At 44.8% G+C, this 71,670-nt stretch overlaps 3 protein-coding genes and 2 long non-coding RNA genes across 6 annotated transcripts; 2 read left to right on the top strand and 3 right to left on the bottom strand.

Moving 5' to 3' along the window:
* Window positions 1-26,899: 26,899 nt before the first annotated feature.
* LOC124697374 lies at window positions 26,900-27,632 on the bottom strand. Its single transcript, XR_007000785.1, has 2 exons — window positions 27,564-27,632; window positions 26,900-27,189 (listed from the first exon to the last, which is right to left on the bottom strand). It is a non-coding gene; the product is annotated as an uncharacterized LOC124697374 (long non-coding RNA).
* Window positions 27,633-27,783: 151 nt separating this feature from the next.
* On the bottom strand, window positions 27,784-28,772 carry LOC124697373. The gene is made up of 3 exons (XR_007000784.1): window positions 28,733-28,772; window positions 28,536-28,610; window positions 27,784-28,033 (listed from the first exon to the last, which is right to left on the bottom strand). It is a non-coding gene; the product is annotated as an uncharacterized LOC124697373 (long non-coding RNA).
* A 1,814-nt stretch (window positions 28,773-30,586) lies between these two features.
* Window positions 30,587-32,562, top strand: LOC124697372 (NHP2-like protein 1). The gene is made up of 5 exons (XM_047229977.1): window positions 30,587-30,685; window positions 30,833-30,953; window positions 31,050-31,153; window positions 32,000-32,131; window positions 32,247-32,562. Exons 1-5 carry the CDS (start codon window positions 30,683-30,685, stop codon window positions 32,271-32,273), a joined length of 387 nt encoding a protein of 128 aa, XP_047085933.1. The 5' UTR covers window positions 30,587-30,682; the 3' UTR covers window positions 32,274-32,562.
* Window positions 32,563-34,909: 2,347 nt separating this feature from the next.
* On the top strand, window positions 34,910-38,157 carry LOC124701917. The gene is made up of 3 exons (XM_047234018.1): window positions 34,910-35,154; window positions 36,404-36,722; window positions 36,809-38,157. Exons 1-3 carry the CDS (start codon window positions 35,062-35,064, stop codon window positions 37,894-37,896), a joined length of 1,500 nt encoding a protein of 499 aa, XP_047089974.1. The 5' UTR covers window positions 34,910-35,061; the 3' UTR covers window positions 37,897-38,157.
* Window positions 38,126-42,867, bottom strand: LOC124701916 (protein kinase STUNTED-like). 2 transcript variants are annotated; one of them, XM_047234017.1, is made up of 11 exons: window positions 41,722-42,867; window positions 41,513-41,598; window positions 41,261-41,379; window positions 41,013-41,128; window positions 40,464-40,907; window positions 40,128-40,376; window positions 39,846-40,012; window positions 39,342-39,421; window positions 39,079-39,229; window positions 38,773-38,922; window positions 38,126-38,687 (listed from the first exon to the last, which is right to left on the bottom strand). In XM_047234017.1, the coding sequence occupies exons 1-11, from the start codon at window positions 41,861-41,863 to the stop codon at window positions 38,457-38,459; spliced, it is 1,935 nt and encodes a 644-aa protein (XP_047089973.1). In that variant the 5' UTR covers window positions 41,864-42,867; the 3' UTR covers window positions 38,126-38,456. The 2 variants fall into 2 exon arrangements, with proteins under 2 accessions (XP_047089973.1, XP_047089972.1); XM_047234016.1 differs by having other exon boundaries at window positions 38,663-38,922; window positions 41,513-41,601; window positions 41,722-42,866.
* Window positions 42,868-71,670: the final 28,803 nt, after the last annotated feature.

Below are 71,670 nucleotides of genomic sequence, written 5' to 3'. Positions count from 1 at the left end.
CAAATTTCCTAGTCATCAATTGCTCAAAAGCTTTGTTATGATTGGGGTTAGTTCCACCAAATATAATATCATCAACATAAATTTGACATATAAACAAGCCACCCCCTTTAACCCGCTTGGTGAAAAGGGTGGAATCGACCGTACCCATGCAAAACCCATCTTGTAGTAGAAAATCCCTAAGGAACTCATACCAAGCACGTGGAGCTTGCTTGAGACCGTAGAGTGCCTTATGGAGTAAATACACATGGTTGGGTCGGCATGGATCTTCGAAACCCGGGGGTTGAGCTACATATGCGGTTTCTTTTAGAGGACCATTCAAAAATGCACTTTTCACATCCATTTGATATAGTTTAAAATTGTGGAAAGATGCAAATGCAAGCAAAAGACGAATAGCTTCAAGACGGGCTACCGGCGCAAAGGTATCCTCAAAGTCCATACCTTCTATTTGGGCAAACCCTTGCGCCACTAACCTTGCTTTATTTCTAATGACAATGCCATCCTCATCTTGCTTGTTCTTGAACACCCATTTGGTCCCAATGACATTGATGCGATGATCCTTGGGTCTCTCAACTAGAGACCATACTTCATTGCGGGTGAAACACTCCAATTCTTCTTGCATGGCAATGACCCAATCCGGATCAACCAAGGCTTCATGTACCTTAAGTGGCTCAAAACTAGACACAAAAGCATGGTGTTGACAATAAGTCATAAGTAGTGCATGGTGTCTACGAGTTACCACTCCTTTGGAGATGCTACCAAGGACAAGATCCACTTTCATGTCACTTGCCCTTGTAGCCGCCTTGATCTTCCGAATGGTTCCTTCATGATCAATGAATTCATCTCTTGCTAATACTTGATCATGAGGTACAACTTGAGCTTGAACATGAGTTGAAGATGTTTCTTGATCATCATCATGATCTTGCTCAGTGGGTTGAGGAATTTCTTCTTGTTCTTCGGGATGTGGCTTATCTTGAGTGGAGGATACATCTTGGGTTGCACTTGATGGTTCAACTTGAGTTGAGCTAGACTCAACTTGAGGTGAGCTTGATACTTCTACTCCATCATCTTGATCATCATTATGAACCTCCATGGGCCGGATGTGTCCAATGCCCATATGCTTGATGGCACTAGATGGATCATCATCATTACCTGCAACACATGGAACAACTTGCTCCACTTGGGAGCCATTATCCTCCAAGAACACCACGTCACAAGATACTTCAATAGTCCCAGTGGACCGGTTGTAGTATCTATAGGCGTGAGAGTTCTCCGCATATCCAACAAAAATGCCCTCTATAGTTCTAGTTTCAAATTTACCAAGCTTCCCTTTATTGTTCTTAACAAGACATTTGCATCCAAAGACACGAATGTACGTGACATTAGGCTTGTTACCTGTGAGAAGCTCATATGGAGTTTTGTTGTGGAGGGGCGGAGGAAGAGCCGGTTGGAGTAGTGGACAGAGTTTGTAGAGATGGCTTCTCCCCAAAAGTTGTGGGGTGAGTTGAATTCACTCAACATGGTTCTTGCCATCTCAATGATAGTCCGGTTCTTCCTTTCAACAACACCATTTTGTTGAGGGGTATATGGAGCTGAAAACTCATGCTTGATGCCCTCATCATCAACAAACTCTTGCATAGTGTAGTTCTTGAACTCGGTGCCATTGTCGGTCCTAATCGCCTTGATCTCGGATTCATATGTACGTTGAGCTTTCTTGGCGAAGGTGATGAACTCCCTATGGGTCTCATCCTTAGACTTAAGGAGAAAGACCCAAGAGTATCTTGAGTAATCATCAACAATGACAAGTCCATACTTGCTCCCACCAAGAGTATCATAATGTGATGGCCCAAAGAGATCCAAATGAAGGAGCTCCAAAGGCCTAGATGTGGTGACGATACTCTTGATAGGATGTTTCTTCTTGAGTTGTTTTCCGCTACACATGCACTCGCATACACGATCTTTCTCAAAAGAAATGTCGGTTAGTCCAACAATGTGCTCGCCCTTTAGGAGTTGTTTAAGATTCCTCATGTTAACATGACCAAGGCGGCGATGCCACAACCAACCTTCGTCATGCTTGGCCGCCATTAGACATGTGGAGGGAGATGGGCTCTCTTTGGAGAGGTCAACCACGTAAAGGTTGTTCTCCACATATCCAACAAGGACCAATTTGAGATTGTCACTCCTAAAGACTTGCACATAATACTTAGTAAAATATGAATTGTAACCGGCATCGGCAAGATGATATATAGAAAGCAAGTTATAACCAAGGTGTTCAACAAGCATGACCGTCTCAAGGCACAAGTCCTTAGAGATTGCCACCTTGCCATACCCAAGTACCTTTCCCTTTGAGTTGTCACCAAAGGTAATGCTTGACTTCTTGTTAATATCTTCAATGAATTGGTCAAGCACACCTCTTCCTCCGGTCATATGATTGGTGCATCCACTATCAAACACCCATTTTGGACCACCGGAGGAATACCCCTACAAAATCAAGTAGAGGATTTAGGAACCCATTGATTAATGGGTTCCCTAGTCATGGCAACAAGATCTTTTGGTACCCAAATCGAGTACCCTCTATAAGCATAGCCATTACGAGGACCAACATAGTTAGCATAAACATCACCATAATAATCAACAAATAAAGCATAGTGATTGTTTGGCCCCGTGCGGTCACCACTAGTGGCTTTGCCCTTTGGGGCTTTGCCAACATTAGTGACCTTCTTGTTCTTTTCTTGAGCGGGCTTCTCTTTCTTGTAGTTGTTCTTCTTGTAAGGCTTGGGAGTATACCCAAGACCATACTTTTGATTGTTTGACCTTTGCTTACTCAAAAGATCATCCAATCCCATCTTACTCTTGGTTGTGGTGAACTTGGCAAGTTCTTTCTTCAACCTAACATTCTCCTCAAGAGTAGTTGCTTGCTCACAAGCCGATTCATTAGGATAATAGTTGAGACCATATTTGGTTACCAAAGATTCAAGATATGTATTGGTCTCAACATGCAAAGATAGTTCCTCTTGTAAACGAACATGTTACGCAACAAGCTTAGCATGCTCGCTAGTAAAGGTGGTGGAGGAACTAGCAACATTTTTATCAACAATAGAATCATTCATTGATTCAAGAGCTTTAGAGTAGGATTCTTGGAGTAGGTCATGGTTCTTTCCAAGTTTCTTGAGCTCATCCTTGACAAGCTTGTTAGCTCTTTCAAGGTGGTCAAGATCCCTAGTGAGAGAAGCATGAGCAACTTCAAGTTCCTCCTTTGATGCATTAAGCTCTTGGGTCAATAATTGAGCCCTTTTAATAGTTTCAAGGTCCTTAACTTTATCTAGTTCATAAGTTTCAATTTGTTGCTTAAGACCTTGGGATATGCACCTTTCGGTTTTTAGCTCTTGTCTTAGGAGATTGAATCTCCTTTCCTTATCATTCAAATGATATTCTAATTCCTCAATGGACTCATCCTTTTCTTTGAGAGAGTCCATCAAGAAATCAAATTTGACAAGAGCTTCACCACGAAGGGTGCATCTAACATTGTAAAGTTCCTTAAGCACAGTTAATTCATCTTGATTTTCAGCTTCATTGTCAAGGACACTAGACAAAGAAGGTGGGGGTTCCATTACCTTGGTTTCTCTTGCCATAAGACAAGAGCCAATGGTTGTAGATGAGGAAGAGTCGTCGGAGTCATCATCTTGAGTTACTCTTGCCATAAAGGAAGAGCCAACATCATTCTCCGTGGAGTAATCCTTGGAGTAGTCATATGTGAAGAGTGACCCGGGCTTAGAGAAAGCCAAGCCGGCCACTCCGGCCTCCTTCTCCTCATCTTCCTCTTCTTCATCGGACAAGTACTCGGCCCCAACAAATGCTCTTCCCTTGTTCTTCTTGTATCGGTCATTGATTGGGTTTGGCTTCAATCTTGGCTTGACCCCTTTGATGAACTTTGGCTTGTCTACCCTTTTCTCATAAGGGCACTCATTTGCAAAGTGGCTCTCTTCATCACAATTGTAGCAAGTTCTCTTCTTCTTCTTGTCATTGAGGAGCATTGGCAACTTTCCCTTGTACTTCTTAGCAAAGAAGGCAAAGTCGGTAGCGATGTCACTAGTTGAGGTCATCTCCTCATCTTCCTCAATTTCATATGCTTCTTCTCCTCCATGGTCAGCTCTAGCCTTGAGAGCAAGGTTGTGTGACGCTTCATGGTTGTGTGAGGCTTCATCAACACGGTTCATTGCCTTGAGCCTCTTTCCGGCTTTGGCCATGTTTTCATTGGCAGCCACATAGGAGACAAGATCATCGGAGTTGAGATCGGCACTCTTGGTCATGATTTGCAAGTGGAGTCCAATGTTGGTGTCTTCTTGTTTGACGGCAATCATAGCAATGACCTTGGATTTTATGAAGGCTTCGTTCATCTCGAATCCGTCATTGTACTTCTCACCACCAAGTCCCTTGATCCTTACTTTCAGAGCACCAAGCCTAGCATAGGCATCGAATACGGATTCTCCATCTCGAATCATGAACTGGTAGGCCTCTTGCTTTGCGGTCTCATAGAGAGATGATTGGATCAAATCGGTTCCCTCTTGGAGTACTACGATTCGATCCCACAACTCTTTAGCGGAGACAATGTCATCAACTTGATCTAGAAGCTTGCGGTTGATGCCACTTCTAATCTTGTCACGTGCGGATGCATTGAGTTGACGGTTGTAGAACTCGGTGGAGGTCAACCGAACGGGATCTTGTGGCTCCCGGTATCCATGAAGAATGATCTCCCATAGCTCCACACTGCAGCACTGCGAATATGAGATTCCATAGAAGATTTCCAATGTGGAAAGTGAGTTCCATCAAAATGGGGAACGGTCCCACTATGGTTTATATGAGGCATGGGTGAAGTGTTTCTAGGATAGTCATGGTTAACTTCACGGTAGGATTCCTTAGAACCCGAAGCCCCACTAGGAGCTCCTCCAGTAGTTAGGTTCTTAAGCATGACAGACATTTCTGCCATTTGGCTTTGTAGTTCATCCTCCTTTTTCTTCCTCTCGGCATCATATGCCAAGAGTCTAGATTTCATTTCTTTAACCGAAAGGTTAGAGTCATCATCTAGACCCTCGAATAGTTTTTCCATCTCACTCTTAAGGCGGTGAAGCCCTTAAAAAGAGTCCAGGCTCTGATACCAATTGAAAGTATAGAGATGGTAAACCTAGAGGGGGGGTGAATAGGTTTCTATAGATTTTAATTCTTTCTTTGCAATATTAGGCTTTGTGGAATATAAAGGTGAGCCTAATGCAAACTAGGTGAAGCAACCTATATGAGGATACAACTAACTCGAGCACGAAGGCTCTCACGAGCAGTTAAATCACAAGTAAGGAGTTCGGTTAGAGATAACCGAGTAGCACGCGGAGACGAGGATGTATTCCCGTGTTCCCTTGCTTTGCAACAAGGTACGTCACGTTTGGAGGAGTGGAGGTCCCACGAAGGATTCCCCGCGCCACGAAGGCTCACCCTATTCTCCGGAGCCTATCCCACGAAGGAATAGCTCTCTCACTTGTGGTAGACTTTGAGGTAGCCTCCAAACCTTCACAATCTTGCCCGGAGCAGATCCACGGCCCGGATGCTTCCGGACTCCTCTTGCCCACCTAGGGTTTCCAAGGAACCCTAGGAAGCAAGCTTCTTGATGAATACAAGGGGGAATAAGATTTGGCTTGGTAGAACGGTAGATCGGGTCCTCCTCTATCGTTTCCCGGAGGGATTTGAGTTTGGGTGGAGGAGGAGGGAGATGCGAGGCTTTTGGTGTTTCTAACAATGGAGCATGGAAGAAGGAGCTCAAGAACAGCTTGTAGTGTAGTGCCTAACCCTTCCAAGGTAGAAGAAGGGGTATTTATAGTGGTCTTCAAAATCTGGCCGTTGGACAACTTGCCACATCAGATTTTCTTCGAGGAAGCCGGTTGACCGGGTTTGGCGCCGGGCCGTCCGGTGCACAGTCCGGTCAGACCGGGCTCACGACCGGGCCGGCCGGTTTCAATCGGAGCAGGGACCGGAGCTTGACCGGAGGAGCTTCTTGGCTTACTGGAATGCGCCCGGATGGCACAAGCGCGGAATCCGGTTGGTGCCGGGGCAGCCGGTCGGCAGCCCGGTCCGACCGGGCCCTTGACCGGATACGCCGGTCCAAACCGGGCTGGGGACCGGGCGACGACTGGAGGGCTTCCCTCCTTTACTGGATCCTGCCCGGATGGCACAAGCGCCGGAGCCGGTTCTGACCGGGCTGGCCGGTGCCAGGGCCGGTCCGACCGGGCCAGTGACCGGCCAGACACAGGAAAATCCTGTTGATTCTTTCGTCGAATTGGGGGGTCTCCATTGCCTTCTTCTTCCATTGATACACCTTTATACCTCTTTGGCTAATACCTGGGAATAATCTTGCAGTCATGTATTAGTCCAAATACACTAGCACGGTGTCATTGTTACCAAAATAATGGATAAGGGTAAAATACCCTTACAATCTCCCCCTTTTTGGTATACGATGACAAACCGAGCTAGAGTCACAAATAGATATTATGATAAGCTCTAAACCTTGATTCCATATAAGATATTACGAAAGCTCCCCCATAATGTGTGCACTTGGAGAATTTGCGTTTGAATGCAAAGTGCACCATTTGTGAAATATGAGAAGCTCCCCCAATATCTTTAGGAAACAAGCATGGTATGGAGATGTGCATATCAAGATATACATAAGCATAGCACACATAATAGTCGTCCATACACATCCATACACGAATTATTGGAAATAGCAAATGGTTCTTGAAAAACTCAAAGTAAGCAAGCACAAGCCATATAAAATCCAAATAAAGCAACTCCCATGGCTTGTGGCAACAACCCGTGAATCCTAGACTCTACTCTCTTCTCCCCCTTTGGCATCGGAACACCAAAAAGGCGAAGAAAAAGAGGAGAGATGGTAGCGCACCCATCAAAAGATCTCATGCCCAGCGGAGTATGAGCTCTCGCCATCATCACGCGAAGCAGGGCATCTTCATCTTCTTCATCCTCATCATCGGTAGGAACACGAGCGAGGCTGAGGAGGAGGACCGCCAAAGCCGTACCATGTAGGATCAAAGTTCCGGAACATCCGATCGGTGAGAGGAGGCATCTCCCGGTTAGGTGCATGGACGAGGCTCTAACTCGGGGCCGGGAGGAGGAAAAGTGATATTCCGAGTGGCCATGTACTCATTCGGCGCCTTCTCGTCTCTTGGGTCATAGCAAGGCTTTGATGTGCAACATCATTAGAATTCTTGCACATCTGCCACATGGAGGAGAAGAGCCTAGAGATACCATGCTGCGGGCGCCGAGTGAAGCGGGAGCTAGTAGGGTCATGGCTTTCCTTGGACCGGCGCTCAGGAGGTGTCATGTCGGGGACATCCGGTCTATCACCTTGGACAGGAACCTTGAATGCTTCCATCTTGACCCGTTGACCATGGGTATTGAGAGGAGCAGGCACAACCTTGTTGATGAGGAGCTGGATGTATTGAGCATAGTTCGGGGTCATCCTGTCGCGAACACATCTCCTCAGCTCAGAGTAGATGAGGTCACATCCATCAATGCGTCGCCGGTGCTCAGGATTGCAGTAGTACATCAAGTTCAAGTGATATCCTCGGCATTCACTTGTGTCGCCTGACTTGCTAATGAGAGACTCTCGAATAACTTGGCAAGCGAGGAGATAGGAGTAGAACATGCCGGATATGGTGGGAGGACGAGCGGTGGGCTCCCGAGGATAGCGAGAAAGCAATGTCTCCTCTGTTGAACCTCTGCTGAGAGTAAAGCTTGAAACCGTGAGCACGACCTCCACCAAACCCAAGGGCATCACGAAGTCAAGATAGTTGCAGGAGTACTTCTCTTTGCCCGTCATCCATGTCATGGTACGGGCTGGATCATCATGGAAGTACACAGTGCAGTGGAATTGCCTTACCAAGAGTGGGCAATAGCATCCATCAGAAGGCGTCAGACATACAAGCTCATACAGCCCCATGTTCTTCAAAGTCTCAACCACAAACCGATATGTGGTGGCTGCATGCATCTCAATAACATCCTTGACAGCCTTGGGCATAACAATGGTGCCATTCTTCATGTGCTCACGGGAGTCATAGTACTCAAGCCACATCCTCTGCTGACTCTGGGTCCAGAAGAACTTGTCGCCCCCGGTGTAAGTGGGAGCCTCAAAGCGATAGTGATTGGTTTCTCGAAGCCTTTTCCATGCACCAATATGGACATCGCCAATATTGTACTCAGGCAATTCCTCATCATCTTCCTGTGCAGCGTGCTTATCTTTCCTTTTCTGGGCAGACTTCTTGGTGTGGCCTCCAGCTGAGCTGCCACCAGCAGTCTGAGGAGCACGACCAGAAGGGCGCCGTGGTGGAACTTCTGAGTGCCTCCCTCGCTTGGCAACAGTGCCACGGTCCTCAGCAGTCCATTCATCATCTGTGAATCAGCAAAATAGAGCGAGGATAGCAAAGAGATAAGTGTACATGTCATCAATGAGGGAGAATACCAGAAAGCATAGCATATATTCAAGTGAATTGATGAGATTGTGCGAAAAGCTGGGCAGGCCGGCGCACAGGCCGGTCCGACCGGACTTCAGACCGGGCGAGCCGGTCGAAAATCCGGACGACCGGGCCGCACGCCGGACCGGCCGGTTGAACGGCCGGTTGACCGGGCTATGAACCGGGTGATGATGATTTGTGATGTTTGCCCAGATTTTCTACCACAAATTCATGCAAAAACTCGAAATACTTGAGTACATGCTATAGCAATAGAGTGGAGTATGTGCTTAGTGTTGAGAGACACTCTAAGGGCATGAGGACTTGCAAACCCTAACCCTAACCCTAAGATTTCCTCAAATTTTGGCAAGAATTGCAATGTGTGAGGAGGACTAGAGGTTAGGGAGAAAAGGAGAGTACATTACCCGAAGACATTGTTCTCCTTGATCAAGGGAGCAAGAAGAACACAAGGTAGGGCTTGAGAACCGAGAACTCCAAAAATTCCCAAACTAGGTGGAGAGGGACCAAATCCTTCGGTGGAGATGTGCCAAGGGCCCCGATCTATGGTGTGGTGGAGTTTGGGGAAGTTCTTGTGGTGGGAAGTGCCTAGATCTTGGTGGGGGTGCTGAGGGCGCCGGCCATGGTGGTGTGGGAGTTGGGGAAGAATGAGGAAGATGACCCCAAGGGGTAACCCCCTCAAACACATATCAGCCGCGCGGCCGGTCGGGAATCCGGTCAGACCGGACTGGTGACCGGCTGACCCGGTCCAGACTCCGGTTGCCGACCGGTCAACCGGACCGTCCGGTCAGGGACCCGGTCCAACCGGGCCAGGGACCGGCCCAGCCCAGAATTTTCTAATTTTGCCTCGTTTTTGCCCCTATTCTTTGTGTAAATGTGTGTGTGTGCTCAAATGATGACATGTACATATAGATAGATAGATGATGATGAGATGAGCATAGACATGGGGTAGGAAACACAAAGTTCTCTAGGCATACCTATTGGAGAGAAAATCCAAATAAGATGTGAATAGCAACAATGGGTATGATTCGAAGTGTATATCAAGAATCATAAGTCATTTTGGAGTAGTTTTTGCAATAAAATCATTTAGCCTTGTATATCCAAATCAAGTTGCAATTTAGACTAAATGAGGGGCGGGGGATTACTCCCCCTATGTGAAAGCGCAAATGTCATGTGACCTCGAAGAGACGTGCTTGGGTCCATATAATGACATTGGGTCTATTTATGTTGCACACATGGGTATGCATCATACCAAGACATGGTAAGATGACTATCCCCATATGTGCTGTGCCTCTAAGCTAGATAGTTAGATAAATGCAAGAATATAGTGCAAGAAGTTGATTCAATCCAAGTTTTTAGGATCAAGAATACCAAGTTCTCCTCTCAAGTTCACAAACCGGGCTTCATCCAAAGGCTTAGTGAAAATATCCGCCAATTGGTAGGTTGTTCCCACATGAGTGAGATCAATATCCTTATTGGCAACATGGTCACGTAGGAAGTGATGTCGAATGTCAATATGTTTGGTGCGACAATGTTGAACCGGGTTATTGGCGATCTTTATTGCACTTTCATTGTCACATAGAAGAGGCACCGTACCAAGAGACACACCATAGTCTTTCAAGGTTTGCTTCATCCATAACAATTGAGTGCAACAAGATGCCGCGGATATATATTCGGCTTCGGCGGTGGATAAAGCGGTGGAGTTTTGTTTCTTGGATGACCAACTCACCAATGACCGGCCAATAAATTGGCAAGCCCCGGAGGTAGACTTCCGGTCAACCTTATCACCGGCCCAATCGGAGTCCGAGTAGCCAATGAGCTCAAAGGTTGACCCCTTTGGATACCATAGCCCGAGAGTAGGAGTGAGAACAAGGTATCTTAGAATCCGTTTGACCGCCATCAAATGGCTCTCCTTAGGAGCGGATTGAAAACGAGCACACATCCCTACACTTAGCATGATATCCGGCCTAGAGGCACAAAGGTAGAGCAAGGATCCTATCATGGAACGGTATACCTTTATGTCCACATCCTTCTCACCGTCACATGAGCCAAGTTGCCCCTTTACGGGCATGGGTGTCTTCATTGGGCTTGCATTGGTCATGTTGAACTTCTTGAGCATGTCCTTCACATACTTTTCTTGAGAGATGAAGGTGCCTTTTGCAAGTTGCCTCACTTGGAAGCCTAGGAAGAACTTCAACTCCCCCATCATGGACATCTCAAATTTCCTAGTCATCAATTGCTCAAAAGCTTTGTTATGATTGGGGTTAGTTCCACCAAATATAATATCATCAACATAAATTTGACATATAAACAAGCCACCCCTTTAACCCGCTTGGTGAAAAGGGTGGAATCGACCAGTACCCATGCAAAACCCATCTTGTAGTAGAAAATCCCTAAGGAACTCATACCAAGCACGTGGAGCTTGCTTGAGACCGTAGAGTGCCTTATGGAGTAAATACACATGGTTGGGTCGGCATGGATCTTCGAAACTCGGGGGTTGAGCTACATATGCGGTTTCTTTTAGAGGACCATTCAAAAATGCACTTTTCACATCCATTTGATATAGTTTAAAATTGTGGAAAGATGCAAATGCAAGCAAAAGACGAATAGCTTCAAGACGGGCTACCGGCGCAAAGGTATCCTCAAAGTCCATACCTTCTATTTGGGCAAACCCTTGCGCCACTAACCTTGCTTTATTTCTAATGACAATGCCATCCTCATCTTGCTTGTTCTTGAACACCCATTTGGTCCCAATGACATTGATGCGATGATCCTTGGGTCTCTCAACTAGAGACCATACTTCATTGCGGGTGAAACACTCCAATTCTTCTTGCATGGCAATGACCCAATCCGGATCAACCAAGGCTTCATGTACCTTAAGTGGCTCAAAACTAGACACAAAAGCATGGTGTTGACAATAAGTCATAAGTAGTGCATGGTGTCTACGAGTTACCACTCCTTTGGAGATGCTACCAAGGACAAGATCCACTTTCATGTCACTTGCCCTTGTAGCCGCCTTGATCTTCCGAATGGTTCCTTCATGATCAATGAATTCATCTCTTGCTAATACTTGATCATGAGGTACAACTTGAGCTTGAACATGAGTTGAAGATGTTTCTTGATCATCATCATGATCTTGCTCAGTGGGTTGAGGACTTTCTTCTTGTTCTTCGGGATGTGGCTTATCTTGAGTGGAGGATACATCTTGGGTTGCACTTGATGGTTCAACTTGAGTTGAGCTAGACTCAACTTGAGGTGAGCTTGATACTTCTACTCCATCATCTTGATCATCATTATGAACCTCCATGGGCCGGATGTGTCCAATGCCCATATGCTTGATGGCACTAGATGGATCATCATCATTACCCGCAACACATGGAACAACTTGCTCCACTTGGGAGCCATTATCCTCCAAGAACACCACGTCACAAGATACTTCAATAGTCCCGAGTGGACCGGTTGTAGTATCTATAGGCGTGAGAGTTCTCCGCATATCCAACAAAAATGCCCTCTATAGTTCTAGTTTCAAATTTACCAAGCTTCCCTTTATTGTTCTTAACAAGACATTTGCATCCAAAGACACGAATGTACGTGACATTAGGCTTGTTACTGTGAGAAGCTCATATGGAGTTTTGTTGTGGAGGGGGCGGAGGAAGAGCCGGTTGGAGTAGTGGACAGTCTGTAGAGATGGCTTCTCCCCAAAAGTTGTGGGGTGAGTTGAATTCACTCAACATGGTTCTTGCCATCTCAATGATAGTCCGGTTCTTCCTTTCAACAACACCATTTTGTTGAGGGGTATATGGAGCTGAAAACTCATGCTTGATGCCCTCATCATCAACAAACTCTTGCATAGTGTAGTTCTTGAACTCGGTGCCATTGTCGGTCCTAATCGCCTTGATCTCGGATTCATATGTACGTTGAGCTTTCTTGGCGAAGGTGATGAACTCCCTATGGGTCTCATCCTTAGACTTAAGGAGAAAGACCCAAGAGTATCTTGAGTAATCATCAACAATGACAAGTCCATACTTGCTCCCACCAAGAGTATCATAATGTGATGGCCCAAAGAGATCCAAATGAAGGAGCTCCAAAGGCCTAGATGTGGTGACGATACTCTTGATAGGATGTTTCTTCTTGAGTTGTTTTCCCGCTACACATGCACTGCATACACGATCTTTCTCAAAAGAAATGTCGGTTAGTCCAACAATGTGCTCGCCCTTTAGGAGTTGTTTAAGATTCCTCATGTTAACATGACCAAGGCGGCGATGCCACAACCAACCTTCGTCATGCTTGGCCGCCATTAGACATGTGGAGGGAGATGGGCTCTCTTTCGAGAGGTCAACCACGTAAAGGTTGTTCTCCACATATCCAACAAGGACCAATTTGAGATTGTCACTCCTAAAGACTTGCACATAATACTTAGTAAAATATGAATTGTAACCGGCATCGGCAAGATGATATATAGAAAGCAAGTTATAACCAAGGTGTTCAACAAGCATGACCGTCTCAAGGCACAAGTCCTTAGAGATTGCCACCTTGCCATACCCAAGTACCTTTCCCTTTGAGTTGTCACCAAAGGTAATGCTTGACTTCTTGTTAATATCTTCAATGAATTGGTCAAGCACACCTCTTCCTCCGGTCATATGATTGGTGCATCCACTATCAAACACCCATTTTGGACCACCGGAGGAATACCCCTACAAAATCAAGTAGAGGATTTAGGAACCCATTGATTAATGGGTTCCCTAGTCATGGCAACAAGATCTTTTGGTACCCAAATCGAGTACCCTCTATAAGCATAGCCATTACGAGGACCAACATAGTTAGCATAAACATCACCATAATAATCAACAAATAAAGCATAGTGATTGTTTGGCCCCGTGCGGTCACCACTAGTGGCTTTGCCCTTTGGGGCTTTGCCAACATTAGTGACCTTCTTGTTCTTTTCTTGAGCGGGCTTCTCTTTCTTGTAGTTGTTCTTCTTGTAAGGCTTGGGAGTATACCCAAGACCATACTTTTGATTGTTTGACCTTTGCTTACTCAAAAGATCATCCAATCCCATCTTACTCTTGGTTGTGGTGAACTTGGCAAGTTCTTTCTTCAACCTAACATTCTCCTCAAGAGTAGTTGCTTGCTCACAAGCCGATTCATTAGGATAATAGTTGAGACCATATTTGGTTACCAAAGATTCAAGATATGTATTGGTCTCAACATGCAAAGATAGTTCCTCTTGTAAACGAACATGTTCCGCAACAAGCTTAGCATGCTCGCTAGTAAAGGTGGTGGAGGAACTAGCAACATTTTTATCAACAATAGAATCATTCATTGATTCAAGAGCTTTAGAGTAGGATTCTTGGAGTAGGTCATGGTTCTTTCCAAGTTTCTTGAGCTCATCCTTGACAAGCTTGTTAGCTCTTTCAAGGTGGTCAAGATCCCTAGTGAGAGAAGCATGAGCAACTTCAAGTTCCTCCTTTGATGCATTAAGCTCTTGGGTCAATAATTGAGCCCTTTTAATAGTTTCAAGGTCCTTAACTTTATCTAGTTCATAAGTTTCAATTTGTTGCTTAAGACCTTGGGATATGCACCTTTCGGTTTTTAGCTCTTGTCTTAGGAGATTGAATCTCCTTTCCTTATCATTCAAATGATATTCTAATTCCTCAATGGACTCATCCTTTTCTTTGAGAGAGTCCATCAAGAAATCAAATTTGACAAGAGCTTCACCACGAAGGGTGCATCTAACATTGTAAAGTTCCTTAAGCACAGTTAATTCATCTTGATTTTCAGCTTCATTGTCAAGGACACTAGACAAAGAAGGTGGGGGTTCCATTACCTTGGTTTCTCTTGCCATAAGACAAGAGCCAATGGTTGTAGATGAGGAAGAGTCGTCGGAGTCATCATCTTGAGTTACTCTTGCCATAAAGGAAGAGCCAACATCATTCTCCGTGGAGTAATCCTTGGAGTAGTCATATGTGAAGAGTGACCCGGGCTTAGAGAAAGCCAAGCCGGCCACTCCGGCCTCCTTCTCCTCATCTTCCTCTTCTTCATCGGACAAGTACTCGGCCCCAACAAATGCTCTTCCCTTGTTCTTCTTGTATCGGTCATTGATTGGGTTTGGCTTCAATCTTGGCTTGACCCCTTTGATGAACTTTGGCTTGTCTACCCTTTTCTCATAAGGGCACTCATTTGCAAAGTGGCTCTCTTCATCACAATTGTAGCAAGTTCTCTTCTTCTTCTTGTCATTGAGGAGCATTGGCAACTTTCCCTTGTACTTCTTAGCAAAGAAGGCAAAGTCGGTAGCGATGTCACTAGTTGAGGTCATCTCCTCATCTTCCTCAATTTCATATGCTTCTTCTCCTCCATGGTCAGCTCTAGCCTTGAGAGCAAGGTTGTGTGACGCTTCATGGTTGTGTGAGGCTTCATCAACACGGTTCATTGCCTTGAGCCTCTTTCCGGCTTTGGCCATGTTTTCATTGGCAGACCACATAGGAGACAAGATCATCGGAGTTGAGATCGGCACTCTTGGTCATGATTTGCAAGTGGAGTCCAATGTTGGTGTCTTCTTGTTTGACGGCAATCATAGCAATGACCTTGGATTTTATGAAGGCTTCGTTCATCTCGAATCCGTCATTGTACTTCTCACCACCAAGTCCCTTGATCCTTACTTTCGAGCACCAAGCCTAGCATAGGCATCGAATACGGATTCTCCATCTCGAATCATGAACTGGTAGGCCTCTTGCTTTGCGGTCTCATAGAGAGATGATTGGATCAAATCGGTTCCCTCTTGGAGTACTACGATTCGATCCCACAACTCTTTAGCGGAGACAATGTCATCAACTTGATCTAGAAGCTTGCGGTTGATGCCACTTCTAATCTTGTCACGTGCGGATGCATTGAGTTGACGGTTGTAGAACTCGGTGGAGGTCAACCGAACGGGATCTTGTGGCTCCCGGTATCCATGAAGAATGATCTCCCATAGCTCCACACTTGCAGCATGCGAATATGAGATTCCATAGAAGATTTCCAATGTGGAAAGTGAGTTCCATCAAAATGGGGAACGGTCCCACTATGGTTTATATGAGGCATGGGTGAAGTGTTTCTAGGATAGTCATGGTTAACTTCACGGTAGGATTCCTTAGAACCCGAAGCCCCACTAGGAGCTCCTCCGGTAGTTAGGTTCTTAAGCATGACGGACATTTACTGCCATTTGGCTTTGTAGTTCATCCTCCTTTTTCTTCCTCTCGGCATCATATGCCAAGAGTCTAGATTTCATTTCTTTAACCGAAAGGTTAGAGTCATCATCTAGACCCTCGAATAGTTTTTCCATCTCACTCTTAAGGCGGTGAAGCCCTTAAAAAGAGTCCAGGCTCTGATACCAATTGAAAGTATAGAGATGGTAAACCTACAGGGGGGTAAATAGTTTTCTACGGATTTTAATTCTTTCTTTGCAATATTAGGCTTTGCGGAATATAAAGGTGAGCCTAATGCAAACTAGGTGAAGCAACCTATATGAGGATACAACTAACTCGAGCACGAAGGCTCTCACGAGCGATTAAATCACAAGTAAGGAGTTCGGTTAGAGATAACCGATAGCACGCGGAGACGAGGATGTATTCCCGTGTTCCCTTGCTTTGCAACAAGGTACGTCACGTTTGGAGGAGTGGAGGTCCCACGAAGGATTCCCCGCGCCACGAAGGCTCACCCTATTCTCCGGAGCCTATCCCACGAAGGAATAGCTCTCTCACTTGTGGTAGACTTTGAGGTAGCCTCCAAACCTTCACAATCTTGCCCGGAGCAGATCCACGGCTCGGATGCTTCCGGACTCCTCTTGCCCACCTAGGGTTTCCAAGGAACCCTAGGAAGCAAGCTTCTTGATGAATACAAGGGGGAATAAGATTTGGCTTGGTAGAACGGTAGATCGGGTCCTCCTCTATCGTTTCCCCGGAGGGATTTGAGTTTGGGTGGAGGAGGAGGGAGATCTGAGGCTTTTGGTGTTTCTAACAATGGAGCATGGAAGAAGGAGCTCAAGAACAGCTTGTAGTGTAGTGCCTAACCCTTCCAAGGTAGAAGAAGGGGTATTTATAGTGGTCTTCAAAATCTGGCCGTTGGACAACTTGCCACATCAGATTTTCTTCGAGGAAGCCGGTTGACCGGGTTTGGCGCCGGGCCGTCCGGTGCACAGTCCGGTCAGACCGGGCTCACGACCGGGCCGGCCGGTTTCAACCGGAGCAGGGACCGGAGCTTGACCGGAGGAGCTTCTTGGCTTACTGGAATGCGCCCGGATGGCACAAGCGCGGAATCCGGTTGGTGCCGGGGCAGCCGGTCGGCAGCCCGGTCCGACCGGGCCCTTGACCGGATACGCCGGTCCAAACCGGGCTGGGGACCGGGCGACGACTGGAGGGCTTCCCTCCTTTACTGGATCCTGCCCGATGGCACAAGCGCCGGAGCCGGTTCGGACCGGGGCTGGCCGGTGCCGGGCCGGTCCGGCCGGGCCGATGACCGGCCGGACACGAGAAAATCCTGTTGATTCTTTCGTCGAATTGGGGGGTCTCCATTGCCTTCTTCTTCCATTGATACACCTTTATACCTCTTTGGCTAATACCTGGGAATAATCTTGCAGTCATGTATTAGTCCAAATACACTAGCACGGTGTCATTGTTACCAAAATAATGGATAAGGGTAAAATACCCTTACAATAATGACAATTAACTCCACGATCTACAAGAGATCATGATCATAGCCTACGACAAGAACCACCCGGTGCACACACTAATCACCTTTACACCATGCAGGAGGAATAGACTACTTTAATAACATCACATGAGTAGCACACAACTAGTAGCGATACAAAGCTCATCATATGGATCTCAATCATGTAAAGCAGTTCATGAGATCATTGTATTGGAGTACAGAGAGAGAGAGAGATTAACCACATAGTACGGTAGAGCCCTCAGCCCCGGGGGTGAATTACTCCCTCCTCATCATGGAGACAGCGATGGCGGTGAAGATGGCGGTGGAGACGGCGGTGGAGATGACTCCGGGGGCAATTCCCCGTCCCGGCGGCGTGCCGGAACAGAGACTTCTGTCCCCCGAATCTTGATTTCGCGATGGCGGCGGCTCTGGAAGGTTTTCTCGGGTCTCGTCTTCTCCGTCGGTGTTTTTAGGTCAGAGACGATTAAATAGGCGAAGAGAGGGAGTCGGAGGGGCCACGGGCTGCCCACACCACAGTGGGGCGCCCCCCGGGCCGCGCCGGGGTGTGGTGTGGGGCCCCCTGGCTCCCCTCTCGTCTTTCTCCGGTGCTCTGGAAGCTTCCGGGAATTATAAGGTCCTCGGTCTTTATTTCGTCCGATTCCGAAAATATTTCTTTACTAGGATTTCTGAAACCAAAAACAGCAGAAAACGACAGCGGCCTTTCGGCATCTCGTCAATAGGTTAGTTCCGGAAAACGCATAATAATGACATATAATGTGTATAAAACATGTAGATATCATCAATAAAGTAGCATGGAACATAAGAAATTATCGATACGTCGGAGACGTATCAGCATCCCCAAGCTTAGTTACTGCTTCGTCCCGAGCGAGGTAAAACGATAACAATGATAATTTCTTAAGTGACATGCCATCATAACCTTGATCATACTATTGTAAAGCACATGAGATGAATGCGAGAGATTTGAAGCAATGATGAAGATAATGAGTAAACAAATGAATCATATAACAAAGACTTTTCATGAATAATACTTTCAAGACAAGCATCAATAAGTCTTGCATAAGAGTTAACTCATAAGCAATAAATTCTTAGTAGAAAGCTTTGAAACAACACAAAGGAAGATATAAGTTTCAGCGGTTGCTTCCAACTTTAACATGTATATCTCGTGGATAATTGTCAACACAAAGTAATATAACAAGTGCAATAGGTAAACATGTAAGAATCAATGCACACAATTTACACAAGTGTTTGCTTCTAAGATAGAAAGAAAAGGTAAACTGACTCAACAATAAAGTAAAAGAATGGCCCTTCAAAGAGGAAAGCATCGATTGCTATATTTGTGCTAGAGCTTTGATTTTGAAAACATATAGAGAGCATAAAAGTAAAGTTTTGAGAGGTGTTTGTTGTTGTCAACGAATGGTAGCGGGTACTCTAACCCCCTTGCCAAACAAACCTTCAAAGAGCGGCTCCCATTTTATTTTATTTTTGGGTGGCACTCCTTCCAACCTTTCTTTCACAAACCATGGCTAACCGAATCCTCGGGTGCCTCGCCAACAATCTCATACCACGAAGGAGTGCCTTTTAATTTTAGTTTTATTATGATGACACTCCTCCCCACCTTTGCTTTCTCAAGCCATGGCTAACCGAATCCTTCGGGTGCCGTCCAACAATCACATACCATGGAGGAGTGTCTATTTTTGTTAATTAATTTGGGACTGGGAATCCCATTGCCAGCTCTTTTTGCAAAATTATTGGATAAGCGGATGAAGCCACTAGTCCATTGGTGAAAGTTGCCCAACAAGATTGAAAGATAAACACCACATATTTCCTCATGAGCTATAAAACATTGACACAAATAAGAGGTAATAACTTTTGAATTTGTTTAAAGGTAGCACTCAAGCAATTTACTTTGGAATGGCGGAGAAATACCATGTAGTAGGTAGGTATGGTGGACACAAATGGCATGAATATTGGCTCAAGTATTTGGATGCATGAGAAGTATTCCCTCTCTATACAAGGTTTAGGCTAGCAAGGTTATTTGAAGCAAACTCAAGTATAAAATGGTGCAGCAAGACTCACATATAAACATATTGTAAGCATTATAAGACTTTACATCGTCTCCTTGTTGTTCAAACACCTCAACCAGAAAATATCTAGACTTAGAGAGACCAATCATGCAAACCAAATTTTAACAAGCTCTATGTAATTATTCATTAATGGGTACAAGGTACATGATGCAAGAGCTTAAACAAGATCTATATGAGCACAACAATTGCCAAGTATCACATTATTCAAGACATTACGCCAATTACTACATGTAGCATTTCCCTTTTCCAATCATATAACAATTAACGAAGCAGTTTCAACCTTCGCCATGAAAATTAAAAGCTAAGAACACATGTGTTCATACGAACCAGCGGAGCGTGTCTCTCTCCCAAACAATCATTTATTCAAACAAAAACAAAAACATACAGACGCTCCAATTAAAGTACATAAGATGTGACCGAATAAAAATATAGTTTCAAGAGAAGGAACCTGATACTTTGTCGATGAAGAAGGGGATGCCTTGGGCATCCCCAAGCTTAGATGCTTGGGTCTTCTTGAAATATGCAGGGATGAACCACCGGGGCATCCCCAAGCTTAGACTTTTTATTCTTCTTGATCGTAGTATATCATCCTCCTCTCTTGACCCTTGAAAACTTCCTTCACACCAAACTTCAAGCAAACTCATTAGAGGGTTAGTGCATAATCAAAAATTCACATGTTCAGAGGTGACACAAACATTCTTTTCACTTCTGGACATTGCATAAAACTTCTGAAAGTTAATGGAACAAAGAAACTCATTCAACTTAACAAAAGCGGCAATGCGAAATAAAAGGCAGAATCTGTCAAAAACAGAACAGTCCGTAAAGACGAATTTAAAGCTGGCACCAGACTTGCTCAAATGGAAAAACTCAAAACTAATGAAAGTTGCGTACATATCTGAGGATCACGCTCGTAAATTGGCAGATTTTTTTGAATTTTCTACAGAGGCCTGTTCCCAGATTCGTGACAGACAGCAATGCTGTTTCTGCGCAGCGATCCCAAATATAACATCAACTTTAGCATAGAAACTTTACTTGGCAAAAAAACATGATAAGGAGAGGTTGCTACAGTAGTAAACAACTTCCAAGACTCAAATACAAAATAAAAGTACTGTAGCAAAATAAACACATGGGTTATCTCCCAAGAAGTTCTTTCTTTATAGCCATTAAGATGGGCTCAGCAATTTTGGTGATGCTCCCGTAAGAAATAGTATTTGAAGCAAAAGAGAGCTTCAAGAGGCAATTCAAAACACATTTGAGCCTAACATGCTTCCTATGCAGAAGAATCTTATACACAAATGAATTCACGAAGAGCAAAGTGACAAGCATAAGAGGATAAAACACGAGTAACTTAAAGATTCTCAACATAAAGAGGGGAAACTTAATATTATTAAGATGCATATAACCATATTTCCCTCTCTCATAATAACTTTCAGTAGCATCATTGATGAAATCCACCATATACCCGTCACTTAAAACATTCTTATCATGGTTCATATGCATAGAAGTATCATTAATTTTGGCATAAGAAGAGTTATTCTCATTAATAGTAATTGGAGCAAGATTATTATCAAGAATTTGAACATGGTAAACAAGTTGCATATTAAAAGAATTGTTTTTGGTAATCCAATCATGACTATGACAAGTTTCATAAGGATAGTTATAACCTATATCATAGCATTCTTTATAATAATCATCAAAGATCGGAGGCACAGGTGTCATCATAAGAAATAGAATAGTTATCTTTCACAGTCGGTTTATCTATGACCATACCATCATTGTTATTAGAAGGAGGTGTATCAAGAACATAATGACCAAGTAGCAAAAGGATTTTCAAACACCTCTTCCCCAAGCTTAGAGCTTTCTATATCATTATAGGAGGAAGCATGGATAGTACCGACACTATGGCAATTATTATCATCTTCAGAATTAGTTTCCCGTGAGATTTGTAATATCAAAAGTAGTATGCTCATTCAAATCATGATCGCTAATGTATGTAAAGGGCATAGGAAGATCATCGTATTCAGATTCATTATCACAATAATCATTAGGAGCAACATACTTACGGTTACCTAGCGTTATCTCATTCACGCGGGGATACGCCGTTACCTCTTTCTTTTTATTCTCCTTCTTCTTCTTCTTCTTCTTCTTCTTCTTCTTCTTCGTTCCCTTCTTCTTCTTCTTCTTCTTCTTCTCTTCTTCCCTCTCCTCGCTTCCTTCTTTAGGAGGAAGAGGCTTGAAGGGTGGCTTGTCCGCATAACCTGATTTACTTTTAGAAACAATAGAAGAAACTTGGGAGGATCCTTCCTTTTCATTAATTAATTGAAAACACACAACGGTCCTATCATATTTTGGCAAGGTGTCATCTTCTAAAATATTTTGTATGTAAGTATTTGTATGGCTATTATTAATGCAATAAGAAAAACACCCATGCAGGACATCATCAATATCAAGATCACTTATTTGTAACAAAGAGATTTTTCTCGACAGTTCTTCACACTTCAAAAATAAGGTAAGTTCATCATGCTGATTAGGAATTATTTCATCATCACAATACAAATTTGCAGCACTCATGGGGTTCGAATTATCATTGGAGGAGCATTGAAAATTAAAATGACCAACTCTATGGCAAAGTTCACAAATAAAAGGATAGAGGGCACACACTTTTTCTCCAAGATCATCTAGAGCTCTAGACCACTTTCTAGTTTTTTCATTTCTGTGATGGATACAATATTCATCTTCTATTTGATTAATTCCACAAGGTCTATGTATTCCACAAAAATTAACATGCTTATAGGAAATAGCATTCTTAGGAGTTTGAGCACGCTTATTGCAATCATTAACAACAATTTCATTCTTCATGCAAGCGTCTTTAAAAGGTTCATGATACTTATCAAAATTCTTCCTAGGCAATTCAATGTGAGAAGCAAAAGCTTTATAAAGATTTGCAGCAACTTGAGAGTCAAGACCATAATTAGCACTCATATTTCGAAATTTACCACTATCCATGAAAGTTTCAATGCATTCATAATCATAATTTATACCTGACTCTTTACCTTTGTCGTTCTCCCAATCTTCAGCGTTCTCCTTAATCCGATCAAGAAGGTCCCTTTTAAACTCTTCTTTATTGTTCGTGAATGATCCAGAACAAGTAGTATCCAGCAAGGTCTTATCTTGAAAAGAAAGTCTTGCATAGAAATTATCAATGATGATATTACCTGGAAGCTCATGATTGGGGCATTTGAGCATTAAAGTCTTCAATCTCTCCCATGCTTGGGCAATACTCTCTCCATCATGAGGCCAAAAATTATATATATGGTTTCGATCTTTGTGAATTTCACTTGGAGGATAGAACTTGGAATAAAATAGAGGCACAATATCCTTCCAATCAAGAGAGCGCTCTGTCCTTCAATAGTTTATACCAATGCGCCGCTTCACCGGATAGCGACATAACAAATAATTTCTTTCTAACTTCATCCATTGAAATACTCGCACACTTGAATAACCCGCATAATTCATGCAAAAACGATAGAATGATTCCTAGGATGGACAGTTCCATCCCCTTCATAGCGGTTATCCATAACACGTTCAATAATTTCCATAGGTATTTTATACGGAATACTTTCAGCAGGTGGATTTAAAATATCGAAGCATCATTAGAGTTATCGCATATGGGAGATAAAGCATCATCGAGCAAAATATTTCTTCTAAAGCTGGAGGAGCAAAAAAGATTATTTTTATGTAAACTAGCTTCCCAAGCTTAGACTTCTTCATAGCATTAGCCAGTAATCGCATTCATACTAATAACATTGCTATTATCATGTAAATAAGGTTCCATAGGTTTTTTAATTTTTGTATCAAACAATTCTAAATCAGGAAAAAGATTAAAAAGCTCACTAATTTTTTTGTTGTTTTCCATTATGCCTAACTAGTGAAAAATAAAAACAAGAAACAAAAAGATGCAATTGCAGAGTCTAAAGGAAATAGCTTCGAGCACACACACAATGGCGCCAGAAAAGTACTGTTACCTGGAACCGAAGTATGAGTGCCTTTTACCTTTCCTCCCCGCAACGGCGCCGTGAAAAAGTGCTTGATGTCTACGGGTGCTTCTATTCTTGTAGACAGTGTTGGGCCTCCAAGAGCGAGAGGTTTGTAGAACAGCGAGCAAGTTTCCCTTAAGTGGATTACCCAAGGTTTATCGAACTCGGGGAGGAAGAGGTCAAAGATATCCCTCTCATGCAACCCCGCAACCACAAAGCAAGAAGTCTCTTGTGTCCCCAACACACCTAATACACTTGTCGGATGTATAGGTGCACTAGTTCGGCGAAGAGATAGTGAAATACAAGTAGTATGGATGTATATGAGTGGTAATAGCAATCTGAATAAAATATGGCAGCGAGTAAACATGCAACGTAACGATAAATAAACGGTGTTTTCAGTATTGGAAACAAGGCCTAGGGATCATACTTTTACTAGTGGACACTCTCAACATTGATCGCATAATAAATACTTCTTCTCATATGTGCTACATACACTCTTGTTTGATAATGAACATCATTCGTTGCGTAGGATTACACGAACCCTCAATGCCGGAGTTAACAAGCTCCACAACATTCGATATTCATGTTTAAGTAACCTTAGAGCATAATAGATCATTGCAAAATAAACCAAGAACTAACATAGCGCACGCACTGTCCACATTACACTATGAAGGAGGAATAGATCACATCAACACTATCATAATGACAATTAACTCCACGATCTACAAGAGATCATGATCATAGCCTACGACAAGAACCACCCGGTGCACACACTAATCACCTTTACACCATGCAGGAGGAATAGACTACTTTAATAACATCACATGAGTAGCACACAACTAGTAGCGATACAAAGCTCATCATATGGATCTCAATCATGTAAAGCAGCTCATGAGATCATTGTATTGGAGTACGGAGAGAGAGATTAACCACATAGCTACGGTAGAGCCCTCAGCCCCGGGGTGAATTACTCCCTCCTCATCATGGAGACAGCGATGGCGGTGAAGATGGCGGTGGAGACGGCGGTGGAGATGACTCCGGGGGCAATTCCCCGTCCGGCGAGGTGCCGGAACGAGACTTTGTCCCCCGAATCTTGATTTCGCGATGGCGGCGGCTCTGGAAGGTTTTCTCGGGTCTCGTCTTCTCCGTCGGTGTTTTTAGGTCAGAGACGATTAAATAGGCGAAGAGAGGGAGTCGGAGGGGCCACGGGCTGCCCACACCACAGGGGGGCGCCCCCCCTGGGCCGCGCCGGGGTGTGGTGTGGGGCCCCCTGGCTCGCCTCTCGTCTTTCTCCGGTGCTCTGGAAGCTTCCGGGAATTATAAGGTCCTCGGTCTTTATTTCGTCCGATTCCGAAAATATTTCTTTACTAGGATTTCTGAAACCAAAAATAGCAGAAAACAGCAACTGGCCTTTCGGCATCTCGTCAATAGGTTAGTTCCGGAAAACGCATAATAATGACATATAATGTGTATAAAACATGTAGATATCATCAATAAAGTAGCATGGAACATAAGAAATTATCGATACGTCGGAGACGTATCAGTTTGTCAAAGATTTCTGAGACCAGAGCAGTTTCCAATCGTGACCGTGTCATCACACGTGGCAGAGCCCGATAGGCTGGTACTGATCTGATTCGAATTTACAAGTTGATGTACTCCGGCTTCCCAGTATGCAACTTAATGTACTAATTTGCACATGAGGTGCAAGTTGTTGTAGCCGAGATGTAATTAGCTCATCCTAAAATAAGCCTTTAACTTTTTCTAAACTAGTATAAATGCCCGTGCGTTGCAACGGGATCTTAAAATTTTATTTCTCAATGCACATATATAATTCACTACTTACTATAAAAATTTAAAACAAATCCAAGATATCATAATGTACTACAACATGATAATATTGAACGCAATAAAGGACATTATTGTTATGCATCTATGTGGTTGTAGGTTTTCTTCTTACTCTTTCGCGGTAAGTCTCATACCTGTGTTCTGGACCATCATAACTGAAGGAATACTTTTTTCCTGATTAGTTCAAACAACAGTTTAATATTTATAAATATAATAACACATGTCTTTGAAATCCTACTTGTCTTTAATCAAATTATTATTATTTTACCTTTTACCCGAGTGATTTAATTAGCTACTTAAATAAATAAGTTATATGGCCTAAACGTGTGCATAAAATCGCACGATCCACAAACAAGCGACTTCTTTTCAAATTTGAGTTACTAATTTCTTTCATGTTTCACTCTATTTTAGCTTGAATAAATAAATATTGTTTTGAAATATATCATGTGAATCCGAAAAATAGTAGTAATAACTAATAAGTAGTAGGTAGAGTTGTCTTTTACAACAATAATTTCATACATAATAAGTATCCTATTACCTAAGTAAATACATGTTCAAAAATATTAAGAAAATATCTCTCGTCCTATATTTCGTCAAGTTCAACATCCACACACCACACATGACTTACGTCATTACAGAATTTGCATGATGCAATTTGTTGAGATAATGATGATTATATTTCAAAATAATCAATTAAAAACAGTCATGAAAAAGATATTAGAAGATCTTAAAATTTAAAAGCAAGCATAATATTTAAAATCCTAAGATAATTCTACGCCAGCTTAGCTTCACCTCTACTGTTTACACCATCACACAGTCTCTCTCTTACTCACATAATCATTCTTCTCCTTTAACAACAGCTACTTAGCTCAGCTTCACCTGTATTGTCGTTCCGCCATTACATAGACACACAATCATCTAGTTCCTGCATTTCACCCAATTAATCCTGACAATATTAGACGGATTATATAGCTTATTCCTTCTATAATTTTCACAGCCAAGACATTTACTTCTCCAAACACGTGACAATGGATGCAGTAGAGATGCAACTTCCATTTCGCAGAAGACAAACAACATAGGGAGTGGGACTATAAATAAAGAGGTACATACACTTTGAGTTGCCTGCAAGACTGCAAAATAACAAGATAACTCATATCTTTTCAGGATAACCATGATTCCAAAAATGATTATTTGACAATTACTGTGTTCTCTTTTGGAAGCACTTATCGTGTTACCATGATTTTCGACAAGAATGTGAACAGTATTACCCCTCTAAATATGATCAGGGGTGGCCTCTCTTTTGCGTAAGTACAGCTGAAAAATTCTGCAAGGGTGAGATATCTGACCAACCTCCCAGCAAGGATCTGCTCAAAATGACAACAATGATATGACCCCAGGAATAACTGGTGGCTTGACCAAACAAAAGACAATCAACAGATTCGGTAGTAGCATATAGAGCGGTTTGAACTTTCATATTTCAGATATATTAGAATATTTTCATAAGGTTGCAACGGCGTAGACAGGTTGCAAAGATTATTGCAGAGTATCTAATAGTGTATAGATAGTGTCGTCATCAGGAAGGCTGATAGCACTAATAGGTTTTTGTCCTTCTCGGTTCCACTTAGAATAGGCATCCATGAACATTCTTTTCTAAAGCCGCGACATAGTAAATACTCATAAGAAAGAGAGAACCATTCCATCGACATAGTAAACCTACCAAAGCCGCGACAAAACAAGCCCGCCCAGCCACTTGATGGTTTAGAAACGTTCTAAAATACTTGATTGCAAGAATGTCATGGTTAGAATTAAACTCAATCCTGTGGCATGGACTGCCTACATTTTTTTGTGTAAACTGTATGAAATGGACATCAATCATCATCACCATTCAAAGAAGCAAACCTGTGTTGATAGCATAGCTCAAATGAGTGGTGTCCTGTGATTCTGAGAAAGGCTCTGACAACTCGTACAATTCATGCTACCAGCACCACAACCGATCTGAAAGTATAGAAAATAATTTATTTAACAAGCATGATATAGTGCGAAACACTATATATTGACTGAACAAATAAAAGGAAGCAATTTGCACAAAAAATGGTTTAACTTTATACTGTATGAGATTTTTTGAGTATGACACATCCAAATGCTGACATACTCCTTGGGCAAATAAGGAAAACAATAATCAGGTATACTATTTTAATACACGCAATAATGCAGCATGGAAAATATGTTAGTTAGAGACAATGGTGGCTGTGTCATGCCTTGACAGAAGAAACTGGAGCGATAAACATGGAGACATGGAGTAGTTCTCCGCCTCTTGCAATTTCATGCAGTTGCATTTATGACAGATTATTATGTACAATCAAAAATACCTTCTATGAACATATGATGACCTTCAACCACCGCCTTGGCCTCGGAACAGCTGGTCTCCACCTCCTTGCCGGACACCCACGCTGCACCTTTGGCGGCCAAACTTTGCCCCGGCCGCCATCCGTAGATTGGTCTAGGATTTTTGACTGGGAACCCTAGTTCTTGATTCGACATGGGAGGGCGCCGGTAGTTTTGTGGGAGGGGAGGAATCTCCGTGGTGCTCGAGGTGGAGAAGAAGCTCGTTGGTGCTGGAGGGGCATCTGTTGGGGATGGTGGAGGCCTGGGCGGCGTCGTCGATGGAGGAAGGAAAGGGAGCAGATGGGGTGTTCGGTACAGCGAGGAAAGATGGATGGATGGCAGGCTTGTTTGACGGATGGCAAGTGCACCTAGAGCCGAGCATCGGAGAGGAGGCCGATGGCGAGGAAGGAGTTCTCCATGGACCCATATCTCGTACCAGAATTTCATCAAGCACCTAGCAAGCACAAAACAGAAAATATTTTTAGATGGGGCAGTCAGGCGAAGGGGGAGCGCTTGGACGCCTAAGCGTCGCCTAGGCGACGCCTAAGCAATGCCTTTAAAACCATGGGTAAAACATTGTGTCTTTATAGAAATTGGGATAATGCGACTATGAGTGGTCCTTATGATGCTTTGCTTGGGTCCTCAACGGCTCAGTTTACACTGCTATGCTAACAAATATTGTAAATATTGTAAGTTGAGAAAGCCCATAACTCGTTTGTGTTGATATTCAGTAGAAGCCTTGATATGCTTCTTATCAAGAAAAGGTGAACAAAATGCAAAACTGTCTGATTTGCAAGGACGCACTACACTGCTAATAACAATAATAAAACCTGTGCAATTTAGCTTTGGGGAGAGAATGGAACCACTACTAAACTGCCCAGAAAACGAAGAGCACAACTTATCTGGTTCATAAATAGAGAGAAACCCACAAGCTAAGGGATCGACACAGCACCAACCTTTGGAAGGATTTGCTTAATCAACCAAGATGTGGAATGAACAGTCAGTTTCCTAGAGAAACTCTTGTGCAATCACTGCCGGCATACAAAAAAGCAAACAAATAACTGGGTGTAGATTGATCATACCATGGTGCAATTAAGGAGCGAATACTTCTAGGAAAATTTAACAATTAAATACATAAAATTGCTTAGTTAACCTGGCAATTCTTTATTTTCATATCAAGCAGTTGCTTGCTTTGGTTCTAAGCACGGGTTAAAGAATATGACATGTCATCTATGTACCACCACTGCAATAACAACAGCAGATGCCTTCATGAGGAGAAGGAACAATGAAAAGCAAACAACAGGGATGGTGCAGGCTTATAATATGCATATATGAATCCATCTGAATTCGGAGAGATGGGAATCGCGGCAAGCATTTCATCCCCTCCTCACCCTGACCTCTGAAACAAATCTAACCTGCATAAAGAAATAATTTCGTCAGGGACCAAATAACAAACAAAAAGAAAAGAAGAGGCTTGCAAGATGAGGCGGAGGAGCGATGAGCAGGAGGGTGGCCGTTCCTTTGCTCGCTCTTTCTTGCGCCATGGAAATTCTTCCAGTGGTTAGATGGGGATGATATTTTTCCAGACCAAGTTAGTACAATCGATTCTGAACGGGATGGATTCGGTAGTAAACTAAGACCTCAACTGTGGTGGGCTGGAAAAATTTGCCATGACTCCTGAGGATTAAACGAACAAGGCCGAAAGGGGAAAATTACCTAACCATGAGAGCCAAATCGGAGCTTGGATTCAGCATTGGGAGTGGCACTCGGCGTCCTTCTACTCGCGTCGGCGGCCGCGGCATCGTCGTCGACCCGGATACGGTGCGAGAGGGCGACATGGGCGCACAAGCGAGAAGGCCGGCCATCCCTCGTCGTCCTTGACCAAGAAGCTATGTGGCTTCTCGGTTAGCACGAGAGGATCTTGCCGGACGCCACCGGAGGGCGGGAGATGGGATGAGGGCTGCTACGAGGACCGCGAGAGCGACGATAATGGGATGACAGATAGTTTCCACATATCTTGCTAGGGAGTTAATGGAGAAACGGGGATTGCGTTCTGAGCGCGACGAAGACCTTGGTAGAGGAGAAGGACATGAGGGTGGGACGGTTACCGGCGGTGGCGCATCAAGTCCGATCAGGACTTGGTAGGCGTCAGGGTGGGTGTGGCATCAAGTCACGCCGGCGTCCGCCTCCGCAATGTCGATAGCTGCAGGTGTCGAGGACGCACCTGTCCTTGCTCGGTTCTCGCCGGCGTCCGCCTCCGCAGGTGTCGATGGATGGGGGGACCGGTGGCTGGTACCGGAGGGAAGCGTCCCTCCATGGCTGGAGGGATCGACGGCGGCGTAGCTCAGCCATAACTTCTTTGTCGAGATTTTGGATCGAGGGGCTCGAGGGATCGCTCGGGAAGAAGAGGAACGGGGCCTCTGTTTGCGGGTCTTGCCGCTTGGGTTCCAGGCCGCTTAGGTGGAATGGTGGATACCTGCGCTGGGCTATTTTCGTTGGGCTGATCCATTCAGGCCCGTGCGGGGCGAACGGGGAGGAAGCGCGACAAAGGAAAACGAAGGAACGACCAAAACATTTGACGTATTGGCGGTGGGTAGGCAGAATAAGGAACATCTTCCTCCTTTTTAAATAGTGTAGATTATAGATGTATCTACACACTAAAACATGTTTAGATATTACGGTTTCTAGACAAATTTCAGCACAATTTTTTTCAACGGAGGCAAATAATTAGAATGCCATTTTTTTGATTATAAATTCGGGAACTTTGCTCCAACTTTGTACTATCACGTATCTAGTTTTTTTTTCCCCAACGGGACTCAAAATATCAGCTAGGTGGCCCGCACGGTCGTTACCCACTTTGACGGCCCTTGGGAGCCAAGGAAAAAGAGAGCGACACAAATACGCAAAAGGGGAAGGAAGAGAATCATGAAGACAATCGCAGCCGTCGAAACCCCGACCTGACGGGCTATATGAGGCGGAACACAGGCCCGCGATAAACCCTAGCTCCATTCACCCGCCGCCCGAAAACCCTAGCGCCAAGCTTCCCTGCCGCGGCGGCCGCCTCCTCCCTGCGCCTCCAAGCCGACCAACCCGCCGAGCAAAAATGGTAGCGAGCCGCCTCCCTCCTCCTCCTTCTCCCTACTCCCTCATCTTCTCCGCCCGGTTCGCCGCAGCGGATCGAATCGAGCCCCGTCGCGTGCGGGCGAGCTTAACGCCGGTCGCTTACTCTTTTTTGTCGTTGGTTGGTTTGCAGAGTCAGGAGACGGTGAACCCCAAGGCCTACCCGCTGGCCGACTCGCAGCTGACGATGACGATCCTCGACCTCGTCCAGCAGGCCGCCAACTACAAGCAGCTCAAGAAGGGCGCCAACGAAGGTGACTAATCCCCTTTCTGCGCACTTCCTTTGTTGATTCTGTTATTTTTTTTTGGTTCGTGTGATTTTGAATTTGTGTGTCTCTGCTTGTCCTCAGCGACCAAGACCCTTAACAGGGGAATTTCAGAGTTCGTGGTGATGGCAGCTGACACGGAGCCGCTCGAGATCCTCCTCCACCTCCCGTTGCTCGCCGAGGACAAGGTAGAAATTCTGACCCTATATGCTTGCACTGTATTAATAGAAATTCGTGTATGTGCGCACCGTATTACATGAAATTTGTATGATGTAGCTTGCGGGACATGGTTATAGTGAGGCTGATAAATATTAAATTTAGTCAAAATTTCCGACTACTAAAAACAGCTGAACTCTTAATTCTGTAAGATGCGTTATAAAATACAAGAATAAGAAATATGACATGTGTGGTGACCACCAGTCTGCAAGTATTGGAAGCCGGAGTTTGCTGACTCTGGCAATAGTTGGGAGATTTATAGATGTTTTTGATTGTGGATGAGTGTGGTGCTCTGTTCTTAAGCTGATAAGTACGGGCATCTAGCTACTGCAAGAATTGACCATTGAGGGTTTTTTATTTGGAAGGGCTGTTTCTTAAGATGTACTCCCTCCGTTTCTAATATAAGATGTTTTGGCAGCTCAAATTGAACTGCCTTACATCTAGGAACTGAGGAAGTTAATCTACAATTTTGTTTCTTTCCTGATGTATATTGCATCCTGTTCTATTGGTAGTTCAATTACCGAGGCAGAGTTCATTGAGACATTTGTCATTCAGTGTATATGTTGATAGTTGGATTCTCAGCCTTGCAAATCACACACCAGCACTGGAGCTAATGAGCTTTTGTGAAGAATTGAGTTGGCATTTATCTGTCATACCTGCTTTCTTCTGCTACATCAGTTTTCCTTGCCACTCCTGCTTATTTCATTGATTTAATCTTTTGCATCTTTATTAGTTGTTGCTCATATGCATACACAATTTTTATTTGCTTTTCTGGGATGGGCATAAAACTTACAGAGCTTCTTTGTTGTATGATGCAGAATGTGCCATATGTCTTCGTCCCTTCAAAGCAAGCCCTTGGGCGTGCTTGCGGAGTGACCAGGCCTGTCATTGCCTGTTCAGTGACTAGCAACGAGGGTAGCCAGCTGAAGCTGCCGATTCAGAATCTCAAGGTGATCCACTGTGGCCACATATTGTGATATCTGCTGAACTGCAATATAAACTGTCTGTTAGTAGTGTTCACATCTCTCGGTAATCTAATTCTGTTTACAATTGAATGAATCACAGGATGCCATCGAGAAGCTTCTCATATGATGATTTATCAAGACCTTTCAGTGTGATGGGCCTCAGTGCGACACAGTTTTCAGAGGCTTGGACTGGTGATGATGGTGTCTTTGTCTACTACTAGGTCTTTGTGCTTTTTCAGCTATGTTTTACAAGACAGTTATGTTAAATCATTCTGCCATTACGTTGTCATCTTATACTATTTGTGACTTGTGTAATTCATAAGACGCATGTATCATCATGGCAGTTGAATTTTATCCCAGACTCGGCAAATGATGTTGTAATGGCTAATGGTTTATGGTTTGAGAATTGGGAGCTATTGCTTGCGTGCTATTTTGATGTGGTGGTTTTTATCTTTTGGGTTTTTTCCTTGGTCAAATCTTTTCCATATCAGACGTATTCTGCAGCACAAGGTCAAATGGATTACAGCCAGCGAAGTGTACACTCAGGAAAAGGGTTGCCTAAATTATTTTTGGGTTTCTCTTATTTGAAATGTACATGAGGGCGCGGACTGTCGGTGCTGGTCCTCGTGGTCTCGCAAATGAGTAACTTAAAACTTAAGTGAACTTTTTTTATTTCATTAAAACAAAATAAGAGGCTTATTACATAGTTAATCTGGCTGAGTCGGGGTTCGCCTCCCACACCTAGGGCGTCGAACCTGGGCATCACGAGTCGGGGTTTGCCTCCCACACCTAGGGCGTTGAACCTGGGCATCACGCAGGCGTCGAAGCGGGTTCTATCCTTTCTGCTGCCTCTAAAGCCTCCGCCCGCACCGTTGCCGCTTGTAATTGGCGTAGTAATCAAATTAATCCAACTTTTTTCAAGGTTGATAGTTTATTTACCGAGGAAGAGTGGATCCTTCTCTTCTCACTTCAAAATTGATGATCTCCTGCTAGCTGCGCTCGCCTCCACCACCGCCAGGAAGCCACACATTGTGTCGTGTTTGTTGGCCATGGTCGCCGCCCTCATGTCCACCATGGCTTGCCGCTCCACAACCATGAGATGGCAGAGAAACTCGTCACAGTGGGTGGTCTCGAACGATGCGGGCAGAGCCCGTCGGAATCGTCCTCGCTCATCCCTTCGTCACATGCGGGCTACCGTGCCACAACCATCGCTACCCAAGCCTTTGCCATTGCAAAATGGGGCCTTAGCCAGCAAAGCCTCCACCACGGTCGCCTGAGTCACCCCCATCGTGGCCCGTGACTCCACCATCTGCTCTGTCTCGGCTGCAAGAGCGCCACCGCCCCCATGACAGCCCAAACGCTGCCCCACATTCCTCGTTCGCCATGTACACGGGGATCTTCTCTGCCTCGAGCACCTTCCTTATGGCGATCGCCGCCGCATTGGCGTCCTCTAGGACACACTCGTGCACCATCTCGCCAATCGTGGCCCACGTGGATTCATTGGTTTGTGGTATGGCTGGTTGGTAGGGTCCGTTTGCCTATCCAGCCGGAAGGCGCCGTCCTTCTTATAGCCACAACCATGACGGGAAACGACAAGCCGCGGGCGGGTAGTGTTTAATGCAGCAAACAACGGACAACGCAAGTGAGAACCGAGCGGCCACGCGGGAAGTCGGCGAGGCGGTTGGCGACGTGACGCGCCGACATCAACGCCCGACGTCCGTAGCGGCAAGGGGGGAAATAAAACTGAAAAGGCGTTGTTAGCACGTTGGGGTTTGTCCGCCGCCCCAAACATACCATAGGAGGAAAATAGTCCGTATCCTATTAGTGTCCGAACTAAGTAGTCGCCCCCAGATGAGATGTATGCGGTATCCCATCCCTATTGGCGTAATTTTGCCATGTCAACAAGCCATCTATATTCTGAAACCTGTTGTTACTGTCATTTGTGGAATCTGACATGGCTGCTGCAAAATCTGCTCTGTATCTCGGTTTTGGCTGTTGCAAACATCGCTCGATCTGATTCAACACGGTAAAACCCCTAATTCATTCAGTAAAGCGACCTGATTTTTTACTGGCAATAAAAGTAAAACCCTACTCGGACGAAATTCCGATAGCATCGCTGCTCGTGGATTTCAATCATCATGTGACTATATATCCCCATCATCTTGCAGTAGAATCTTTGGCCGTTTGGAAACAATTCGCAGAGCTGCCCTGAAATAAAAAAAATCACGCAGCCCTCTCTATAGATGTCCAAATTTTCGAAAAATTTCGGGTCTGAGATCTACAGGAGCGGGTTCCCCGCCGCCGCGCGCTGTGTGGCTTGGCACCGCAGAAGCAAACGCGGCTCGCCGCTCACCATACACAGCCCGAGCTGCGCTGGCAGCCACGCGAAATCCGCGTCCCACGTGCCGCCTTCCTTCTAGGTCGGTTCGCGAGGCGGGCCCCACCCCAACACGTTTCGTGTACCACCCGCACACTCCACCCCCGCTCCCCGCCAGGTGGGCCCCTTCCCACCCCAACCAATCAGAGCGCGCCGCCTGCCGAGCCCCACACCCAACCGCCTCCCCGCACCCACCGCCACTGACGCCTGTAACCCACTCCCCGGGCCCCACCCTGTCAGCGAGTCCGGGTAGGAAACGAACCGGTGAGCGAGGAGGCCCCGCGCGACTCGGGCTCGTCCTCGCCGGCTATAAGTAGCGCCCAACCCCCGGACCCTCGCAGAGGTTACCCTTTTCTCGCGTAGCCGCCCGAGAAAATTCCCCACCCTCCCGTGAAACCCTAGCCGCCGCCACACCCAAATCCAAATCCCGCCGAGCCAAATCCTCTCGCCCCGGCCGGATTTCTCCCGCGAATCGAGTTCTCCCCTTTGATTCGCGGGCCTCTCTCGGTTTCGGGAGGTATCTCGTTTCCCGTCGGCTATGTCGAGGTGCTTCCCCTTCCCGCCGCCGGGGTACGTGAGGAACCCGGCGGCCGTGGCCGTGCCGGTTCCCGTGGCGGACACGACCGATAAGGTTTGTTGAGCCATCGGATTTACACACGCACGTGCCCTGACATGCTTGCCTGTTGGTTGGTTGAGTCCCGATCGGATCTCGTGCTTGTGCGTGTGTGATCTGGGGGTCGCATCTGCGGGAGGTCGAGTCGCAAGAAAATTCAATCTTGCCGTCGGTTCGCTAGCTCTCTAATCGGTTAGATCGGCTGGAAATTTGTGCTAACTTAACCCCAATTGAGATTGGTGGCTTAGCGGATCTCCAGATTGCCGACCTTAGTTGCTTGATTAAATTGAAAATAATAACAAGAACTCAAATTAAACGCTTTATCTGGCAGATGGGCCTTGCGGCTCTAGTCTCACGCGATACATATCTATTTTCGGTAATCACATTGCCATTGCCGGTTCTACAATGCGCAGAAATAGTGTGATTAAATCTGCTGCTCTGCCAGTCAGCCAGATATGCCCAGAAAAGTGGTCGGTTCACAGGCTAGCTGGTCTAATTATGGCCAATAAGTCTTGCCTGCTCTCTAGTGTATTTGACTTCACAGCTAACATTGACAGAACCTCTGTTTTATTAACACCTTCAAAATCAAATGTTGTCTTTGGTATTGGTGATTGCTAATTCAGTCTCTTGTTTGGTTTTCTTGAACTATCTTTTGACACATTATAGGCTTCTGATGTATTAGAAGTTTAGAACGTTTTGCTATGAAGTTTTCTGCAGCATTTAGTAACCAAATTCTTCATTTTCGTCGGTCATCTTTTCTGTTTGTCATTGCTTGTTACTGTCATGTTACTTGTCTTTCAAATGTAACCTGTTACTCGATTATGCTAGTTTTGCTCTTCTTTGCAGCACAACTGCTTGCTTTCTTTTGTTTGGTTTGGTTTTCTTTGAGCTATATTCTTTCTGCCTGTTAATATATGCCCTGATTTTAGTATATGCCTATTGCCATCATAAACTTATGGTTCATATGCTATGCGTTGTATATTTGATGAGCCCTTGTTCTGTGATGTACAAATATGTGGGCTTAAGTTTGTACTGACATTGTATAGATGGGCACTAACTGTGTAACAAAAATATATATGAAGGATGTTGAGTTACCCTGTTGTGAAAGATGTGTATATGAGTTAAATGTTAACTGTAACCTGTAGCACTAATGTGCCAATGGATCGTTCATTTCTTGTGTGCTTTCCTAAGTTTATTGCAAAAATGCTGCATTGCATTCCCATCGTCTGTTCTAAATTAGAACTGACGATTCATCTGGTGGCTGAAGCTCCAGAAAGAAAGGGAAAGGGCTGACAGGAAGAAAGAGAAAAAGAATGAGAAGAAGGCTCTCAAGCTGGCTGGTGGTGAGGCTTCTAAGCACTCAAAACGATCTCACAAGAAGAGAAAGCATGAAGAGGTTAGCATTGCTGGCCAGGAGTCCAAAAATGCTTCCAAAGAACTAGTTGAGCAGTTGGAGAAGAGCGGGCTCTCGGAAGAGCATGGAGCTCCTTTCTTTACTCAGACTGTACATGGCTCTCCAGAGAGCTCCCAGGATAGCAGTAAGAGGAGAAAGGTTGTTCTCCCGAGTCCAAGTCAAAATAAGAATGGTGAGACATTCATGTTGTGGTTTTGAAGGTGTTTTTAGTATTCATTCATTCTGTGCAAGATTGGCTGACCATTAAAGATATTGCAGGGACTGTCTTTCGCATCAAGGTTAAGGGTTACCAGGGTCCTCCTTCACCCATGTTGGACAGTTCAATGGTTCCTCAGCAACCACCTGTCCAGCAAACACCACCAGGTTCATCCCTGTTGAGTAAACAGAACACAATCCAGCCTCAGAGGGAAGCGATTGTGAAATCAGCAGCAGTTCACCGGCAAAGCATTAAGAGTGATTCTCAAGGTGTGCCAAAACCGGTGGATTCTCAACTCCCCGCAAAGGTCTTTCCGAGAGTTAATCTATCTAAGGAGCCAAGTGTTCAGAAGGTTGCGCCACTCAGTACCGCTGCAAAGATGGTACAGAAGATAGATCCCCGACTTGGCTCTTCCTCTGCCAAGGTGATGAGAAGTGCTGATCCTTTGCCTGCCCAGCTAACTCAACGAGTTGTTCCTCCACCTGCAAAGGTGTCACAAAGAGTGGATCTTCCTTCTGCCCAGGTTTTGCAGAGAGTTGATCTTCCTCCTGCCAAGGTGTTGCAGAGAGCTGATCTTCCTCCTGCCAAGGTACTGCAAAGAGCTGACCTTCCTCCTGCCAAGGTGTTGCGGGGAGTTGATCCCCTTGTATCATCGAAGCAGCTTCAGAGAGATGCCTCTTCTGCTAGTTTGAAGGTGCCGCACAAGGAAATTGGTGCTACTGCTCTTCACCAGCCAGACAGGCAGCAGCTGCCTGAGCTGCCTGTGGTGAAGCAGCAGCAGGCAAACTCCTTGCACAAAGATGAGCCTTGTTCCTCTGGTAGGAACGCTGAAAAGGTGGCAGCACCGGAGGTGAAGCTGTCAAAGTCAGATCGGAAGAAGAGCCGTAAGTCTGAGAAGAAAGAAAGGAAGTTCGGGGATCTATTTGTTACCTGGAATCCTCCTTCGCTTGAGATGGAAGATGCATGTGGCCTTGGCGACCAGGACTGGCTGCTTGGCGGCACTACGAAACCTGATGCCTGCATCGGCGGCTGCACAGCAAGTGATGGTTCATTGCCGGTTCAATCAGTGGAGCAGTTCTCATGGCAGCCCAGGGCAATTCATTTGCCTGACCTAGATCTTTACCAGCTTCCATACGTGGTTCCATTTTAGTTGTGTGTAGGGTTACTGAGGTAGATGAGAAGTAGAGGAGAAGTAGGGAGAGAGCTGTGTCGGTGTGGGATATCTGTTTCCCGTCCGCAGTTTTCCAGCTTTGTTCCAGAGTTTTTATTCTTTGAGGACGATGAGTTTGGCAAGCTCAGAGTGTTGTTTATGTACTGGCCTTTTTTTCATGTGAACGAACTACAGACAACCTTGTATTTATGGTGTTTGTATTGTTGTATTACTCTGAAATAATTCTCATTATTCAGATAATTCTAGCCTGAAAATGTAATGTTATAGCCAATTCCAAGAACAAGAATCGAAACTTTCGACTGAATTACAGCATCAGGCACACTTTTCTTTAACTGAAGCTCTGCACCAAGCAGTTGTTTACCTGGATCCCTGGCAATGTACTATCAACTATCTTGTTGAGGACAATGAGAAGCTTCTTTGTGGTGGAAGCTTCTTGGTGGCACCGGTGTGATACTTTTTTTATGTACATGAGTTCGTATATTATCAACCAAACAAATGACAACCCAACTCATCCCAAAAAAAGAAAAACAAAAGAGAAGTTAATCGAAACTGGAGGATCGGCTGCAGCGTTCTCGCAGGTACTCCTCGAGCGGGCTGAGGTTGCTGTGCTCGGTGCTGGAGATGGACTCTGCGTCCTCCACGTCCAGCAGCGCAAGGCCTAGGTGCGACGTCACGTTCGCCGCCGGGTAGGTCTCGTCGTCCACCACGCAGTCCGGCTCCGCGGCAGCGATGGTCGCCGTGTCCTCCTCGCCTCGGAGCATGCTCAGTACCTGCCACGACAAGCAGATGTTAACATTAGCCTCGCCCAAACGGCAACAATTCCATTCTCAGAGACGGCGAGAGACAGAGACAGACCTGCGATATCCGTGGCCTGAGGCGCGCCGATCTCCCGAGGCAGAGCGACGCCGCAAGGGCCATGCGCCTGACCTCCGCCTCGTCGTGCTTCACGTCCAGGCTCGGGTCCAGCAGGTCGGAGATGTCGCCGCCGTTGAGGATCGGCGTCGCCTGTCACGTCAAGGAAACCTGACTGCGTCAATTGACCTATGCCTAGATACTATCTGCTGTACAATCCTGTGCAGGTTTCCAAATTCTCCAACCCAGGATTGCAACGTTGCATGATGAGGTTGGGGTCGGGGTAGGAAGGGGATTGGGAGAGCTTACCCACATGACGAGACTTTGGTGTCCCTTTGGTGAGCCGTCGCCGCTGATGGGCTTCCTCCCGGTGAGGAGCTCCAGGAGCACCACGCCGAACGCGTACACGTCCACCTTGTCCGTCACCTTGCCGTACATGAAGTACTCCGGCGCAAGGTACCTGCAGCGCGCGCGAGCAACTCTGTAAGCAACACTGACCGGAAGACATGGCGTACTGGTACTGCAAATGGAACTTGTGTTTTTGGGCGTTGCCGTGGCGCAAGAACACATACCCGAACGTGCCGACGACGTCGCTGTGCGTGAGCGAGGACGGGCCGGACGGCGCCCAGATCGCGAGCCCGAAATCAGACAGCTGCCACGATCAGAGTTCAGAGTTCAGAGTTCATACTCCTCAGACCTCAGCACACTATAGATACTGAAAGAAGGAACCAAACTTCCAAGAAACAGAAAACATATCCAAATTAACACGCCGCATCACATTATAGGTGTGTCCAAATTAAGACCGCGAGCCTGAAACCTGGCAACCGTCTCGTTGAATCGAGGGAGTTCATCATATTCGGCACTATACTAAATACTTCAACGAAATCAGCGAGCTTTTGTTTGTGTTGCTTGTAAACCACCGGCGGTTTCTTTTTAAATGAAATCGACGAGGGCTCGTTTGCTATTATAAAAACACACTAAATACCTCCATCAAGGAAAGAACAAAACTTGCAAGAAACAAAATCCAAGTCCAAGTTAAGACGGCGAACTACTAAAATACATTTCGCATGTGGTACCTGAGGCTCGAACTCGTCCGTGAGCAGGATGTTGGAGGACTTGACGTCTCGGTGGATCACCGGCCGCGAGCTGCCGGAGTGGACGTAGCTCAGCGCCTCGGCGACCCCGACCGCCGCCCTGTACCTCTTCTCCCACGGCAGCGTCGGCTTCGACTTCGACTTCTTCCCTGCGAATCCGAAAACATCAACAATTCAGAATTCACATGTACAGATCGAGCAGTACGTGGATGCAGAGTGTACTGAACCAGTGATGTACAAAAAAGAAAGTAGAGCATGTGGTACCGTGCAGGTTGTCTTCGAGGCTGCCTCTCGGGAGGTACCTGTAGACGGAGACGAGGTTGCGGCCTTGGACGCAGACGCCGAGGAGCGGCACGATCCTGTCGTGCCGCAGCTTGGTGATGATGTCCACCTCCCGGAGGAAGTCCTTGGACGCCTCCGCCGACGCCCTGCACAGTTTGATGGCCACCTGCTGCCCGCTCGCCAGGCTGCCCCGGTACACCCGGCTGTGCGCCCCCTTCCCCACCAGATTCTCTGCAGCAAGAACCGAGAATATGGTATTCTGATTGCTCGATCGTTGCGCGTGCGATGGGGGATCGGACGAGAAGTTTATTCACTCACCTGGGGAGAAGTGGTTGGTGGAGTCGTAGAGCTCCTCGTACCGGAACCACCGGCACCGGGAGGGCACGCCGGCGAGCAGCCGCCTCAGGTCGGCCGCGAGGCCCTCCAGCGGCGGTTCGGGGGACGCCGACGGGGAGGGCCGACGCGGCAGGCTCATCACCCAGTGCACCACCGACTGCTTGCGCGACTCCTGCTCCCCCTGCTTCGGCAGCGCCACGCCGCTGGCCGTGCGCCGGAGCAGCGGCCACCCGAGCCTCTGCTCGACCACAGCGGCGGCCTTGTCGTCGCAGGGCTTCGCCGGCGACGGTGCGGCGCAGTGGCCGCAGCTCAGCGCGTCGAAGTCCACGGACCGCGCGCTCCGGTTCGGGTTCGGGATGATCACCTTGGGCTCCATGCCCACGCTCGGGTGCAGCAGCGTGCGCAGCAGCGGCTTCGGCTCTGCCCCTGGAAGACGATCGACGACCAAACCACCCGCCACTCCCGCTTTAATCACTGACCAACCGATACTAATAGCTGCTGTGATTGGGAGACGCTGGGTACTCTACTCACCTAGTGGGGGCTTGGGGGCCTCCCTGACGAAGATGGCCTTGCCGCTCTGGATGGCGACGACGCTGGTCGTCGGCGGCAGCTTCCTGGCGCAGTACTTGGCGAGGCAGGTCGAGCCCCTGTGTGCGCACGCAAGCAAAGTAAATGGATTACTTTTTTGTAGCAGCTGTTAACGAACGATTTAATTAGGTGAATGAACAGTTGGATCATGCCAAGCTTGCTTGCTTGCTGCGACTGACTGGTATACTGACCCGAAGGAGTACTTCTTGTTGGCGCCGATGACGACGACCATGGCGGCGCAGAGCTTGGCCTCCTTCACCAGCACCTTCTGAATCGAGCTCCCCGGCGTCACCCGGCCGACGAGGACGATCTGCAGAGAGACAAAATAGCATCATCAGCAGCTGCACGTGAACGCAACCGTCGCCGACGCTACGGCCGGCGCATCGGTCCATTCCTTCGTAGCAAGAAGCAACTACTGCGTGACGCCACGGATGCTCACGTACGTCTTTCTCGCTGCAGATGGCCTCGTACTCCGCCAGGTACTCGTCCAGCGTCCTGATCAGCGTCAGCGCGTTCGTCTTGCACAGGTCTCCTGAGAAGAAGGTGCCAAGAGAAGTAAAGAACTAACACTTGGATTGAAATGGGGGTGAATCCGTGAATGAATCCCAGCTGCCGCTGCGGCCAAGTTCTTGATGGGATTAGTGGTACCTACCGGATTTGCGGTAAATGTGGACGGCGACGACGCGGTCGCCGCTCCTCGCCGCCTGGTTGAGCGCCCACTGGAGCACGTCCTTGCCGGCGGCGTCCATGTGCAGCCCCACCAGGATGCATCGCCCGACGCCATCCCCAGCCATCTTCCTCCCACAATCGGCCAGCGGCAGCTAGCTCCGGGAAGCTCGAGAATCAGTAGGAATCAATCGCACTTGCTCGCAGGACGATCGATTTGATGCTCATGGCAGCACGCGCCGACGCAGTTAGCTCAACCACTAACCGCCGTGGACCTCCGCCGTAGGCGGACACGAAGCCCGCTTACCGCAGCCAATGCAGCGCGCGTGTGCGACCCGGAACCTCTCCGCTCGAATAGAAAAATGGCGCGGCTGTCGTCGGGCGGCCTCCCGGAAAGCGAGTTCCGTTAAACGAGAAACTCGCCCCGAAGCCGCGCCGCGCCCGCTTTACAGGCCGATGATCTACCTCGAACCGAAAGGGGGGATGGGGCGGGGAAGATACAGTACAGGCGCTAGAAACCAGAGCGGCAAATGTATGCTGGCAATTTAAGCGGAAGATATGGGGCGAGAGTGGCAGCAAGCGACAGGGGTAACTACCTAAAATCTGGTTGGGTTGTCAGGCCTCAGGCGCGGCACGGGAGCATAAAGATTAGTTTTTCATGGCGCCACGCCACGCCGCCGGTCGTCACCATCGCCGGGGGCTCCGGCTCAACCACTCCAACAAGAAATGCCGCGGGAAAAAGGCACGACGCCGCGGGCTGAAGTTGAACGGACCGGGACGGTCGTCGATCGTCGCGGTCCACGGCTGCGAGCGAAACTGGCTGCTGTATTTCTGTGCCGCCGGCCGGTAACGGTAAGCCGAGGCTACCGACCGAATAGGGACGGCGACTGAGAGATACGAGCAGGTGAAAGAACGAGGAAGATGGACTGGGAGTGGAGGTGATGCAATGCTATGGGATATTGGGATATGGTCTACGGGAGAAAAGTATTTCTATGTGTGCAACAGGATCTGAGATGATGAGATGGAGAAAGGTGAGCTTGGTGGAGGAGATTGGAGGGGTAAAGAAAAAGGTGAGAAGATGGAGAAGTGATTGACCAAGTTCCGTTGGTGATTAGTACATGATCTGGAAAACAAAAAGGAGACCGATAATAGTCTCGCATCCCACATGGCTCGAAGAGATAAAGGAAATTGGAACACTCTTTCGGAAAGAAAAAGGCACCAAACTAGTATTTCTTGGGATTATAGACTATAGATCAAGATTGGAATTGGCACATGATACACACCTTTCTGCAACCAGGATGTCCGAATTTGCAACAGGGAGCCAGAATTAGTGCACTTCAGAGTAGGGCTGTGCTGCTGGACTCGCGTTGCAGAAATGGTATTGTTAGGTGTTAGCATCGGCACCAGCATACTTAGTACTGCCGTATCGCACACGTACTATATAGCTGCATTACAAATTCAATCATGCTATGGGTCGTTTTCATTTCGTAATTTTTGTTCGACCATTTCAACTATTTTTGGAGCGATTTTCGTCCGGCCCATGGCCGATGTGGACCGCTGGTGGTTTAGTATCGGCATGATGATGATTTCTTTAGCGTTTGTGTGATGGTTTTCAACCACTAGCGGCCCCATCCGTACGTACGTTGTTGCTTGTACGTGTACATGTATTGCTACGTGAGGATATCTGCAGATACGGGAGGCGTGGTTAGACCTGTGCTAGCTCATTGATGATGCTTGCAGTGGCGGTCCAGGAAACGTCACTTTCATGTTCACTCAACCTTCAGACGAACAAGTAAACACGGGGAGTGGAAGTCAGCAGGATAATTCTCAAGATCAACGCACGCCGTGATAATAGGTCCACTAATGTTTTCTTATTTCACTAAAATACATTTTATTATTTAAACTATTTAAAAATTGCACCTGACTTCTATATAACTAAGAGGCACAGACGCACCACAAACCAATATTCGAACACATAAATAGAAAGGCTCAATACAAGCACGAAGGAAACTGTATCGTCACCTAGAGCAGTAGAGGTCCAACCATGAGATTTACACCCTCACCTATGTTGGATAATAAAATCATTTATCTTGTCCTTTAACCATGTAGACACCTTCGTAAATAGGTTGTGGTTCTCTAAATGTTGAAGAGACGATCATGAACGGAGCATACCCGTCACCGGTTGATAACCTGCAAAAGAGACGATTTTTTTATTATCATTTCGACATAGCTAAAGCGACCAAATAACAACAAACGCTTCCACCATAATAAGTATTTCAAACCTATTAGCCACCCCATTCAGCCAATTGCCAAAATATTAGCAACGCTACAAGGCGGGTATAAGGTAGAACCTATTTGGACGATTGACCAGATTTAGCGAATTGGAGTGAAAGAATAAGCGTTTAATAGTCTCTTCATGATTAAAAAGACACACTTCATACTTCTCTGCCAATTACAGTTTACAAGATTGTCTTTGGTGAGAATTACTCCTCTACGAAGATACCACGCAAACTCATTTGTCTTTAGTGGTATCTTTATTTTATAAATCAACTTGTTATTAACAACCGGCTCAAAAGGTTGGATTAATGCTTTGTACATAGAATCCATCGAGAATCTACCATTCTCATTTAGATTCCACCGAAACATATAAGAGCCTTGCGTCAACCGGACAAAACCAATCATTGAAGCAGTGCATTCCAAGATGCAACCCTAGGTCCAATGAGATTCCTTCTCAACCTTATGTTCGGCGGGGAACATCCCATGACCTTAGCTAAAGTATAAGTTTTGTAACACACAATGCTATATATAGCTGGACATTGTTCCCAAAGAGTGGTATTGCCTAACCATTTATCCTCGCAAAATCTTATCTCCGATCCATCCTTGATAGAGAAAGAACGGTATGGAAAGAAATGCTTCTTCATTGCCATAAGGCCAACCTAGAAATGCGAATCCCCAGGTTTCCATTAAACTTGAAAAAATGATTGTGGGAGAACATACTTTCTTCTAAGAATGGTTTGCCAAACCCTATCCTCGGTAAATATCTTTGATAGCCATTCTCCCCTTTCGGTTAGATGCTCCTATGCAACCATCACCGACCTAACCGTCGTCGTCCTCACGCAGCCCCGTCATACCCCAAGTTCCTCTCCAGCCGGTCCATCGCTGCCGACTATATCTAAGTCCGGACCCCTTCTTCTGAGTCGACGATAGCACCACACCCCAACCCTAAGTTTCTGTGGCGGGTCGAACTCCAGCGAGGCAGGTGACCTCTTCTCTCACCCATGTATGCTTTCTAGTCAAGTTGGGTAGCAAGGTACGAAAGACATGTGATAACTGCAAGATATTAGCAACGCTACGAGGCGGGTATAAGGTAGAACCTATTTGGACGATTGACCAGATTTAGCGAATTGGAGTGAAAGAATAAGCGTTTAATAGTCTCTTCAAGATTAAAAAGACACACTTCATACTTCCCTGCCAATTACGGTTTACAAGATTGTCTTTGGTGAGAATTACTCCTCTACGAAGATACCACGCAAACTCATTTGTCTTTAGTGGTATTTTTATTTTCTAAATCAACTTGTTATTAACAACCGGCTTAAAAGGTTGAATTAATGCTTTGTACATAGAATCCATCGAGAATCTACCATTCTCATTTAGATTCCACCGAAACATATAAGAGCCTTGCGTCAACTGGACAAAACCAATCATTGAAGCAGTGGATTCCAAGATGCAACCCTAGGTCCAACGAGATTCCTTCTCAACCTTATGTTCGGCGGGGAACATCCCATGACCTTAGCTAAAGTATAAGTTTTGTAACACACAATGCTATATATAGCTGGACATTGTTCCCGAAGAGTGGTATTGCCTAACCATTTATCCTCGCAAAATCTTATCTCCGATCCATCCTTGATAGAGAAAGAACGGTATGGAAAGAAATGCTTCTTCATTGCCATAAGGCCAACCTAGAAATGCGAATCCCCAGGTTTCCATTAAACTTGAAAAAATGATTGTGGGAGAACATACTTTCTTCTAAGAATGGTTTGCCAAACCCTATCCTCGGTAAGTATCTTTGATAGCCATTCTCCCCTTTCGGTTAGATGCTCCTATGCAACCATCACCGACCTAACCGTCGTCGTCCTCACGCCGCCCCATCATACCCCAAGTTCCTCTCCAGCCGGTCCATCGCTGCCGACTATATCTAAGTCCGGACCCCTTCTTCTGAGTCGACGACAGCACCACACCCCAACCCTAAGTTTCTGTGGCGGGTCGAACTCCAGCGAGGCAGGTGACCTCTTCTCTCACCCATGTATGCTTTCTAGTCAAGTTGGGTAGCAAGGTAGGAAAGACATGTGATAACTGCAAGAACACAGATCAGTTGTAGCTAGTTTCGCAATAAGAGTATCAAACCACAAGAAGCTACTGGTTAGGGTCTTAATGCCCCTTGCTACTTTCTACTAAAGATTACTTAATGATTATTTTCTAATCTCAATATGATTAAAGGGGGTGTTGTAAATGGTTGCAGGAAAAGTAAATAAAACAATAAAACGTTGTATAAAAAAGGTTGGAACTTAATAAGACAAAGTGTTCTCAGGGAATATTGGATCCACCTCTAGCACTAGGACTCATGTTAATTAAGATAAAATATGCATTCAAGCATGTTGTGTGTGTGGGAGAGCTTCGTAATAAGATGCGCCCAGAAAGCCACAGACGGCGCCAATTGACGAGGGATTAACTCGTCAATGCCTACAGATTGTAGACTTAGGGTTTCGTAAGAAGTAGAGGGCAAGTAGATCTCGAAGGTTTCAGCAGATAAAGGTGCTCGACTAAAGGTTACGGTGGTTCTGTTGACAATAGATTCGATCCCTTGCTTTTCGCTCGGCTCCCCTTTATATAGGAGGTGGAGCCGAGACTTTTCGTGCCGTATAAGTTACAAACTGTGAGAGGCGTATTGGGCCTTTCCTATATTGCTATCATATTCCTACTACAACTCTACTTTCCTTATCCGAGGTTCTCTGGGCCTCTAGGCCTCTAAAGCTTCGGGTCCATGGGCTTCACGTCCTCTTCAGATAACCCGGGTACCTTATTTGGCATGCCTATTCGGCATACCTATGACAGTCATCACATATCTAAATAACCACAGCATCCAGCCTTCTGCAGCCACATATTAACTAGTGCTATTAAGGGGTGTACCCCATGGTCATTGATATGAGCTTTGTGAATCCCTCTTATCCCCCTTATTCATGGGTCAAAGTGCCGATACGGTAATGTCACTTCTCTCCGTTCGCTTTACCACACTTCAAAGAGTAGTTCCCTCTCAAGACCAATAGGCAACATTACATGCTGCACAACATGTAATAACAAGAGAGAAAACTAACACACATTAATACTTTGTAAAACCATAGATCATCTTAGATTCATCTCATATTCATGCTAGGGTTTCTCCATCTTCCCAAGAATTAATAAGACTACTCACACATGGAGACAATCAACAACATCATCATAATCTTGTGGAATGAATTAAAGGAATGGAACGAATTCAAATACAAATTCACAATAGCAATCAAGATTACAACTATGGTTGGAGGATGATGGTGATTTAGGTGCAGCGGTTGATGATGATGAAGGGTATGATGCCTTGTCGTCCGAGGATCCATGTAGCAGCCCGGATCTTGTCTTCCCCAAAGTTCCCTCTTGAGATCTGATCTGGGGAGGTGTTTCTTGGTTTGGTGGAGCTGTGTGTGTCTGATCTCTGATCCGTCTGCGGGAGGTGAAAGTATTTGACGAGGCGGTACTCATGGAGGGAGGTACGGGCGGATGGTACGGGCAGGCCTTGCTCGTACCGATGCCCATTAAAGCTCCTGGAAGGTATCCTTGCGTTGTCCTTTCACCAAGGCACATTATTAAGTACAAAAATGATTTCTATCACGTCAAAATGCCAGAAAATGTCAGTTTTCATTCATATTTCATCATTGACTTATTATTTTAAGATTCTGTGTAGACAAGCATAAAAGAGCGCGGTAGCGCGGTGAAATGCAAAAATCCTACAACTACTTGATGATAACTTGATAAAATAGTAATGCAAAAACATGCTAAAAATGCACTCATCAACATGCGGCGAGGAGGGGTGTGAACAAATAAGATAGAGTGGCACCGACCAACATGAATTGGAACAATGATCGAAATTTGATGAGAATTAGCATACCGATAACTTTTTAATATTAAGTAAAGCAATGAAACTTGGGTAGGACGAAAGAGAAAGAACATGGGTGTGCCATTTGCTGGTGTCATACAAAATCCCCGAGGGTCGATCGGCACACAGACTTTGCTTTGAAGGAAACATGCTAAATCATGCTTGGTAAGAGCATCTCCATAAGCGCTCCCCATAGCAGTCCTAATAGCAATCTGGGGGTCGGGCATGTTTTTTGGGCCACACCAGCGTGTCCCAAAAGTAGCAGGCCAGTTTCGGTGCCCAATAGCCAACCCCTTCGCGTGGGGTGACGAATGGGAGCGCCGGCGCCTAACGCCACGTCGGATGGAAGCCCTCGGCCCCACCTGGTAGCCGCTGAATGAGCGATCAACATAATTACCTAGCCATGAGTGCTGGAGATTAATGTCGCCACCGCCCACCTACCTTCGCCTACCTCCGGCCAAGCAATAATTGTGCACCACTGCCCCCACGCTTGCCTCTGGGTATAAAATGAGTGCTTGGGCACTAGATCCTCCTCACACAAACCCTAACGCTGCCGCTCGCCGCACACCATCTCCCCATGCACTCCATGGCCGGTTCTACGGGACGCGACCGCGACTGCCGAGGCAGAGGCCGGGTTGCAGGATTCCCACCCCTTGAACGCTCGCCGTCGCCAGACAACTTCCTTGAGTTCTTAGAATTCGTCATCCTCATCAAGGATAACCCTTTGTGTTCGAAAAGGAACCAGGAGAAATTTGAGCAATATCTCACCGACCGGGAGCCGGATAGCGTGCACTTGCGGGAAGCCAGTTGCTGCTTCTGCCGGTGGCTTATCGAGGTGATGTTCGACGGGGAAGGCCATATGTTCCTCGACACTGGCTGGGAGAAGTTCGCCCTTGCCCAAAGCATCGAGATCGGCTGCTTGGTGAATTTCAAGTGGGAAGGCAACAACGAGCTCCTGGTGAAGGTGTTCGACGACACATCCTGTCGTAGGCACTACCACGACAACAGTAGCAATGACGGTATCGCCGATGAGTAGGTTTACGGATGTTCTTTCTTTGCAGCAAAAGTGGTAACGTACTTGAAGCCACTAGGTTAGGTTTCTAGATGTTCTTCCTCTGCAGCGATAAAGGATTCACCCTAGTTTGGGTGATTGGGCGTTCTTTCTTCGCAGTGAAGAAGGCGAGGACAATCATCAGCCTCTAGTATAGGTTTCATCGATACTTCAAAATTTGCAATTATTTAAAATGAAGCATATGTAATATTTTTTTCTCAAAATGAAACCTATCTAATATTTCCAACTCAATAAAATTTTGTTTTGTATTTTTGAGGATTCCTTATTGGGGTCGCCGGTGGGTCCAGACACTCTCCAAATTGAGGAGAAGGTGCCGACACCCCATAGCGCGCTGCCGGCACACCTGTTGCTGCCTATTTAGGACGCGTCAGATGATATGGTCTAAGCAATCCAAACCAACAAAAAATGAATCATGCTAAATCATACATGCCACCCCGAACGCGCAATCCCTATAGCAAGTAAAAAAAATTGAACTTAAAATCGGCGGTTTTAATTAGAATTTTCACAAAGTTTGACAAATTTAAACTAAAAACAATAAATCCTAATCTAATGACAATGGTCGAACGCGCCGAAGTCGAGGCTGTTGGCGCCGTCACCGTCGTCGCCTTCGGCGAAAGATCCGAAGTCGAAGTCGGTGCTCTCTTGGGGCATCCTCATTCTTTACCACCGTCACCGGTGCGTGCGCTGGTGCCGGTGAAGGGGCGTCGTGGTAAATGAAAATATTGTTCTCCAACAGTGACCACAAAACCACCATTCGTTGCATCGCCGCCTGCATCTCCTCTTCGATACACTTGTGCACCTGCAGATGCTGCCCCAGCGCGTCCTCTAGGTCGTCAGCGCCGCGGTACACCTCCTGCATCTCTAGATCTTCCTCCAACCAGTTCTTCTCCAGTGCGGTGGCGGAGACGGCAGAATCGACAAAAGGAGCAGCACCCTGGGGCGACTGAGGTGTGGACGGCCACGTGGCGGTGAGTGCACCTCCTTATTCACCGCCGCCTCCATCTTTATCAATTGAATGCACTTTCTTTGTGGGATTAGGTTCTCTTTCAGTATGCCATTGACTATGATGATGCAACATGCTTTCTAATACAGTTTTACCCGTAGAAACACCTCCCGCAGCAGAATCTATCATGCTTCTATACATTATGTTTAACCCATTATAGAAAGAGTGTAGGATAGTCCACTCATTAACTCCATGTGATGGGCATGTTCTAAGAATGTTTTGAATTCTTTCCCACATTGTTTCTACATGTTCATTATCATGTTGTCTAAAAGACAATATGCTATTTCTATTTTGTAGGATTTTAATAGGTGGATAATAATTTTGAACGAAAGCCTCTTTAAGATCATCCCAAGAATTAATACTAGCAATAGGTAAAGACTATAATCATTCTTTGCCTTTTCCTCTAAGAGAAAATGGGTATAATTTAAGCTTAACAATACCGTTTTCCACTTTTTAATATTTTTGCATATCACAAATTTCGTAGAAATCATGTAAATGCACAGATGCATCTTCACTAGAACTACCGCCAAATTGTTTCCTTGTTATAAGAATTAATAACCATGACTTACTTCAAAGATTTCATCAATTATCTCAGGTGTAGGAATAGGCTTAGCAATAAAATGATTATTAGGAGTGTTTGTGTGGTCACACAATTTAGTATTTCTTTCCCCATGATTTTTAGAAGATATTTGCTACTACTTTTAATGTGTTTTTCAATTTTTAAGAAAGAAAACTAACAAGCAAAACTAAAAACAAGAAACAAAGACTAAAAATAAGATGAATAAAATACGACGCAAAATCTAAACGATATGGGAGAGCTCACATCGATGTTACCTCCCCAAGTTTTGGTGAGAAACAGTGCCAGAAAATACTGGCAGTTGCTGTGGTGTAACTCTTCTCAGTTCCATGGTAACTGCGGTAGAAAATACACTTGATGATGGCTACTAGCAACGCCAAAATGATCTTGATACGTTGGGGCTCCAAGTGCGGAGTATTGTAACAAGGGAGTATCATCCCCACAAGGGTGACTCGAGGGTTTATATCGAACTCTCGGAGAACTAGATGGAAGAGTGTTCTTTTCTCTCTTCTTCAAGCAATCCCGCAAGTAAAGTAAATGCCTTGTGTCCCCAACTTCACCATGTGGTTGTCAAGCACAAGGTTTCGCCTGAGTAAATAATACAAGTAGTAATAAAACAAGTAAAAACTAAACTAGATGAAATAACTAAGTAAAAACTGTAAATATATTGATTTTTTTGGTGTTTTGGATGCAAATAAGAAAAGTAAATATTTTTGTATTTTCGGATTAAAATAGTGCAGCAAATAGAAAACAATGTAAAATCAATATAAAGGTGTTTCTTATGATAAAAAGTGGACCGGGTTTCATGGTTTCACTTGACTATTCTCTCGAAAAGGTTTGGTGGACAAAAAGCAATTCATCAATGAGTATGAAGGTACAGATAATATTATATGTAAGGCCATAATTAATATGGGCATCACGTTCTAACACAGAGATGATGCAACACACTTCTCTTTTACTCCACAAGAAAGAAACTTCATCAATCTTGTATTAAGAATTAACAGAGCATAACAATAAGTACTTTGACATGAAGTTTGAATATCAAATATGCTACCTTGAACAAACAAGATCATCATTGCTGTCACATGATAAACATAGCACATGCATTCACTTTATCCCTAGTGAGGTAGCAAAAGAAAGGAGAAGCCATAACAGATCATTAACATATTGTCACTATCCAAAACACTAAAACCATGCTACTCCATCTAACACACACATCACTCCACACACGTTTGATGTCTACGGGAGCTTCTATTCTTGTAGACAGTGTTGGGCCTCCAAGAGCAGAGGTTTGTAGAACAGCAGCAACTTTCCCTTAAGTGGATCACCCAAGGTTTATCGAACTCGGGGAGGAAGAGGTCAAAGATATCCCTCTCATGCAACCCCGCAACCACAAAGCAAGAAGTCTCTTGTGTCCCCAACACACCTAATAGGTGCACTAGTTCGGCGAAGAGATAGTGAAATACAGGTGGTATGAATGAATATGAGCAAGTAGTAACGGCGCCAGAAAATAGCTTGCTGGCGTGTGGTTGATGGTGGTAATATGGTAGCAAGTAGTAACGCAAGAAAACAAGTAAACAAGCAGCGATAGCAGATATTTAGGAACAAGGCCTAGGGAATAGACTTTCACTAGTGGACACTCTCAACTTTGATCACATAACAGAATAGATAAATGCATACTCTACACTCTCTTGTTGGATGATGAACACATTGCGTAGGATTACACGAACCCTCAATGACGGAGTTAACAAGCTCCACAATTGAATGTTCATATTTAAATAACCTTAGAGTGCATGAAAGATCAACACGACTAAACCAAGTACTAACACAACATGCACACTGTCACCTTCACACTATGTAGGAGGAATAGATCACATCAATACTATCATAGCAATAGTTAACTTCACAATCTACAAGAGATCATGATCATAGCATACGCCAAGTACTAACACGGATGCACACACCGTCACCATTACACCGTGCAGGAGGAATAAACTACTTTAATAACATCACTAGAGTAGCACATAGATAAATTGTGATACAAAACACATTGCAATCATAAAGAGATATAAATAAGCACTTCACTACGCCATTCATAACAGTGAATAAGTATTATGTGAAATATAGCCTAAGAGACCCACACGGTGCACACACTGTCACCTTTACACACGTGAGACAAGGAGTCTCCGGAGATCACATAAGTAAAATTCACTTGACTAGCACAATGACATCTAGATTACAAGCATCATCATATGAATCTCAATCATGTAAGGCAACTCATGAGATTATTGTATTGAAGTACATCGGAGAGAGATGAACCACATAGCTACCGGTACAGCCCCAAGCCTCGATGGAGAACTACTCCCTCCTCATGGGAGACAACAGCGTTGATGAAGATGGCGGTGGTGTCGATGGAGAAGCCTTCCGGGGGCACTTCCCCGTCCCGGCGGCATGCCGGAACAGAGACTCCTGTCCCCCAGATCTTGGCTTCGCGATGGCGGCGGCTCTGGAAGGTTTCTCGTACCGTGGTTTTTCCGTATCGTGGTTCTTCGCATCGAGGTTTTAGGTCAAGGGGCTTCTTATAGGCGAAGAGGCGGCGTCAGAGGGTCGAAGAGGCGGCGACACCATAGGGTGGCGTGGGCCACACCCAGGCCGCGCCGGCCTATGGTCCCGTGGGCCTGTGCCCCCTCTCTGGCGGTTCTCGGGTGTTCTGGATGCTTCCGGGCAAAATAGGATGCTGGGGTCTTGATTTCGTCCGATTCCGAGAATATTTCCTTACTAGGATTTCGGAACCAAAAACAGCAGAAAACAGTGGACCGGCCCTTCGGCATCTCGTCAATAGGTTAGTTCCGGAAAACGCATAAATATGACATAAAGTATGCATAAAACATGTAGATATCATCAATAATGTGGCATGAAACATAAGAAATTATCGATACGTCGGAGACGTATCAGCATCCCCAAGCTTAGTTTTCGCTCGTCCCGAGCAGGTAAACGATAAACAAAGATAATTTCGGAGTGACATGCCATCATAAACTTGATCATATTGTAAACATATGTAATGAATGCAGCGATCAAAACAATGGTAATGACATGCGTAAACAATCTGAATCATAAAGCAATGACTTTTCATGAATAGCACTTTCAAGACAGGCATCAATAAGTCTTGCATAAGAGTTAACTCATAAAGCAATAATTTAAAGTAAATACATTGAAGCAACACAATGGAAGATTAAGTTTCAGCGGTTGCTTTCAACTTGTAACATGTATATCTCATGGATATTGTCAACATAGAGTAATATAACAAGTGCAATATGCAAGTATGTAGGAATCAATGCACAGTTCACACAACTTGTTTGCTTCTTGAGGTGGAGAGAGATAGGTGAACCGACTCAACATAAAAGTAAAAAGAATGGTCCTTCAAAGAGGAAAGCATCGATTGCTATATTTGTGCTAGAGCTTTTATTTTGAAAACATGAAACAATTTTGTCAACGGTAGTAATAAAGCATATGAGTTATGAAAATTATATCTTACAAGTTGCAAGCCTCATGCATAGTATACTAATAGTGCCCGCACCTTGTCCTAATTAGCTTGGACTACCGGATCATCGCAATACACATGTTTTAACCAAGTGTCACAATGGGGTACCTCCATGCCGCTCGTACAAAGGTCTAAGGAGAAAGCTCGCATTCTGGATTTCTCGCTTTTGATTATTCTCAACTTAGACATCCATACCGGGATAACATGGACAACAGATAATGGACTCCTCTTTAATGCATAAGCATGTGGCAACAATTATTATTCTCATATGAGATTGAGGATATATGTCCAAAACTGAAACTTCCACCATGAATCATGGCTTTAGTTAGCGGCCCAATGTTCTTCTCTAACAATATGTATGCTCCAACCATTAAGGTGGTAGATCTCTCTTACTTCAGACAAGACGGACATGCATAGCAACTCACATGATATTCAACAAAGAAAAGTTGATGGCGTCCCCAGAAAACATGGTTATCGCACAACAAGCAACTTAATAAGAGATAAAGTGCATAAGTACATATTCTAAGCTATATATTGCAAAGGTGAATGATGGAAATTTTAAAGGTAACACTCAAGCAATTTACTTTGGAATGGCGGAGAAATACCATGTAGTAGGTAGGTATGGTGGACACAAATGGCATAGTGGTTGGCTCAAGGATTTTGGATGCATGAGAAGTATTCCCTCTCGATACAAGGTTTAGGCTAGCAAGGTTATTTGAAACAAACACAAGGATGAACTGGTGCAGCAAAACTCACATAAAAGACATATTGTAAACATTATAAGACTCTACACCGTCTTCCTTGTTGTTCAAAACTCAATACTAGAAATTATCTAGACTTTAGAGAGACCAAATATGCAAACCAAATTTTAGCAAGCTCTATGTATTTCTTCATTAATGGGTGAAAAGTATATGATGCAAGAGCTTAAACATGAGCACAACAATTGCCAAGTATCAAATTATCCAAGACATTTTAGAATTAATACATGTAGTATTTTCCAATTCCAACCATATAACAATTTAACGAAGAAGAAACTTCGCCATGAATACTATGAGTAGAGCCTAAGGACATACTTGTCCATATGCTACAGCGGAGCGTGTCTCTCTCCCACAAAGTGAATGCTAGGATCCATTTTATTCAAACAAAACAAAAACAAAAAACAAACCGACGCTCCAAGCAAAGTGCATAAGATGTGACGGAATAAAAATATAGTTTCGGGGAGGAACCTGATAATGTTGTCGATGAAGAAGGGGATGCCTTGGGCATCCCCAAGCTTAGACGCTTGAGTCTTCTTAGAATATGCAGGGGTGAACCACCGGGGCATCCCCAAGCTTAGAGCTTTCACTCTCCTTGATCATATTGTATCATACTCCTCTCTTGATCCTTGAAAACTTCCTCCACACCAAACTCGAAACAACTCATTAGAGGATTAGTGCACAATAAAAATTAACATGTTCAGAGGTGACACAATCATTCTTAACACTTCCGGACATTGCATAAAGCTACTGGACATTAATGGAACAAAGAAATTCATCCACCATAGCAAAAGAGGCAATGCAAAATAAAAGGCAGAATCTGTCAAAACAGAACAGTCCGTAAAGATGGATTTTATTAGGGCTCCAGACTTGCTCAAATGAAAATGCCCAAATTGAATGAAAGTTGCGTACATATCTGAGGATCACTCACGTAAATTTTCTTAATTTTCTGAGTTACCTACAGAGAATTAGACCCAGATTCGTGACAGTAAAGAAATATGTTTCTGCGCAGTAATCCAAATCTAGTATCAACCTTTCTATCAAAGACTTTACTTGGCACAACAATGCAATAAAATAAGATAAGGAGAGGTTGCTACAGTAGTAAACAACTTCCAAGACACAAATATAAAACAAAGTACTGTAGCAAAATAAACACATGGGTTATCTCCCAAGAAGTTCTTTCTTTATAGCCGTTAAGATGGGCTCAGCAGTTTTAATGATGCACTCGCAAGAAATAGTATTTGAAGCAAAAGAGAGCATCAAGAGGCAAATTCAAAACAAATTTAAGTCTAACATGCTTCCTATGCATAGGAATCTTGTAAATAAACAAGTTCATGAAGAGCAAAGTAACAAGCATAGGAAGATAAAACAAGTGTAGATTCAAAAATTTCAGCACATAGAGAGGCATTTTTGTAACATGAAAATTTCTACAACCATATTTTCCTCTCTCATAATAACTTTCAGTAGCAACATGAGCAAACTCAACAATATAACTATCACATAAAGCATTCTTATCATGAGTCTTATGCATAAAATTATTACTACTCCCAACATAAGCATAGTTATTCTTATTAATTCTAGTAGGAGCAAATTCAACCAAGTAGCTATCATTATTATTCTCATCATCAAATATAGGAGGCATATTGTAATCAAAATCAAATTTATCCTCCATAACAGGCGGTAACAAAAGACTACAATCATTATAATCATCATAAATAGGAGGCAAAGTATCATCAAAGTAAATTTTCTCCTCAATGCTTGGGGGACTAAAAAGATCATGAAAACCAGCTTCCCCAAGCTTAGCATTTTCCATATCATTAGCAACAATGGTGTTCAAAGCGTTCATACTAATATGTTCCATAGGTTTTTTAATTTTCGCATCAAACCATCCATGTCTTAAATCAGGAAATAGAATAAGAAGCTCATTGTTGTCCATCATGCGAAACTAGTGTAAACAAGAAACAAAAAGATGCAATTGCAGGATCTAAAGGAAATAGCTTCGAGTACTTACAACGGCGAAAATAGCTTAATAGCCGAGATCTGGAGTGTGAGTACCTTTTACCTTTCCTCCCGGCAACGGCGCCGGAAAATAGCTTGATGTCTACGGGAGCTTCTATTCTTGTAGACGGTGTTGGGCCTCCAAGAGCGAGAGGTTTGTAGAACAGCAGCAACTTTGCCTTAAGTGGATCACCCAAGGTTTATCGAACTCGGGGAGGAAGAGGTCAAAGATATCCCTCTCATGCAACCCCGCAACCACAAAGCAAGAAGTCTCTTGTGTCCCCAACACACCTAATAGGTGCACTAGTTCGGCGAAGAGATAGTGAAATACAGGTGGTATGAATGAATATGAGCAGTAGTAACGGCGCCGGAAAATAGCTTGTCGGCGTGTGGTTGATGGTGGTAATATGGTAGCGATAGTAATGCAATAAAAGCAATAAACAAGCAGCGATAGCGATATTTAGGAACAAGGCCTAGGGAATAGACTTTCACTAGTGGACACTCTCAACTTTGATCACATAACAGAATAGATAAATGCATACTCTACACTCTCTTGTTGGATGATGAACACATTGCGTAGGATTACACGAACCCTCAATGCCGGAGTTAACAAGCTCCACAATTGAATGTTCATATTTAAATAACCTTAGAGTGCATGAAAGATCAACACGACTAAACCAAGTACTAACACAACATGCACACTGTCACCTTCACACTATGTAGGAGGAATAGATCACATCAATACTATCATAGCAATAGTTAACTTCACAATCTACAAGAGATCATGATCATAGCATACGCCAAGTACTAACACGGATGCACACACTCGTCACCATTACACCGTGCAGGAGGAATAAACTACTTTAATAACATCACTAGAGTAGCACATAGATAAATTGTGATACAAAACACATTGCAATCATAAAGAGATATAAATAAGCACTTCACTACGCCATTCATAACGGTGAATAAGTATTACGTGAAATTTAGCCTAAGAGACCCACACGGTGCATACACTCGTCACCTTTACACACGTGGGACAAGGAGTCTCCGGAGATCACATAAGTAAAATTCACTTGACTAGCACAATGACATCTAGATTACAAGCATCATCATATGAATCTCAATCATGTAAGGCAGCTCATGAGATTATTGTATTGAAGTACATAGGAGAGAGATGAACCACATAGCTACCGGTACAACCCCGAGCCTCGATGGAGAACTACTCCCTCCTCATGGGAGACAGCAGCGTTGATGAAGATGGCGGTGGTGTCGATGGATAAGCCTTCCGGGGGCACTTCCCCGTCCCGGCGGCGTGCCGGAACAGAGACTCCTGTCCCCCAGATCTTGGCTTCGCGATGGCGGCGACTCTGGAAGGTTTCTCGTACCGTGGTTTTTCCGTATCGTGGTTCTTCGCATCGAGGTTTTAGGTCGAGGGGCTTCTTATAGGCGAAGAGGCGGCGTCAGAGGGTCGAAGAGGCGGCGACACCATAGGGTGGCGCGGGCCACACCCAGGACGCGCCGGCCTATGGTCCCGTGGGCCTGTGCCCCTCTCTGGCGGTTCTCGGGTGTTCTGGATGCTTCCGGGCAAAATAGGATGCTGGGTCTTGATTTCGTCCGATTCCGAGAATATTTCCTTACTAGGATTTCTGGAACCAAAAACAGCAGAAAACAGGAACTGGCCCTTCGGCATCTCGTCAATAGGTTAGTTCCAGAAAACGCATAAATATGACATAAAGTATGCATAAAACATGTTATAATGTGGCATGGAACATAAGAAATTATCGATACGTCGGAGACGTATCAACGTTCTTGCATAGATGTTGGATCAGAACATAAACTTAAGAACGGAGTACATAATATGCATCTATCAATACTTCACACAATATAATAAGATCAGATCTCATAAAACAATATCGTACAACTAGGATCCACCACATAGGTATTACAAATATAGCCATAATCATGATAGACAGCTCATATGGCACAAAGTACTATGAAGAACATGAGAAAAATAGATCAAGCTACTACCACAAACCCGTAGTTCAGAGATGGACTACTCCCTTTTGGTCATGGTGATGACTATGAAGATGTTGGAGAAGGTGGAGATCCTTTCGACGATGATCCTGGCGGAGTTCCCCCCTCCAACCTTCTCTGCAGCAGCCTCCATTTTAGTGTTTCTGTATATCTTCGGCGCTATCCCCCCGAGAACTCTTCGGGGCCATATATATAGTGATTTTTAGGGCAAAATACATCGGTTCGCGAAAGAATTAGGGCAAACAGGCGATCGACGACTGAAAAAGGTTGGGTGGCACTGCCAGACTTCTTGGCCACGCTACCTGGTCTCTTTTGGTCCGCGGGCATCTCTAGGTGAGCTTCCAGGGTCATGTTGTTCCTCTCGATGAAAAAATGACGCTCCACAAATCTCAGGTAAATTTGATTCCCTATAGGTCTCTGAAAGTGAAAAATACACGAAACAGGGTTTTCCTGTTCTACAGGGTCATAAACCAAATAAAGGGGATCATTGGTAAATCCTCACAAATCAATGTAAAACATGGTATTATCATCATATATATTGCAAATAAGTGGAAATTCGATATGATAAAGGACAAAGTTCATGTATACATTTTACATGCATCAGCGGGCGGTCTTCCCCGATGCCGGTGCCTCTGCCGCCCGCTTCGTGGTTGTGCGGCATGGCGGTGGAGGATGAGTTGGTCGGTGGAGGATATGGTTTTCCGAAGAACGGTCGGAGAATGCAGTGCCAGTGCGGTTTATAGACGAGGGGAGCTTTGATGACTCGTAATACTCATCCGTCGCCGCGCTGAGTTGGCGGGTGGGATGCTGTCGAATCACTGCCTCGGGAACCAACGCGCCCATTGAAGACAACGACCGAACTTCTGCCCGTGCTCATTAAAACGTGACCACCGCTTTCTCTAGCCGGTCCCACATCATGAATCAGACATGGCGCGATGCGTTAGCGCACCTGGTGCGTTGGGAGCGGCAAGGGCGTGCCGGAGATTGTATTGGACACCAAAAATGGCCAACTAATTTTTAAATACGCTAGTGTGGTTTAAAATAGGCGCCAGATCCCCAAATTGTTATTGGGATCTCTATGGGAAGCACCGGTGGAGATGATTTAATCAACAATAGATAATGGGCATATCCGACGTTTCTCCGCCGCTATGCACGTCGTAGTCCTTCAAATATCACTTAGAGCATCTCCAGTCACATCACCCAAAGCGTCCCCCAAAGGATTTAGGGGAGCGCCAGATATTTAACCGGGTCCAATACGTCTGGCGCCCCGAGGCCGTCCTCGCTCCACAACGGATGGTCCGGGCGCGCCGAACAGACCAAGAAAACGAGCAACGACTGGCGGGTCCGACGCGTCAGTGACACCGCGCTTGTCGCCGCAGTACGAGGATACGCTGACGCATGGCAGCGTCAACCCGAACACCGTGTTCTCCCCGGCGTATGATGAGCAGTAGCACCGGCAAGGGCACGATGCGGACGACGTTGCCTACACTGGCCGCAGGGGTCCGCTCCAATTGGTGGGCGCCGGTGCTCCGTTTGGGGAGGAGGAGGTAACGCGCGAGGAGGAGGACGGGGAGGACGAGGAGAAGGACGGGGAGGACGGCGACGAGGAGGACGAAGAGGACATCAACGAAGAAGACAAGGAGGAGGATGCCGTAGAGGATGCATAGGTTCTCGTGGAGGTAGACGCAGCCGGCATGAGGAAGAAGAAGAAGGCGGCCTCGGGCTCACGAGGCCCCAAGTGGAAGGTTCGGGAAGATCACTGCATCTGCGACTTGTGGGCGACGATGAGCCTCGACTCGGTCATCGGCGCCAACCAAAAGTACGGGAAATACTGGGGGAGAATCAAGGTAGAGTTCGATGAGCGCAAATTCCTCGACAAGGATTACCGCACGATGCCAATGAAGAGGAGCCAAAATGCAGTGTTGAAGCGCTGGGCCATCATCCATGCGTCGGTGAACATGTTCCATGGATTCCATTCCGAGCTCTAGAACAGAGCGGATAGCGGCACAAGCGCCGGTGCTTTGGCACGCCTCTTTCTATCACCAGTTTAGCGCCTCTTTCAGTCACGATCTGATAGTCTATTGCTCTTACTTTGATTAGTTCAACCGCGCCATGAGGCTGTACCGGAAGAATTCATAAGGGTTTAGGCCTTTCGTGTTGCTGCATTGCTATAGCAAGCTCAAACCTTCGAGAAGTGGCGGTTGACGCGTATTTTCTTGACGAAGGGGAAAGATGACGCCTTTGATCCAGATGCGCCGCTCGCAACATCGGTAGGGCGCCCTATCAGTAACAAGGCTGCCAAGGCCGCCTTGGTGGACGCAGTGACGCAGTGGTTGGTTAACAAGTATCTCACCGATGTCTCCTCGACCCTGCTCACCCGCGACAAAATGGTCACCGAAAGGTGGGCGACGCTGCTCAAGAGGCAAGAAGAGAAGATGGAGCTCAATAAACGCAAAGAGGACTTCTCCCTGTTGACTGGGTCGATAGTTGGAATGGATCCTCGGTTGCTGGCGGCGCATAACTACTACAAAGGCATGATCCTCGACGAGATCGAAGCCAAAATTACGGCGGCCAAAGCAGCAGCAGCAACCCTACCCCCGGAGGTAGCGGCGACACCAGCAGGCGCGTCGGCGACAACGTCTGCTAGTACACCTGCGTCGGCATCGGCATCAGCGACGGAGCAGCGAAACCATGCAGAGCACGAGGAGGTCGTCGTGATCGATGAGCCTGCGTCGACTCAGGATGCACCGTTGTCGTCACTGAACTGCTTCTTCTAAGTTATGTTCAATTCACACTCTCAGTATGTAATATGATCCCGTCCAATACTTTGATCCGGACGACACTTCAGCGGAAACAATCTCTTTTAAATGTAAACTATTTAAATTTATATTTGGGGTGATTTTAGGGACTCGACACTAGCGGCAGAGTCGGGTCGCGTCGCGGTCACCGCCACCCGTGTGAGAGGGGATATTCCGCAACTAGTTGCGCCCGCACCCCATTTTTGTTGTGACACTTCCAAATTTCCAAAAAATGCAAACTAAAAATCTAGACATACATTGTGTAGTGTCTTGTGCATCTGTGAAGTTTCATCTAAAAATATGGCAAAATGTGGCCTACACAAAAAGAACAAATGATCTGTAAATAGTACGTGACACTATTTACGTACGTCTTCTCTTTTTTACACAGGTCACATTTTGACATATTTTTGGATGAAACTTCACAGATGCACAAGACACAACACAATGTATGTCTAGAATTTTAGTTTGCATTTTTTGGAAACTTGGAAGTGTCACAACAAAAAATGGGGTGCGGGCGCAACTAGTTGCAAATGAGAGTTTCTTCTTCTTCTATTCTTTTCGCGCAGACGCAAAAATGGTTGGAAGAGAGACGGCGATCAAACCGAGGCTAGAACTAGAAGGCCGACTCGACGCACGAAGTAAATGCGGCAGCCATCTCGCGTAGTACGACTGACAATGCAGGCCACCATACCGATGGCAACTCGGGGAGTGCGCACGGCACCAATTCGTACCCGTCCCATAAATGCTCCTCCGATCCTAGGGATGGACTTGAACTGACATGGATGGCTCCGTCTTCTTTCTTTTTGCAGGAAAAATGCAGGTCTTGTCTGGGCGAGGGCCGAGAGGAGGTTCCACGTGTACAGACGGAGAGGTTTGCCTCCTTGATTTGCTTGCCTTTTTCTATTCCGGGGATCACCGGAATGCCAGAATGTGTACACATTTGCGTGCTGAGCACACTAAGACTAGTCATAATGCAAAGTATCGTAGACATAAACTAGTATCATATATATGATACTAGTTTATGACACAACATCCATAATGCATAATATCATGAACTAGCATATTATAGTTCCATCCTATTTAATGTTTTGTAATCTCAATGCAAATATGTGTACATGATGTGTTTGTCACTAAAATTTCTATTTTTACGTGCTATGATACGGTATCTATCTATGATACAACAGTCATCTCTCTACTCATTAATTGATGTGCCACATAAGATTTTTTGCTTACATAGCATGCATGATATTACGTATGATACTCCCATAATGGCTAGTCTAATACTTCAACGGTTCATAATCAGTTCTAATACTTCAACGGTTCATAATCAGTTCGCGTTGTGGGTTTCGTTGAAGTCAAATTTTATAAAGTTCTACTAATTTTTTATGAAAAAGTATTAGTATTGATTGAGACATCACCAACGACTTCAGACCAAAAACAGTTCGGCCTCCTGCGCTCGTCCCCCGCGGGCGACGCAGGGGCGATAACCCCGCTCGTCGCCTCCGACCTCCCTTCACGCCCCCCTCTTCGTCGCCGCCGGCAGAAGCCGCCGGGCGAAGCCCCTGTGGTGTCAACGGCGGCGGCCCTCCCTTACCCGCGCGTGTGGAGGTCTGCGCGGGGTAGAGCCGGCAGTCGGCGGTGATCTTCGGCCAGCAACGTGTCCGACGGCGGAGCTTCTCCCCCGGGTGAATGGAGCGCGGTGGTGCTGCCTGATGACCCACAAGTATAGGGGATCGCAACAGTCTTCGAGGGAAGTATTACCCAATTTATTGATTCGACACAAGGGGAGACAAAGAATACTTGAAAGCCTTAACAGCGGAGTTGTCAATTCAGCTGCACCTAGAAACAGACTTGCTCGCAAGAGTTTATAGTAGTAACAGTTTTATAGTAGTAGCAGTAGTGAAATAACAGCAGCAGAGTAACAAAGACAGCAGTAGTGATTTTAGTAAACAGCAGGATTAAAATACTGTAGGCACGAGGACGGATGACGGGCGTTGCATGGATGAGAGAAACTCATGTAACAATCATAGCAGGGCATTTGCAGATAATAATAAAACGGTATCCAAGTACTAATCAATCAATAGGCATGTGTTCCAATTATAGTCGTACGTGCTCGCAATGAGAAACTTGCACAACATCTTTTGTCCTACCAGCCGGTGGCAGCCGGGCCTCAAGGGAAACTACTTGGATATTAAGGTACTCCTTTTAATAGAGTACCGGAGCAAAGCATTAACACTCCGTGAACACATGTGATCCTCACGTCACCGCCATTCCCTCCGGTTGTCCCGATTTCTGTCACTTCGGGGCCATTGGTTCCGGACAGCGACATGTGTATACAACTTGCAGGTAAGATCATAAACAACGAGTATCTTCATGAATCAATAACATGTTCAGATCTGAGATCATGGCACTCGGGCCCTAGTGACAAGCATTAAGCATAACAAGTTGCAACAATATCATAAGAGTACCATCTACGGACACTAGGCACTATGCCCTAACAATCTTATGCTATTACATGACCAATCTCATCCAATCCCTACCATCCCCTTCGGACTACAGCGGGGGAATTACTCACGCATGGATGGGGGAAACATGGCTGGTTGATGTAGAGGCGTTGGCGGTGATGGCGGTGATGATCTCCTCCAATTCCCCATCCCGGCGGAGTGCCAGAACGGAGACTTCTGGCTCCCGCGACGGAGTTTCGCGATGTGGCGGCGTTCTGGAGGGTTTCTGGCGACTTCGACTTCTCCTCTGGCGTTTTTAGGTCGAGGCGAATAAGTAGTCCGAAGGAGGGCGTCGGAGGCCAGCCGAGGGGCCACACCACGGGGCCGCGCGGGCCCCCCGGGCCGCGCCGCCCTATGGTGTGGGGCCCTCGGGCCTCCACCTTACTTGTCCTTCCGGCTCCGTCGGTATTCGGGAAAATAGGCCCTTTCGTCAAAATCCCGAGGTTTTTCCTGAAAGTTGGATTTCGCACAAAAACGAGACACCGTAACAGTTCTGCTGAAAACAGCGTTAGTCCGTGTTAGTTGCATCCAAAATACACAAATTAGAGGCAAAACAATAGCAAAAGTGTTCGGAAAAGTAGATACGTTTTGGACGTATCAACTCCCCCAAGCTTAGCTTATTGCTTGTCCTCAAGCAATTCAGTTAACAACTGAGCGATAAAAGAACTTTCACGAACACATTTGCTCACATGATGTATATATTCTCATGATATGGCTAATACTTGAGCAGTTCATAATAAGGTACATGCAAATAAGATCATCTAACAGCTATGTCAATCATGAAGAGGTACCAACAATTAATAATAAGCATCATGAATCATGTATATAAGCAGGATTGCAATGTTCATAAGAGAGTATGATAAAGTGGTATCTCGCTTGCCTGTATTTGATCGGCAAAACATAAATGCCCGGGCACCTCTGGAGTTCATAGAAAGACTAGAAGTAGTGATTGTCAAAGATAAAAGCATCAAAGTTATACCACAGTCAATCATATTTTGAGACAAGCATATTATATGAAGAATGACAGTTGTGCTCTCAAGAAAGTGCTCAAAGAAAGAATGGAGACACAACATAAAAGTAAAAGATTAACCCTTCGCAGAGGGAAGCAGGGATTAACATGCGCTAGAGCTTTTCATTTGTAAAGCAGGAGTAAAATTATTTTGAGAGGTGTTTGTTGTTGTCAACGAATGGTAATGGGTACACCAACTACCTCGCCAACCGGACTTTCAAGAGCGGCTCCCATGAATTATTTGCATGTTTATGTGGCACTCCTTCCAACCTTTCTTACACAAACCATGGCTAACCGAATCCTCGGGTGCCTGCCAACAATCACATACCATGAAGGAGTGCCTTTTTAATTTAGTTTTATTATGATGATGACACTCCCCCCAACCTTTGCTTACACAAGCCATGGCTAACCGAATCCTTCGGGTGCCGTCCAACAATCACAAACCATGGAGGAGTGTCTATTTAAGTTAATTAATTCGGGACTGGGAATCCCATTGCCAGCTCTTTTTGCAAATTATTGGATAAGCGGATGTGCCACTAGTCCATATGAGAGTCCGTCAAAAGTAAATGACAAGGTTGAAAGCTAAACACCACATACTTCCTCATGAGCTATGAAACATTAACACAAATTAAGAAGCATTTTGAAGATTTTAAAGGTAGCGCATGCGAATTTACTTTGGAATGGTTTGAAATGCCATGCATAGGTATTTATGGTGGACACTCTGGAATAACTTGGTTTTCATGTGTTTGGAGGCACGAGCAGCGTTCCCGCTCAGTACAAGTGAAGGCTAGCAAAAGACTAGGGAGCGACAAATCAAGAGAGCGATGAATCGTCATAATCATGCTTGCGGCAAAATAAATTAACTGAGGCATAAAAGTGATACAAGAACTCTGAAGCAATGTAAATCATTGAGGCTTAATTGACTTTTGTTCAGTCATATGCATGCGTGAGCATGTGCCAAGTCGATATAAACGAATTATTCAGAGGAGGATACCACAACGCCATACTTACTTATGAATAAAACAATACAAGCAAACATCCATGACATGCTACTCATATTAATAGATTGGAGCTAATCATGAGAGATCATGAACTACTAGACTTTCTTAAATGACATATACCTCACATGAACCAACTAAGCATGCTCACATGGATGAGTATATGTACAAAAATGAAAACAAATAGAGTTCATACCAGCCTCTCACCACAATCAGATTGTCGTAGATCTTCATTATTGCCTTTTCACTTGTGTAGCTTGGATAATATGAAATGAAAACCATGCTCCAGCCACCGAAGACCATTGAACTCATAAAGAACTTTACAAACCAAAGAAGAACAGCAAATATTTTTGGTGTTTTCGAATTTGAGAATAAGAACAAAAGGAAACAAGCAAACAAAGCAAAATCTTTTTGGGTTTTCTTATAGCAAACTAGCAATAGCAAATAAAGCGAAACAAATGCAAGAAACCAAGATAAACAAATGGTGAAGAGAAACAACAGAAATATTTTTGGTCTTTTTGTGTTTTGGGAAAGAAACAAAGTGGAAACAAGAAATAGCAAACTAAAAGAAACACAGAAAAGCGAGATGGCAGAAATCTGCCAAAACCAGACAGCAGTACATAAATCGATTTTTACAAAAATCTTACGTTGCTCAGTTCAAAAAGTGTTCAACTAATGAAAGTTAGATAACAACCTGGGGAACATGCACAAAAATTGGCTTCGCAAAATACTGTTCTGGCTGTGCGCACGAATTTTACGGTAACAGCCCAGAATCTGTTTTCAGGCAGCACTTCCCCAAATATCATCTTCCTCTCATTAGAAAACCACTCAAACAAACTAAACAAGTACATATAAGTATCCAGCAATCATAATATGCAAAGAATGAGTGATGCCGGTATACCTCCCCCCAAGCTTAGGCTTTTGACCTAAGTGGAGTTCAACCCCATCGAGGGTTCGGGTTCCACGCCGGTGGATCATACATGGAGTAGTCATAATAAGGTACCGATGCAGAACAAAAACGTGGGGGCTCCTCATACCCAGCTTGTGGATGCGAAGAGCTTGCTGCATCGGATGACGAGTCGAGATGTTCCTCGACCTCATCCGTGTTGTCTCGTGCACGATGGCTTCCTCCCTCGATGTATGCGTTAACCGCACTTTCCGTGACTGACCAGTCCTCCCTGGAATCAAGGTTAAACAGAGAAAGTGCAGGCAATCCTACTAATTTTTCAAGTTTTTTAGTCCTTGTCCAAGATTTCTTGTGAAATGTTATTCTATAAGACAGGTTCCCTAAATTAGACGAACCAGAAAGAAATTCATGCTTAATCATGGAAGCTATGTCAAGTTTCTCCATGGGAAGCGGAATATCAAGATGGTGAGGTCCTACATTATGCATAGCTAATAAGCGAGAGGCGATGAGACCCCCACAAATTCCTCCTTTCTCACGGTTAATGGCAAGTCTGTTGGCTATCAAAGCTCCCAAGTTATAAGTCCTATTACCTTGTAATGCAGCAGCTAGAAAGGCTAGATCCGGGATCGTTACTTTACCTCCATTCTTTCTCGCTAGAACACACTTGGTAATGAAATAAGCGAAATAACGAATAGCTGGGAAATGAATACTACTGATTTTACCATCATCCTCTGAGAAGCTCCTTCCATGACAAATCATCTTGAAGAGGTCCAAGAGCTCTTGCGGCGATCCCTTTATCTTCTCGCATGATCCCCATTGCGGCACTATGATTGCTGCACAAAAATCACTGAATGGCAAGTTGACAGTTTTATTATAAATTTTGTACTTGAACCATGGGGTTAGATCGTGACCAATTGAATTTAAAATCTTGCACTACCGACATAGTCAGTTTCACATATTGGCATGGTTCCCCATCAACAAAATCATCCAATCCTGCACGAGAGATTAAATTTTGGACGTCCTGCAAGATCCCTGCACTTCTCATGAAATCCGCACACGGATAGTAAGTGGGATATACTCCTTCTTCTCGGTGAACTCTCATGACTCGTGGCACCTCCAACTCATGTTGGTTGAGTTGGTGTCTACCTCCTTCCATTTTCTGAAATTTTCAACAAACAATATAAAACTTGATTTGGTGACATATAATTGAGGGAAACTACCATAGGAACTTGCTAGAGTACTAATCATGCATCAAAACTAATTTCTACCACTTAGAACAAGCATGCAAGCTCACTAAACATGTTACTTACAACAGCAAAATATTCAAGATATACTCAACCAAACAAAATTCTACTTGGATAATCGAAGGAGTCACATACCGGAGAGCAAATGTGCCAAATTTCAAACAGAAATCTGGGCTGAGCAAAGAGATCGAAAAATCCTGAGCTCTTGAGCAAAAACGCGAGCGAGAGAAAGTTGGTTCGAGTTTTTTTGGGAGAGAGAAGATGCTTGGGAGAAAGAGATGAAGTAGTGGGGCAAGGAGGGGCCCACACCACAGGGTGGCGCGCCCCCTTGCCGGCCGCGCCGGCTCGTGGTGTGGCACCCTGTGGTGCCCCACAGGTCATCCTCCGGTGCTCCCGAGTGCCTCGTCGAAAAATAGGACCAACGGTGTAATTTTCGCGAATTTTTGAAAACTTTGAAAAATGCACATTTCTGGGTATTAAGTTTATTATTACTGGCCAGGAATTTTTTTGAAATCTCGAATCAACTAAGGAACTTTGAAAAATAAAAGTGCTACAACAACTAAAGCAAGTGGAGGAAGAAAGAGATGTTGTTTACCTCCTCTATGCATATAAAGAGTATTTGTTAACAAGGTTGATCAAGTCTTGCCACCAAAGAAATTTTACATAGCATAAGAAGAAATAAACCTCAAATCAATCATGTTACCTTAAATTGTATTGATATGGATCCAATCACAAGAGTTTGATATTCTTCTTTAGGCTCATATATAGGACAATCGATAGTTCCAACTTTGATAGTTCTCACATTAGAAATAGTATTAACTCCGCACGCTTTTTCAATTCTCTTGGGGAAATAGACGGTGTGCTCCCTATCATCAACATTGAAAGTAACCTTTCCTTTATTGCAATCAATAACAGCCCCTGCGGTGTTAAGAAAAGGTCTCCCAAGAATAATAGACATATTATCATCTTCGGGCATTTCCAACACAACAAAATCAGTTAATATCAAGCGGTTATTAGTAACTTGAACAGGAACATCCTCACATATACCAACAGGAATAGCAGTAGATTTATCAGCCATTTGCAAAGATATATCAGTAGGTATCAACTTATCTAAGTAAAGTCTCTTATAAAGAGAAAAAGGCATAACACTAACACCGGCTCCCAAGTCACATAGAGCAGTTTTAACGTAATTATTCTTAATAGAACAAGGAATAGTAGGTATACCGGGTCGCCCAACTTCTTTGGAACTTTGCCATTGAAAGAGTAATTAGCAAGCATAGTGGAAATTTCCTCATTGGGGATTTTCCTTTTGTTAGTAACAATATCTTTCATATACTTTGAATAAGGAGGCAATTTAATAGCATCGATCAAAGGGATTTGCAAGAATAAAGGTTTCATCCAATCACAAAATTTATTATAGTGTTCTTCTTCCTTTGATTTTAGTTTCTTAGCAGGAAAAGGCATTTGCTTTTGCACCCAAGGTTCTCTTTCATTACCATTTTTCTCAGCAATAAAATCTTCTTTAGTATACTTTTTATTTTTAGCATGCTTTTCAGGTTCTTTTTCAACCTCTCCTTTATCAGGAGTATCATTCTTATCATTGTCTTTATCATGTTCATTATCACTTTCAGTTTCAGCATCAGAAATAGAAATACTATTAGGATCATTAATAGGTTCAGAGGATTCTACAACATTTTTATGTTTCTTCTTCTTTTTCTTAGATAGAGCACTAGTTTTAGTTTGTTGAGAATCTTGTTCAATTTTTTTGGGATGTCCTTCAGGATATAGAGGATCCTGGGTAGAGACACCACCTCTAGTTGTTACTTCATAAGCATGTTTTTCTTTAGAATTATTTCCTAGCAAGTTATTTTGCACTTTAGTGAGTTGATCAATTTGAGTTTGAACCATATGAAAATGTTTAACAAGCATCTTAACATCATTGGAGGTTCTCTCCACAATATCATGCAATTGACTAATAGCTTGAGAATTTTCCATTAGATGATTCTCTACTCTCATATTAAAATTTTCTTGCTTAACAATATAATTATCAAACTCATCTAAGCATTGCGCAGGAGGTTTTGAATATGCAATGTCTTCCCTAGTAAAGTGTTGAAGGGAATTTACCTCAATCATGGATGAAGGGGGAATTATCTCACATATATCTTCTATAGGAGGTAGATTCTTCACATCTTCAGATTTAATACCTTTCTCCTTGAGAGACTTCTTGGCTTCCCTCATATCTTCATCATTCAATTTAATTAAACCCCTCTTCTTCACTATTGGCGTTGGAGTTGGTTCGGGCGTAGTCCAATCATCATAATTCCGGCCTATTTTAGCCAATAATTCTTCGAGCGTCGTCTGGAGTTCTTTTCCTGAAAACACAACCAGCACAACTATCCAGGTATGCCCTAGACTCAATGGTTAGTCCACTATAAAATATATCAAGTAAATCATGCTTTTCCAAATCATGGTCAGGCAGAGCTCTAATAAAAGAGCAAAATCTTGTCCAAGCCTCAGGCAATTTCTCTTCATCTCCCTGATCAAAATTATAAACTCTCTGCAAAGCAGCATGTTGAGCACTAGCAGGAAAGTATTTCCGGAAGAAAACAGCAAGTAATTCTTTTGGACTTTTAATAGAACTAGGTGGCAAACTATTATACCAAGTTTTAGCGTCATCCTTTAATGAGAATGGAAAGATTTTAGCAACAAAGTAAGTACGCTTCTTAACATCATCAGAAAACAAACTACTCAAAGTAGATAACTCAGTCATGTGTTCAACAGCACTTTCTTTTTCAGTACCACAAAAAGGTGTTTTCTCCACAATAGCTATATGAGATAGATCAAGAGAAAAATCATAATCTTTATCCCTAATGTTTATAGGAGATGTGGCAAATTTAGGATCAGGAGACAGTTTATATCTAACAGTATGTTCTGCAAGCAACTTTTTTATTTTTCTTGCATCAGTAGTAGCATGGCATTTTTCAATAAAATCATCATCAAGTGCCACATAATCTTCATCAAGATCATCACTAGAGTATTCAAGTTCGAGTGAATTAACGAGTGTAGTAGCATCGGGAGTTTCGGTATTTTCTATTTGTCTAGACCTAGCAATTGAAGCATCTAGAAAAGTTCCCAATGAACCACTATCATCAAGCACAGCAGAAATATTATCAGTATTATGAGAGTTTTCAGATTCAACAGAAGTACCGGCATTTGAAGCATGTGGCGGTGAAACAAGTTTATCAATCACAGATGGTGAATCAAGAGCGACGAGAGGTACTCAGAGTTGTACCTTTTCTTGTAGT

Source organism: Lolium rigidum, chromosome 3 (genome assembly GCF_022539505.1).
Source record: "Lolium rigidum isolate FL_2022 chromosome 3, APGP_CSIRO_Lrig_0.1, whole genome shotgun sequence".
NCBI classification, from domain to species: Eukaryota; Viridiplantae; Streptophyta; class Magnoliopsida; order Poales; family Poaceae; genus Lolium; species Lolium rigidum.
Note: the sequence above shows the minus strand (reverse complement) of the source record. Positions and strands in the feature narration are given on the sequence as shown.

Excerpts from the sequence above, each read along its gene's own strand:
- LOC124701916 (XM_047234017.1), bottom strand. The coding sequence starts at position 41,863 with ATGGCTGGGGATGGCGTCGGGCGATGCATCCTGGTGGGGCTGCACATG. Across the intron at positions 41,129-41,260 it reads AACAAGAAGTACTCCTTCGG|GGGCTCGACCTGCCTCGCCA; the intron begins GTCAGTATACCA and ends GTGCGCACACAG. Across the intron at positions 38,688-38,772 it reads TCAGGCCACGGATATCGCAG|GTACTGAGCATGCTCCGAGG; the intron begins GTCTGTCTCTGT and ends TTGTCGTGGCAG.
- LOC124701917 (XM_047234018.1), top strand. The coding sequence starts at position 35,062 with ATGTCGAGGTGCTTCCCCTTCCCGCCGCCGGGGTACGTGAGGAACCCG. Across the intron at positions 35,155-36,403 it reads TGGCGGACACGACCGATAAG|CTCCAGAAAGAAAGGGAAAG; the intron begins GTTTGTTGAGCC and ends TGGTGGCTGAAG. Across the intron at positions 36,723-36,808 it reads TCCAAGTCAAAATAAGAATG|GGACTGTCTTTCGCATCAAG; the intron begins GTGAGACATTCA and ends AAGATATTGCAG.
- LOC124697372 (XM_047229977.1), top strand. Across the intron at positions 30,954-31,049 it reads CAAGAAGGGCGCCAACGAAG|CGACCAAGACCCTTAACAGG; the intron begins GTGACTAATCCC and ends GCTTGTCCTCAG. Across the intron at positions 31,154-31,999 it reads CGTTGCTCGCCGAGGACAAG|AATGTGCCATATGTCTTCGT; the intron begins GTAGAAATTCTG and ends TGTATGATGCAG.